Below are 72,089 nucleotides of genomic sequence, written 5' to 3'. Positions count from 1 at the left end.
AAGCTTGCCATGCTTTGAGATTTATCACTAAAAAGCTGTCTTTAAAGCATTTCTGAGATGCAAATTAATTATAATGGAAGCACCATTATGAAGTTATTATTGTCAATGCATTTTATATACTTGCAGAGTGCTTTTACCAAAATAGTCATGTTTTTAAGGATCATCATCAGACACATATTCTGATTGCCAAAGAATGAGTAAAATAAATAAAAGAGTCAATTATATTTGGAATAGAATTGGAATTAGGTACAGATGAAATTTACTTAAATAGTTTATAGCACATGTGGAAATTTTGCTAGTACTAGAATATTCTTGATAATAATGATAACGAATATTTATTGAAAGGTTATTGAACATAATAGGCACTGTGATAAGGCAAAATGGATTTGAATTTTCTTAGTGTTTTTCATGTTACTTGAAAACTATTTGTGTCTTTTTCCTATTGGAAATACCTATGAATGCTATCCATTTGGAGATCATAGAGAGAGATAGATGACAGATGATAGATAAGTAGGTAGGTAGATAGATAGATGATAGAAAGATAGTCTTATTTTGCCTTATGAAAATATTGAAATTTCTTAGGTTGAGAAATATACACTTACATTCTTCTAATGTATTGATCATCAATATATGTCAATATACTAGACATGCATTATGAAAATGAATTGTTCTTTGATAATCATTTTACACTGTTGTGTGAGTCCATATAGATGTAAGTGGAGTATCCTTTTGCTAATATATGGATTGTAGACATGTTTCATCACTTAGCTTTTTTTCTTTTTTGAAGTGAATATGCTAAAGTATTCTTAAAATGTGTTAGAATATAGTTTTCATTTTGACCATAGTAGTAAGCAAATACTTTACATTAGAACATTAATAAATCTTCTTTAGTAGTTGCATCAATCATATATTATTGTCTAGCCAACCATTCCAAACTTAATGGCAAGAACCTTTTTTTTAAATCACAATTTTGTGGTTTGGGAATTTGCAAAAGTCAGCTGAGAGGGTTTGTCTCTGCTCCAGGTAATGTTGGCAAGGCTCATTCCTGTGTTTGCAGTAGGATGACAAGTTGGCTGATGGCTGTCTGATCCGATTTCCTTTTTCATATGTGTATCATCTGACTGAAACTGTTAGTTGGTATCTGTGTATTTTCTACATGTCCCTTCCAGAAGCTAAACTTAGGATTCCTCATGTGGTCACTGAATTCCAAAAGGACAGTTCTTGATAAGCCTGAGGGCTTATTAAGACACTGCCTGTGTCCTATTTTCCAATGTCTCATTGGTCAAAACAAGCTACATGATCAAGCTTAGACTTAATATGGAAAGAGACTCCACAAAGGTTAAGAAAACTGAGAGGTATAATTTATTGGTGGATAATAATGCAAGAATCTACCATAGAATGTGGTCCTAATGTTTCACAACCCAACTTCATGGAAAATACTCTTAGTCATTCCCAAGATACTCCAAATCTCAAACAGTGATGCATCAATTCCAAATCCGATGATTTTAGGATTTGAATTATACCAGGATGCAGATGAAGCTCCTTGGGTATAGTTCCTTAAGTATTTCTCCTCTTCATACATAGAATTAAATTAAATTTTAGAACTAAAATTAAAAGATGTTTGTCCCAGACATTCGACATACAAAGCTAGGACACAGACAAGATAATGGATTTTTACACTTCTATTCAAAACTTAGAAATAATGGACAGCATATAGGAACACTGGTTCACAGAAATTCTACAATTCAGCCAGACATGTTTTCAAACCTCATACTCTAGGGTCAATATATTTTCTTTGGTTAGGCGCTAGTTCCAGTCCTTTGGTGAAACTCCCTATCCAATTACTCTCCATTGTGCTTGGATATGTCATCTAGGCTGTCAGTTCTGCCCTCAGAGAGATCCTTCCTTTCCTATAAGCAATAGCCTGAGTTTACAGCTGAACAGTTCTAAGGATGTTTCCTTATTCTAGAAAGTTGGAAAAACAACTTTTGTTGTTTCCATTTCGAATCATCTCAGTTTCTTGCAGTCCAATCTTCAGATGCTCCTTTTAAATATAATTCTCTTAAACTTTTTTGGTATTACCTATGAATCTTATTGATATCTATGGTTCAAAAACATTTCCATGGTTCTTTTTAAGGAGATCTTTTCTCTACTTTGGAATTGTCGGTCTGCTGGGGACTATGTACTTAGATTCTTATAAATACTTTTATAAAATGAGAGGGGCTTCAAACACCAACTGGAAATTTTCCAAGATCTTATTAAAGGGTCTTACCATCACACCCCTGAGGTCATTTCTTACTTCAAGAATATCTTGCCTAATGGAGAAACTGGGTAAGAGATATGTAAAATTTTATTTTCAACCTACCATGTCCCAGTTTTCTATATTTCTTCTAAATCCTGCTTGCAAAACTTACTTTTATTTTATTTTTTAAAAATATTTTATTTATTAATTTGACAGAGAGAGACAGCCAGCAAGAGAGGGAACACAAGCAGGGGGAGTGGGAAAGGAAGAAGCAGGCTCCCAGCGGAGGAGCCTGATGTGGGGCTCGATCCCAGAACGCTGGGATCATGCCCCGAGCCGAAGGCAGACACTTAACGACTGCGCCACCCAGGCGCCCTGTAAAACTTACTTTTAAAGTAACTTTTGAATGAAAACTCTTATCCTATCTACCTAAAACACATAACTAATATTTTCAAAATTTTATAGAAATTTACTTAGCCAGATTTACAAAATCTTTAGGATTGTTTTTTAAAAATCTTCCAAGTTACTGAAGTGATACTATTAGCTGATTTTTCTGCTACTACCTAGCATGAGTCTCCTTTTTAAGCCTGCAATAATAGTTTTATACTTACTTTCTTGTCTTTCCTAGATGTTACAAACCGCCTTCTCATATATTTCTACTAGCACCTGCATCTGATCTTGAAACCAATGTCACACATTTCAGGTTTTTATCTTCGTAGCTCCCCAAATCCAGTACCAATTTCTGCATTTATTACCTAGTGCCATAAAACGAATCATCTAAAACTTAGTGGCTTAAAATAGTAACTATTTATATGCTTACGGTTCTGTAGGTTCCCAACTTCAGCACTGAGAAAGCTCATCTCTGCTTTAATGTAGTGTCAGCTCTCCTCCCTTGTTTTTGTTTTTAATTGACACTTGGGAAACTAGCTGGATACCAGTCACGTGACTGTAAGTTTTTTGGAGTTGTCAGTCAGATTACCTCGATTTTCTTAAACATGGCTTTCCCATGACTAGCTTGGGTTTCCTTAGGTGGCAGCTGATGTTCTATTGGCTAAACTGAGTCACATGGACTGAGCCATTTTGGGAGGAAACTATATAAGCTCATAGCTACAAGGATTTTTAGAAGTCATTAATGTAAATACTTCCCATAATAGCTATCTTTTCTTTTTTTTTTTTTTCCAGTATGATTATGAATCATAGTTGTCAAAGATTCCTGCAAAATAAAGAAAACAGATTTTCTGGCTATAACAATTCAATTATAGATAAGCCAGGGAAATTTATTCATGTGAAGCCATCTTCTTGTACAAGTTAAATTTGTTTTATGTTATATATTAAATAATAATAATATTGAAAAGCAAGCAGGCAAACATTAATGGAGGTTATACAATAAGCAAATCTCAGTGGAACAAGTATTCTTTCTTAGGGCTGAATTGTAGAGGGAATGCTAACTCCAGAGTCCTCATGATCTGCTATCTTTCAAACTATCGTCTCTTCCATATATGGTACTTCTCTTGATCTTGTTGAGGTTAAGTATTTCAGTCCATTATCATTTTTAAAGAATTCACAAATGTCTCCCAAGCAATATTGCAGCTCTTCTTTTAAATTATCAGGGTATATAACTTTTTAAGTAGTATGACTTTATGCATATGCAAAAAGAGGAACCGGATTTAAAGAATGTCTTTAGATTTTATCCCATCCTTTTAATGCGGGGCCAGCCTTTGACAGTGTCTTTTAGTGTTAACAACTAAATATTTAACCCACATTTAAAATAACAAGTATAATAAAAATATAACTACCACATAATAATTAACATATTTAAATCTCATGATTAGTTTGGTGTGCCAGGAAGGCAGAGCATTCAACAGGTGGACAAAGGACTATAATACGGGCGAACCACTATAACCTAACTTAGAGTTTATCCCATGTGACATTGCATATCAAGAAGAGTTTGAAGCATATTTAAAGATTTTTTTAAATAAAAGATAAATCTGTGGAAGATGCATTTGGAAATTAATGAGGCTTTGTTAAGAAAATTAGGAAGAAATTTTTAAAGAGTAAGATAAGATGTGATAAATGAACTAAGGAAGAGAGAGTATAAGTGAGGATCCATTCACAGTGCTGAATGATAGATACTAAGGTGAAAGGACATGGTTTATTAAGAGTTGGAATGTGGAAGGAGAGAAGAGCAATCCAAGGACCTTTCTAGTTTTCTGGATTAGATTGATACTATTGTGGTAGAATTGTATCAAGTCAGTTTAGCTAAGGTGAAACTACTTCTTAGAGCTTTCTTCCTACTTCCAGGTTAGCATGAACCCTGAGAGATATTTTACATGAAATTCTGAAGGAATAAAAGAGATAGTGGCCATCTCCTTGTGCTCTAAAACTGCGGTAGACAGGTCATTGCTGCAGCTCATGCATGCTGACCTTCGTCTGTCAGCTCACCTACGTGGGCCCACAGCAGTTTCCGAAGCTCCTATTTTCGTTTCTCTGGGCTGGGCGTGCATTTAGTTCCATGATGAAGCGTGACAGCTTCTCTTGCAGGCCACCCATCCCCCAACAGGAGATTTGGAAGCGGTGATAAAGCAGACTAGGTTCCAGGACATCCTCATGGTTTGTAGCTCAGATTCTCAGATATCTGTTTGTCTTTGTTTCCCTCACTGTACCTCTGTTTTCTTTTCCTGACTGCTTGTCCTTTGGACCTCAGTCTCTAGCACCAGAAACAGAAAAACAAATCTCACAAGGACTGTATATTCCTACAGTTATGTAAGGTCAAATCCTAATGATAACTTATACATATACATATATACATATACACACATATATATATAGTTTTCTTTTTTTTGAGATTTTTATTTATTTATTTTGAGAGAGAGAATGCACGAGCAGGGGGAGGGGCAGAGGGAGAGGGAGAGAGAATCTCAAGCAGGCTCCCCGGTGAGCTCAGCGCCCCATGCAGGACACCATCCAACAACTGTAAGATCATGACTTGAGCTGAAATGAAGAGTCGGATGCTTAACCAACTGAGCCACCCAGGTGCCTCCCTATGTACATGTTTCTTATAATAAATTACAGATAAAAAGATAGGTTGATAGTTACAGATATAAATAATCGGTAATATAGAGAGATAGAAAGATTTAGATATATAAAGAGATAAAATATTTATTTTTATGTATATGTATCCTAACTGGGTTGCTTTACTGTTCATACCCTGAATGATACAATTATTAACTAGATAGCAAATGTAAGAGGAGGATTAGTTAGCAGAGAATTATTGAGTACAGTTTTTAATAGAGTGTTTTCAAGTGCCTGGAATTTTTCCAGGGAAAGGTCAACAGTAAATCCGAATCTTAGACTATAAAATTGGGCTGGAGCTAAATATTTGTAAGTGGACAGCATATGAGTGGTGGTGGTAGCCATGAGTATAAATGGAGCTTAACAAAAGGTAAGTGCAAAAAACTTAGTGTGGAGTCACAGTTAAGAAGGAAAAAGAGGAGGGAAAACCACAGAGAGACTGAGGAAGAAAGCATGAAGAACCCAGAAGAGTAGTATCCCTGACACCAAGAAAGGAAAGATTAGAGAAGGAGGTCATAAGCATCAGTGGGTCAAGTAAAATCAGCACTTGAAGCAATCCGTGGATTGGGCAATTTGAAGACGCTGCTAATTTTGGCAGTAGTAGCTTCCGTGAAATGGCAAGGTGAAAATCTCAGTGGACGGACTGCGAGATACATGAGAATTGAAGGAAGTGCCAGTGATATGTGAAATCCTTCGAAGTATAAGTACAAAGGGAGGAGAGGAAAAAAATATCAGCCAAAGTATATTCTGAGAGCAGATAGTTTATTTATGCTAAAGTGAGGGATTAAAGGCAAAGCCCAAGGGAATAGAGACAGTAAATGTGGGAGAGGCTATGGATAGCTAAATCTGGTTTTCAGATAGATGTCAACCTAAATCTAGGTTATGTATTAAAACTTGGGGAAAATTTACATTCGTTCTTTTAAATTAATAAGGGTAGATTTGTTGCAGCTAGGTGTATAAGGGTAGGAGAAAAACTTGAGGTATCTCATCTTGCCCTCTGTAGTGGGTTGACTAGTGTCCCCTGAAAAGATATGACCAAGTCTTAACCCTTGGTTCCTGTGAATGTAAGCTTATTTAGAAATAGAATCTTTACAGATGTAATTAAGGAAGGATCCCTAAATGCAACCATCCTGGATTAGGATGTCCAGTGAAGCATGTCCTTTTAAGAGCCAGAAAAGGAGAGGACACAGAAGGGAAAGCCGTGTGAAGATGAGGAGAGTGATGGCTGCCGTGGAGCTACAGGTCAAAGATGCCAAGGGCTGTCAGCAGCCAACAGGAACTAGGAGAAAAGTGTAACACAGAGTCTGCCTCAGAGCCTCCAGAAAGAACCAGAGCCGCCAACAATTTGGGTTTGAATGTCTGGCTTCTAGAACTACGAGAGAAAACATTTCTTTTATTTTATGTCATGCAAAGTGTGTGTGTGTGTGTGTGTGTGTGTGTGTGTGTGTGTGAGACAGCAGCCCTGGGAAAGTAATACAATTCTGTTTAATTTTTGTTGAAAGCATATGTGTTCAGTCCCAGTTACTTGCCTGACACCTTGGCATTAAATTAGAGAAGGAAGCTTTTTGCCGTGTGAAACACAGGGAAAGGAAACTAAAGACTGAGCAGTTTATAGTTAGTTCAAGTCCATTCCTACTTAGAGCACATTTTATTATAATTATTTCATTTTTGAATTTATATATCAATCTACTCTGGACTGTAATCTTTCTAGAGAAAAAAATGCATTTAACTTATTCCTATCTTTGGTGTTGCTGTGAGGATAGGCTTTTTTTCCATAAATTCTCAGATATTTTTTATATATTGGTAACAGTTTGGAACAAAAAAACATTTTTTAAGAAAAAACATTTTTAACTGAAAAAAGTACAAGCTTCTTTTTTGTTTGAAGGTAAATACAGAGAAAAGTAAATATTTTCTATAATTTCCTTTCTTGTTTCTTCATGAGAAAATATTCGTTTCTAAAAGAAAAAAGTAGATTGAAATAATGTATATGGCAAAACAAACTTCTTTTACAAATAAGTGAGCAAAAATACGATTTCAAGATTTATCGACACATTTTGACTTGTAGTTACACGAATTTTCAAATTACATCTTGGCAATACAGTCCACAGAAATTAAACTTTATTTTAAGATTATTTCTGCTAATTTCCACAGAAGTTAAACTTTATTTCAAGATTATTTCTGCTAATTTTTATTTTAGTGACATTTTAATTTAACTAACATTGACTATTTGGAAACTTCCACTGTGAACAACTAATCAGAATCCACTGTCCTACTGCTATGGACAGAATATTTGTTTACCTGCAAATTCATATATTGAAACCTAACCCTCAGAGTGATGATATAAGGAGGTGGGGTCTTCGGCAGGTGATTAAATCTTGAAGATAGAGCCTTAATAAATGTGAGTAGTGCCCTCATATCAGAAGCCCAAGAGAACTCTCTTACCCCTTCCATCATGTGAGGTTAGGGCAAAGGAGGCCATCTATGAACCAGGAAGCAGGTTGTCATCAGACACCAAATATGTTGTCTCTTTGCTTGACTTCTCAGCCTAACTCTGAGAAATAAATTTCCGTGTGTGTAAGCCACCCAGTCCATGTCACCCTCTTATAGCAGTCTGAGTAGACTAAGAATCCTAGCTTAAAAACACAGCTTGTTTTCAAGTTTCTAGCAATTCTTTATAAAGCCTATAATCAGGGGGCCCCATGAGATTCTGCCCTGCAAGAGACTGACAGCTTTCCACAATTACTCGTTCCACTTCTTCTTTGTAGTTGGGCATGGCGCTATGATGTTGAAGACTTTATTTCTAAGTCTCTTTGTAGTTCGATGTGGCCATGCTACTAATTATAACGAATAAAATGAAAATGACAGTGATGTAGATACTCCCAGAATGTACATCTGTAAAGATATTGTTTGCCTTCTAGTTCCTTCCTTTCCCTTTTCCGACAGGGGGATGAACAGGACAGTGGGATCAGCATCACCAGCGCACCTGGGGCAGGGCAACAGGATGGGCTCCCATGTGGCATCTGGTGTGGAAACATCTACCTTGACTAACTGCCGCCGCGATGTGTAAGAGACCAATAAATAGAATTCTATTGTATTCATGCCATGTCTTTGTAGGATATGTTCTTTACAACAAAACAAGAGCTCACTAAATAACGAGCTATATAAACATTTGTTGAGTTATGTACCTGGGTTTTATGTAAAACAAATGACTCTGACCTCTTGAGAATTCGGAAGTTTATGCTGACATTGGAAATTATTTCTAGTCAAATGTATTGCTTTGTGTTTTTTTTTTTTTTTTCAAGTATTAGGAACACAGAAAATTCAGACTGGAAGTCACATACCTGCTGAAAAGTTAATGTGGATCACTGCTTCAGACAATTTCTTAAGCAAAAAGACATGGTTTCAAATTAGAGGGTGGAAACCTTTTTAAAAAAATAGGAATCAGAGAAAGGCAAGGGGTGGTAATGAATTAAATAGGAGGTGTTAGTAAAGTGCCACTGTGAAAAAGGTCAATGTTATTCTCAAATGTACATACAGAATAACTTCTTGTAAAGCAGACAAGTTAATATTTGAGAAAATAGCCTTATTCCAAGGACATCTAAACCTGGCTGTGATGCATTATCCTTCTGTGTAAGGAGATAAAATAAATTTCAGAAGAGGAAAATAATTCTAGGCTTAAGAAAACATATTTGCTATATTGGCAGTGGACCTACTGTATGGGTATCATGTTCAGATTAATCAAATCTATTTCCCCTTCCTTAAAATAATCCTTATTTTATTGTCTGTATAAATATCGAGTCAGTTACATCCTGATTTTTAAGTAAAAAATAGCATTTAATTTACATGTGACATCCAAATAATATATTTGATGTTCACTATGTAACTGATTCACTGCAAATATTTGAATTAAGAATAAAAACAATTTTAATATACTATACAAAGGAAAAATGAAAGCATTACATGGAAATTACCTTAAATGCTTATTTCAAAATCAAGCATGAGTACTTTTAGAGTGATTTGAATTCAAGCCTAATTTAGGACTTAGAATTCAGAGGAATCTTTATAATGTGACATGGATGTATAAGTTGGGGAGGGAGATAATTGGCTAATAATTTAAAAATCAGCCATCTACCTGACTGTTCCTCCTCCCTCCCCCCTACTCCCACCCCCACACACATGACACAGAAAGAAGGCACTCTTCATCTGTACCAATTAGGTTTAACTATTGATAATGGTTTTCATTTGAAATAAACACTTGTTTAGCTGACCTTATGTGCAAACACAGGTAAGAAAATTCTCCCCGATCTGTCTACTCAATCTTTCTGCTGAGAATCTGAACAGGACAACTTCCCTGCATGTATGCCAGGTTAGAAGCCTTGTTAAAATATGTGTCTCTCAGGGGGACCTGGGTGGGTGGCTCAGTTGGTTAGGCAACCGATCTGATTTCAGCTAAGGTCATGATCTCAGGGTCATGGGATGGAGCCCCGCATGGGGCTCTGCACTCAGTGGGGAGCCTGCTCGGGATTCTCTCTCCTGTTCCTTCTGTCCCTTCCCCCTTAAAAAATGTGCCTTTCACCTGGGGACCCCATCCAGTAATACTTCTCATGTTTTACAAACAATTAATACTCTATCCTTGTGAAGGTACTCTATTATCCAAAAGCAAACTCAGATCTCTTTCAGAAAGTCATGAGGTGTTGGCAAAACTCCCGAGGCAGAAGCACGGGTGGTTCACGTTACACCTGCTCTGATGGAGCTGGCTTTGCCTCCACAGATTCCCTTTCCTTGCACTGCTGTCATCCATGCCTCAAAGCAAGTGCCAACCACTCCAGCTGCGCTCTTCACTCACTTCCCCCACTGAGTAGTTCTACTCTCCAGGGCACTAGAACATTCCGTTGTCTTTGTGCTCTTCCCAGGGGTGACTGGTCGCACCCAGTGTTTAGGTGGGGAAAACTGAAGCAGACAGAGTAGAGAAGACCAAGGTGTAGACAGCATGGCTCAGACAGAGGTTTGGCAGAACAGCAGAGAAAACTGGGGGATTTCTGCACTTCCTGCTATTTATTTCCATTTACCTCACCAGAAAATTTAAAACATATTTAGTGGTTGGAGGTAAACACAGAACACAGAATAAGATTTGGCGCAGTGTTACCCCCCCCCCCCGGGGGAAGGGCCCAGGACTAGAAAATGCATTCTTTCTAAACGCGTAGCTGGGGAGATCTTTACCTAATACTCCTCTCCTTTCTTTTAACTAAGTATTTGTAGATTAAATACTTCTGGGGTTTTGTTTCTTTGCTTTAAATACATACTTGGTACTGTTTAAAATACGACGTTAGATTTGGACGAAACCTTAGAGGACACGAATATGAACCCCCGCATCACCGCACCCGGGAGTTACTCTGTGCAGAGCTTTTGTGCACTAATCTGCTTTCCTTTGATGTTTCTTTCAGATAGACCTGGCATATTATTTCTAGATTCAGCAAAAAGGCCGATAACACTGGGGAAAAAAAATCATTTTCCTCCAGGCTGGGTTAGATGCTCGTCACTAACTTCCACAGCGTAGTATGCTTACCTCTATCATAATGTCCTTTCAGGGCTTGAAACGGTCTCTGTCCTCACTCTATTGTAAAACTTTACTGAATTGTAGCTTTTTTTTCATTTTTGTAATCTTAGGAAACTAGTACGAGTGTGTGACACCTCTGAGTCCTCAACAATCGTTTACTGAACAATTGAATGGACTACTTATTTACACATATTAAATTGCAGCTCCTATGGATTAAAGGACTCATGGTTATTAAATTACTTGCAAAATGAAGACATGGCTCCTGCCTCTTAGGCCACATCTCTCGTCATTTCGAATTAGGTCCACTGAGACTCAGTTGCTTTCTCCTTCAACTTCTCTGTGCCATACCAACATCTATTTCGAAGTATGAGTATTTTGACCAAGTAAAACTTCAGGTAGGGAAGTGAAGTGCATAAAGAGAAACTGCTTAAGAAAACATTTACGTTTGTTTTATCTCTCAGCGATTTTCTACAGCAACTGTTTATAAGTCTTCCCTCACTGGCTGTCACATCTGTAGGAAACTGTAGGGGGAAAAAAGGTGCCAAATACGTTTCTCAGTTTGGTGAACAGCAGTCTGATTAGACAGTGCTGAGGTGCACTTTGGCTCTGTCACAGCAAACTCGAGAAATGTCTTGAAAGAATTACTGGTGCTAAGGTTTTAAGGAATTAAACACCTGCCAATTTCTCACCCTTGCTCTTTCTGATTCATAAGAAGATTACAGAGTATAGAACTTAAAGAGGTTTACTTTTTTCTCCTAAGATTCTTTTTTTCCCAAGGTAGAATAATGGATTTTGTTTTATTCAACCAGTCAGAACAATCAGCTTTTCTAATGAAGCAGTTATCTTCAGCACAGAATGAATTTTACAACAAAAATAAATAAATAAATAAATAAATAAATAAATAAATATTGGGATCGTTTAGAATAATCCTTCTTTTAGATATGTGGCAATTGAGGCTCAGAGAAAGTAAGCCATGTGCTTGTGAGCATACTAATTGAGGCCTAGGATGACGCTAGGTTCCTGACTTTAAGCCTAAATTTCTTTTCATTATATTAGCTCCTTTCATAATTTCATAAAAAAAATCATCATACTCTTTAAGGATTTTTATTGAAAAAATCTAAAACTTAGATAACATTGTGTTTGTTTGATGTCAATATGAGAATTAGAAATATGCATCAGTGGTTCTTAAAGTTGGATAAAGCACACATTTTTAAAAGTTGGATATTATTCAAAAATGTTGAAAAGAAAATAGGTGGAGTTCATTTTATTTTTTTATCTTGTGATGATTTCTACTTTTATCAGGTGGTCAATTATGATTCATATGCAACTCTTTCTGTAGTTTTCAAGTTTGATCTTCCCCACACACTAAATAAAGTTTTATTTTGCTGGTTGTTTTACGTACAGCATTCTTCCACGTAAACTGGAAATTATAGGAGATCTTTGGGGTCTGGTTCCAGACCAAAGCAAATATCATGATAGACCAAGTCAAATGTTTTTAGGCAAACAGGCTTGAGCAGTGAAAACTGAATAAGGTGAAAGGGCCCACAGCAACCACCAGGCTGAACGCAAACAGGCTCATTAGACGACCCACCTCAAAATATCCAAAGGCCCTAGCTGACCAGTAGGGCTACTTGCAACCAGGCAGGTACCAAAAAAAGGAAAATCCACATGCTCTTATTCCTCCTCCTTTCTCCCCATAACAATGGCTCCCGACACAGTTTTCTGACAGTCTCTCCTTTGCTGCCCTGCCTGCTGCTCCTTGCAGTGGATTCAATAAACTTCTATCTCCTTCGTTCTGCCTTGGGTCAATTCTTTCACCGCCCATGCCACCAGCTTCCACGACCAGGTCTCCCCACACAATGTATTTTTTTGGTTTCCCAGTGCTTAGAAGATGCTACATTTACACTGTACTATAGTCTGTTAGGTGTGCAACAGCATTTTGGCTAAAGAAACAATACATATTCCTTAATTAAAAAATACTTTATTGCTAACCATGCCAACCATCATCTCAGCTCTCAGCCAGTCATAATCATGGATTACAAATCACCTTAACAAATATAATAGTAATTAAAAAAAGAGCCTGAAATAGTGTGAGAATTACCAAAATGTGACACAGAGATACAGAATGAGCAAATGGTGTTGGGAAAATGGTGTTGATTGACTTGCTCGATACAGGGATGCCAGAAACTTCAGTTTGTAAAAAGCACCGTATCTGGGAAGTACAGTAAAGCTAGACAAAATAAAATGAGGTATACCTGTACTTTCCTTTTTCTAAGACAGTAAACTCCATTCATGTCAGATTGAATGTGCTGATTCGAATTTAGAGCTCTGTGGAGAGGTTGAACTTAAAAAAACTTAGTGTGTAGAATTCTATCATATAATGTATACTCTATTTTGTATAATTTAGGGAATGAATTAATATGCTAGGGCTGCCCTAAAAAAGTATTACAGACGGGGTTGGTGGCTTAAACAACACATATTTATTTTCTCACAGTTCTAGAGACTAGAAGTGAAAGATCAATGTGTCATCAGGTTTGGTTTCTTCTGAGGTTGTCCTCCCCCTCCGCTGGCAGATGACTTCCTTCTTGTCTGTCCTTACAAGGTCTGTCTGTGTGCATACACCCCTGGTATCTCTTTGTGTGTAAACTCTTTTATAAGGACACCAGTGAATTTGGATTAAGGCCTACTCTGAGGCCTCATTTTAATATAATCACCGCTTTCAATGCCCTGTTTCTAATTGCAGTCACATTCCGAGGTACTGGAGGTTAGAGCTTCAGCGTGTAAATTTCTCGGGGAACACAGTTCAGCCCTAACAGGCAGCATATATTTCAAACATATTAAGGAATAGGTTCTGCAGTGTGGCTAAGCAACGGCACTGTGGAAAGCTCTCTGGTTTAAGAGTTAATAGTTCTGAGTATTAGACCTATCCCTGTCTACTCTTGTACAAGTCAAAATCTTTCTATGCTTTGGTAATCTCAATAGCGAAATGAAAAGGTGGGACCAAAAGACTCTTAAGGTCCTTCTCACTAAAGCTCAATGATCCATGAAATTTTTAAATATGTAAAAATTCATTTTGATTTCATACTACCTCTGATATTTTCCATAATACGAAATAATGAAGTTCCAATTTCTCAAGGTTCCTAGGCTATCTTTTAAAATAAGAATATAACTCTTTCCACTTTGTTGCCTTCAAAGTTTTGCTATCAGGACTGTGTTAAAAATGCAAAATGAATTTTTAACAGAGCATTGACACTTGCATTGTTAATGTGCCTTCAGGCATGTAATTAGCTGAGAAGTTTAATCTTTTATATTCCAAAGTTTGATCAGAATGCATAAGCTCAGAAAAGCTATAAAGTATTGACCAGTATCTTTGATAAAAAAAAAAAAAAAAGTTTTAAGCAAGCACTTGAAGGCTGTTTCTGTGAGTGCAAATGCTCCTGGTTGCTTCTCAATATATATTAAGTATAATAAGATGACTGTTTTTCCTTTTTGAATATCAGCCAGAAGCAAAGTGTCCACTATTTTTCTTACTTCATTTTTTGAGACACTTATTTTGCTTGGGAATATTTAAAGGGTCATGTGTTACTTTCTGATAAGCGAATAAAGATGAATGATTCATCTTTAACAAAGCCTATCATCCATTAAGGAAAGTAAAAAAGTCTGCTAGGAGAATATATGAAATAAAATTATAGTATAGGCTATTTAAATAAATTTAATGTGTTTCCCATTTATTTACGTTGTGTAAATAGTAACACACTTTATTTCTGTAGCATTCAACTTCATATATAACAGGTAAGAGTTGTTTCTTATATGAGATTAGAAGATGTTATTAAGATTGCATTGGAAACTGGTGATTCAGTTGAGTAAAGACCAGAAAAAGGAAACTTGCATAAGAATTGAAAACATATCTGAATTGGAGATAATTAAAGATATTAACCACACCAGTCTGGAGGTAATTTTCTTTCATTTGGAGAACTTATGCATAGGTATATACTCTAATTGTTCAAAAGCTGTCTCTCTAATTACTTTTATATCAACTCATTGTTCAACAGAGAGTAGGTGGTAAGTAAATCTTACTAATTAAAAGTTGCACTGGCCTAAGAGGAAGATCAGATTTATATGGTGTTTCTGCTTTAGGGAAAATGTGAGATTAGTTCTGCTGTGATTATGTAGTATTCAGGTAAGAGAGGTTAAAGTTTGGAATAAGAATAATGCAGACCATTACAGCAAGAAAACACAATATTGTCACAATATAAAATAAATTTTAGCGGTAGGAGAAGTTTAAAAAAATAACTCTTTTAGGAAAAGGCCAATCCTGTGGCTGAGATAATCCTGATCTCAGTATTTTAAAAATATATTATAATGGCAGTTGATTTGCAACACATTCTCTTCAGAAAACAGCTATTCAGGATTAATGAGATAAAACAATTACTTTACAAAGGACTCTTTTGGATCTAGTGGGAAGCAAAAATAGGAATATGAATGAACAAAGGTGATCTGTCCTACTTCTGTGCTCCCACAATATTACATACATACTCTTGGGATGGTGAAGTATTCATTACATTCTACTTGCGATTTGTCTATCGCATAGTCATTTCATTCACTACTTCGTAAGCTTTTTGAGCTATGACTTTGTCTCCATGGCGACGCACATGCATGTGTGTGCGCGCGTGGGCACACACACACACACACTATACACTACCAATATCTAATGTATTTAAGAGGAGCAAGAGTTTTGTGAAATGTGTAATGGAGATAACCCTGTGGAAGCCAGGTAAGGCTATCCAGTTGTGGAGTGCTTCATATAAGATTAGAAAGGATAGGATTTTATGTTGTGGACAATAGAGGACAAACATTTGCAAAGCATGGCATTTGTGACAATCATCTGTGTTTGGGAATTACAGAATTTCAACATTTAAAGGAGTCTCAAGTTTGAGTACCAGGATATATATTTCAGGTGGGTGATCTATGAATGACAGGATGAAAGTCAGAAAGGGAGAGGGCAATGAAGAAAAATAAGTTAGAGGAGATGCCCTTGATCAGTAGAAAAGGGAACAGTTCATAGAAGGATCTTCTATCCTGGTAGAGTGTTTGCATTTTATACTGTGGAGGAGAAAGACATATTGAAGGAATTTAGTGGAGAGTGACTTAGTAAAAAACTGTATATCAGTTAGGTTTTTGGCAGGTAAGAGATGCGTAGAATTTTGAATTGAGGAAGTATAACACTTGAAAGTCTACTCCTGACTTTGAAATTATATTAACTTGCAATGGACCCAGGTACCTGCATTTTAGCAAGCACTGCCGGGTTATTCCTGCGTAGGTGGTAGCTGAAACCTATTTTGACAATACTGCTTTAGGAGCAGCTTTGAGTGTTGTTTCCATGGATCAAATTAAATACGAAGGGAACTGGGTTTGAAATCTGGCTCCTAACTAAGAATAGAGAGGACAATCATACACAAGTGTATCTGTGTACATGCGCGTGTATGTGTGGAGGTTGGTTTCCTCCAAACCTTTAAAATCACTATCCTATTTTACCCACCTACAATTCAGTGATTAATGTGGGTTGCATATATTTTTCCCCATTTTAAAGGAGGAAAGGGTGACTATAGTAGATAAATTACTTATTCCAAGTCACACGGAAAGTAAGAGGCAGAGCAGAGGAAACACCAAAAGTAATCTACATGATTTCTTAGTTCATTGGACTGTCTTCTCCATCTCGCTGCATAACCTAGGCAGAAGACACCTGCCAAATTCTTGACATTTCTGATTCTCATAATAAAATGGTCAGTTCAGACTAGTGGTTTTCAACTGATTGTACTTTTGCCCCCAAGGGTGCATTTGGCAACATGTTGGGTTAGCACACCGTGGGGGGTGGGAAATTTACTGACCTCTAGTGAGTAGAGGCCAGAGTTGCAGCTAGACAATGTGCCAAGCAAGGACAGCCCCACAGCCACAAACATGACCCAGGCCAAAATGTCAACAGGAAGTAAGTTTCATTCCAGCTATAAATTTCAGTGAATATCAAATTAGTTGTGCACCCACTGCACCAAATAGGACATATCTGAGAAAGTGTTAATGTTATAAGTCTTAGATTTCTCTTTTTTTCTCCTGAATACTATCAATAGTTCATATCTCGTAGTTTCTGTTTATTCCTGATATCTTTTAGGCTCAACACCTGTGTTACTTCCTTTTTTGTGTGTATATAATCTGTTGAAAAGTGAGGAGTACATTCAGATTCACTGATTTCTTACTATGTGTTAGTCAATTTCGCATATGTTGATGCACTTTATCTTTAAAACTATATATTAAAATTGACATCATTATTGCTGCTACCCTTCTTGTATAAAATTAAGTAGTCCCATAATATTGGACTTAGAAATAATGGCTTGGTTTTCCTTGGCAAAGAAATGAGTTGATCATTCTTGTTTACATATCTTTTTAATAGATGTGTCCGGTTAAACAGTCCGAGCCTCAGCATCGTTCACACTGCACAGGATTTTCATCATGTTGCGGGAGTGAGATGTTCAGGGAGAAAGGCAGATCAGAGTATGTCTCACAGGACTCCAGTGGGAACATTGCAGAGAAGCCGAGAATGCTAAGGTCCTTGTCATTTTTCTGAGACTCTACCAGGAGCAAGCAAAGGGTTTATTTTGCAAATGAAAAAAAAAAAATCAGCAGATTTAGTCTATAAAACCAAGTATTTACAACTCCAGCCTTGTCACTAATTAGCAATGTGATTTGGGGAAATTCAACATCTTTGTTCTCATTTTCTTGAACTATAAGGTTGGAATAGAACATTTCTAGCATCCTTTCCGGCTTTATAAAACATTTTCTGCTTTTGTAAATCACTCATTTGGAATTCACTTGGAGAAGCTCATATTCTTTTCACAACCATCGTTGTATAAGTTGTATAACTTAAAAGAAAGTGTATGTGTATGTTTGTGTGTGTGTGTGTGTGTGTGTGAGTGTGTTTTAATTTCCTATAACTGTTTAAGGTCTGATGATTTTAAAAATGTACAGGTACTTTCTGGTTTTAAACAAAACTCAATTTTCCAGCCCTAGTCAAATATTCTTAAACTATGTAACAATTTTAAGTAAGAGTTTTTAATTAGTGCTTGAGGTAAAGTTTCATATCTAATAGGAAAATAAGAAAGGTTGACTTGGGATAGAAATGTATACTTAAATGATACTTCAAAATAACTCAACTCCATTCAGAAGAGACCAAATCCAAAAAAGCCATGAACTTTTTTTTAATTTTTTTTATTATTATGTTCAGTTAGCCAACATATAGTACATCATTAGTTTTTGACGTAGTGTTCCATGATTCATTAGTTGGTATAACACCCAGTGCTCATCACAACACGTGCCATGATTTTTTAGAGCCTTCTTAGTCTGTCTCTCTCTAGGTGCTTGCCAGTTATCAGTTCACACAGGTGTGTTAAGGCAGTAGGGCGCATATTGGATTAAAACAGAGAAAGAACACTGGAAGACTGCATTTTCATGGCAAATCCAACAGCTTCTGACTTTATTTTCTCTTACTGTCATTATGGAAAGAAAGTATAGTATGTTGGCTAGTTCTTCCTTTCCTTCCCTCCTCATCCAGCTGGAACCTCAACTATGACTTGTTTTTTTAAGTTTTATTCTTTTTTAATTGAGGAATAGTTGACATACAATATTGTATTACAGGTGTGCATCATAGTGATAAGATACTCGTACACATTATGAAATGGTCACCACAATAAGTCTTGTTACCATTTGTCACCATAAAAATTGTCCCAATAGTATTGACTAGATTCCCTGTGCTGTACATTACATCCCTGTGCCTTATTTATTTTATAACTGGAAGATTGTATTTCTTAATACCCTTCACCTATTTTGTCCATTTCCTCACACTTCCTCCCTCTGGCAACCATCAACTTTTTCTCTATATTTATGAGTCTGTTTATATTTTGTTTTGTTTGTTTTTCAGATTCCACATGTAAATGCAATCATATAGTATTTATCTTTGTCTGACTTATTTAACTTAACATAGTACCTCTAGGTCTATCCATGTTGTCACAAATGGCAAGATTCTATTCTTTTTTATGGCTGACTAATATTCCATTATATTTTTTTATCCATTTATTTACTGATGGACATTTAGATTGCTATGCCTTGGCTATTGCAAATAATGCTGTGATGAACACGGAGGTACATATGTCTTTTTAAATTAGTGTTTTCACTTTCTTTGAATAAATACCTACAAGTGGAATGGCTGGATTATATGATAGTTCTGTTTCTATTTTTTTTTAGAATATAATGGACACACAGACTTACAGTTTCAGAGGTACAATGTCATGATACAGCAACTCTGTACATTTTGCTGGGTTCACCACAAGTGTCGCTACCATCCGTCGCCATACAGTGTTCTTAGAGTACCGTTGACTATATTCCCTATGCCGTATCCTTCATTCCTGTGACTTATTCATTCCATAACTGAAATCCTGTGCTTCCTTCTCCCCTTTAAAATGTGACTTTAATTGGAAATAGATTCTTTGAAGATATATTTAGGTGAGATGATATCACACTGGATTCAGCGTGAATACTAAGTCCAATGACTGATGTCCTTTTAAGAGAGGAGAGAACACTGACATACAGAGAAGAAGGTCATTTTAAGATGGAAGTAGGTAGAGATTAGACTTATGCTACCACAATCTAAAAGCTACCTGGGGCTGCAGAAGTTGGAAGAGGCAAGAAAGGATTCCTCCCTAGATTCTTCAAAGGGAGCATTGTTTTGCTGACACCTGGATTTCAGAATTTTATCCTACAGAATTATGACAGAATAAATTTCTGTTGTTTTAGGCCACCCAAGTTGTGACACATTGTTATGGCAGGTCTAGAAAACTAATGTAGATTTTGGTACTCAGAAGTGGGGTGCTTTTGTATCAAATATTTAAAGATATGGAAGTTTCTTTGGAATTGTGTAATTAGTAGACTGCAAATATTAATGCTTATGATAGAAAAAGTCTAGGTTTTCTTAAAGAGACTACTGGTGGAAATATGGACATAAAAGGTGCTTCTGTTGAGGTCTCAGAAGTAAAGGAGAAAAAAAATGAAGTAAAAGAGTACACATTATTGGACACTGGAGAAAAAGCAGTCTGTGTTATGAAAAAAAAACAATCTTGGCTGAAAAGTATACTACTGTTGGGCAGAAAGCAGAACTTACAAGCAATCAACTTGAATATTTAGCTGAGGACATTTCCAAACCAAGTGTTGAAGTTGTAGCCTGGTTTCTCCTTGCTGCTATAGTAAAAGGTGAGAAGAAAGAGGTAACATAAGGAAGAATCTGTTAACAAAATGGAGCCAGAAATTGATGTTGTGGATTTCTCAGCTTATTTTTATTAAAAAAAAAAATGCTAAAGCATACTTTGGAGAGGATTCCAAGAGTGAGGAGGACAATCTGTTGTTGAAGATATTAGGTATGTGATTAATGGATTCAATAAATCATGTCAGCAGAACCAGAAGTAGAGATGAAGTTGCCTAGAAAGGATCCGTGGAGAACCCTTGTGTCTAATGGCATGGATCCTCTTGACAAATACTGGCAGCAGGCAAGCCAGAAAAACACGGCAAATGAATTGCACCTAGAGTCCCACCCATAACTGATTTAGATGATGTGTTTCAGGACTTTTTGAGTTGATGGTATTTAGAGTTGATGCTGGAATGAGTTAAGACTTTTGAGAATGTTGGGGTGGAGTGAACTTGTTTTGCATGTAGAATGAATGTGAATTTTGGAGGAACAGAAGGTAACATACCGAGGGTTAAATAGTGTACCCCAAGTTCCCGTCCAGCCACCCAATTTGTGGTAGTTTGTTATGGCAACTTGTTGATAGACGGGCACAGGAAATTAACTCAGAAAGAAGATTTTCTGAGTTTATGGACGTTGGTACTCTACACCATACACATTTTTGATAATACTCTTCCCCATTCCCCAGTCCATTCCCAAATAGATGGCATTCTTTTCAACTAAAACAGGACTGAGATTAGGTTTTGAGCCGTTATGTTGTGGTAGTCTGGGTCAGTGAAGTTTGTTCATAGTGCTAACTTGTTATAGATAGTCAAAATTCAACACTGGCTCCCAACATAGAATGCACAAGCAACATCTTGGGTGTGGTCAAACAAAAGAAATCATCTAGGACCAAACTTTTAAATATTTCAGTCCTAGTTGAGGCCTTACAGAATCACAGTTAACACAAGACCTGCAAAATATACCTCATGGTACATTACGCTTCATCATTGGTAATTTTTATTCCTTACAATATAGTTTATGTTAATTTCTTCACTTTAAGTAACTTTAAATCTTTCTAAAGTTCTAATTTAAAATAATCCCTTAGAAGCATGGCACACACCTTGGTTATTTTGTAGCACCTTCCTGATTCTCAGAAGGACTGGACACAGAATTGAACACTTAGTATTCTTGATAGATGATACTGAGAAAAAATCAAGAGTCTTCATTGAGTGTACAGTCTCTTAAACTATCTTTCATATGTATGTAAATCAACAAGTAAATGCAGATTATTTTTCTCTTTAACATTGATCTCTTCCTGCTTTTCCTGGTAGTCAAAAGAAGTTTAAAAATATTCCCTTCTTAGCTCACTCAGAAGAACCACAGATTGTTTAGGACAGAAAACAAATAGTGAAATAAATGTGAAAAAGGAGTTCCAAAGCACAGAAAGAACTAATAAAAAGAACACTATAAAAGCGGAGTATGTTGTATAACCAGTACTGTGAATAATAACCCTAAGTACACTGAGAATACAATATGCATCCTTCTCCCTTTCAAGAACTATTGGTGCCATTAAAAACCAGGAGATCCTGAGGCTAGCTTTGTGTACACCTTTAATTAACAGAAAAATGCAAGGTAACTTACTGACATGGTAGCTCTTTATTTTGCTTTGATTTGGCAATAAAGAGCAGGTATTTAGGTAAATTATGTGAAGAATAACTGACCACTATATTTCAATATTTTATTCTATTTCAATTCATTGCTTGAAGTAAATCGTATGCAAATATACAAACTATTATGAATAAAAGCAAAATATAAAATGAATCATGAATAATATCATATATATTTAGTTCTTTATTACAGAGATAAAAATGTGTCTCTTCAATCACATTTCTTTGCCCTTACTTCATGCCAATTCTGATTAGGACGTATTTTAATAACTCATCTTTATAGAGGGTAGAGATTGAGACGACAAAAGTTTGTTATTACAAATATGTACCCTTTTCTGAACAGCTTGAGGAATGTAACAATTATAAATATACCTCATTCACCTACTTGTTCTTTCATTTTGATAAAAAAATTTTTTGTATTCTACTGAAGCTAGAGCAATGTATAAATATAATCTCAAGAGACAGAGATAGATGATAGATGATAGATAGATAGATAGATAGATAGATGATAGAGTGCTTTTAGGCTTGAGATCGGGGATGTCAGAGTTGGTGTTGGTCAAGGTAACTATAAATAGAAATAAAAAGGGGGAAGATTTCTGATTTCAAAGTCCTCTTATTCCTCTGAAAGCTTTAATTTGTCAATTAGTTTTATGTTATTTTGAAAGAATATTCTTAATGGAAATGAAGATTCCAACTCTTTTAGTATCTATGATTATTTCTGTGATGTTGGCGTAAAAAGAAAATGTCTTTCCATGATTTATAAAGTATTATTTGACAGATTTGCAGTTCTTAAAATTATACATTAATCGGTTGAGTTAGTTGATATTCTAATTGTGGGTAGAGAGGTAGATACTGGGTGATATTCATAGTTTCTAACCAAGAGCATTTAGTGCAAACATAAAAGTTATTTTGAGGTTTTATGTTTCTACTAATATTAAATATGTGTACACATACATGCATAAATACACACCTACATCTACATATACACATGCATACATATATGTATGGATATATACATACATGTGTATGTATGAATATGAATATGGACATATGTATATATTTGTATCTTAGGATTTAGGCATAAATCTCAAGTAGATAATACAGATCTACTTGTGATTTAGGTGGTGAGGAGATTCCCAAAAACAGTGTGTATGCCTATCTAAACATTTCTTTTTTTTTTTTTTAAGATTTTTAAAATTTATTTATTTGACAGAGATAGAGACAGCCAGCGAGAGAGGGAACACAAGCAGGGGGAGTGGGAGAGGAAGAAGCAGGCTTGCAGCGGAGAAGCCTGATGTGGGGCTCGATCCCGGAACGCCGGGATCACGCCCTGAGCCGAAGGCAGATGCTTAACGACTGAGCCACCCAGGCGCCCCTATCTAAACATTTCTAAAATTTAAATGATGGGCATTGGTGGACATTTGGGAAGTCTGGTGTCAGATTTATGAAAGTGTCTATAAACTGAAACATTCCTTCTTCTTTCCTAAAGGTAGTCTAATTAATTAAATATTTACTTTGATAGTTTTACATCACTTTCTGTTGAGTTGTATGCCAAAATTGAGAAGGGAAATGATTTAAGAACCATACCTGTATTTTTGTCAACCTTATCTTGGGCAGGGGGTATACTTAAAATGGCTTGTGGCTTTAATATTGACCTAGAACGCTACATTCTTTTTTTTTTTTAATTTCTTTAGTTAATTAATTTCTTACATCTTTTGGTCTGTTTTTTTCCCTCCAAATTTTTATTTAAATTCCAGTCAGTTAAGATGCAGTATAATCTGGTTTCTAATATAAAATTGTGATTCATCACTTACGTACAACACTCAGTGCTCATCACTACAAGTGCCCTCCTTAATTCCCATCATTAGGACCCTCCTCTCAAGTAACCATCAGTTTCTCCCCTATAGTTAAGAGTCTGTTTCTTGGTGTGCTTCTTTTTTATCCCCTCATGTTCATTTGTTTTGTTTCTTAAATTCCACATATGAGTGAAATCATATGGTATTTTTTTCTTCCTCTGACTGACTTATTTCACTTAGTGTAATACTCTCTAGCTCCATCCATGTGGTTGTAAATTGCAAGATTTCATTTTTTATGGCTGAATAATATTCCATTATATATATATAATGAAACAAGAAACACACACACACACACACACACACACACACACACACACACCTCTTCTTCCTTATCCATTCATCAGTCCAGGGACAGTTGGGCTCTTCCCATAATTTGACTGTTGTTGGTAATGCTGCTATGGACATCAGGTTGCATGAATCCCTTCAAATCAGTATTTTTGTATCCTTTGGGTAAACACCTAGCAGTCCATTGTTGGGTCATAGGGTAGTTCTGTTTTTAACTTTTTGAGGAACCTCCATACTGCTTTTCAGAGTGGCTGCACCAGTTTGCATTCCCACCAGCAATGTAAGAGGGTTCCCCTTTCTTTGCATTCTTGCTAACATCTGTCGTTTCCTCTGTTGTAAATTTTAGCCATTCTGACAGGTATGAGGTGTCATCTCATTGTGGTTTTGATTTCTATTTCCCTGATGATAAGTGAGGTTGAGAATTTTTTCATGTGTCTGTTGGCCAGCTGTATATCTTCTTTGGAAAAATGTCCATTTTTGTCTTCTGCCCATTTCTAAATTGAATTATTTGTTTTTTGGGTGTCAAGTTTGATAGGTTCTTTATAAATTTTGGATATTAACCCTTTGTCAGGTATGTTTTTTTGCAAATATCTTCTCCCATTCTGTAGGCTATCTTTTAGTTTTGCTGATTGTTTCCTTCTCTGTGCAGAAGCTTTCTATGTGTATGAAGTCCCAATAGTTCTTTTTTTGCTTTTGTTTCCCTTGTCTTCAGTGACATGTCTAGTAAGAAGTTTCTAGAGCTGAGGTCAAAGAGGTTCCTGCCTGTGTTCTCCTGTAGGATTTTGATGGTTTCCTATCTCACTTTTAGGTCTTTCCTTCATTTTGAATTTATTTTTTTGTATGGTGTAAGAGAGGGGTCCAGTTTCATTCTTCTGCATGTTGCTCTCCAATTTTCCCAAAACCATTTGTTGAAGAGACTTTTTTTCCAGTGGATATTCTTTCTTGCTTTGTCAAAGATTAGTTGACCTTATAGTTGTAGGTTCATTTATGGGTTTTTATTCTGTTCCATTGATCCATGTGTCTGTTTTTGTATCAGTACCATACTGTCTTGATCACTGCAGCTTTATAGTATAAGTTGAAGTCTGGAATTATGATGCTTCCACGTTTGCTTTTCTTTTTCAAGATTCCATTGGCTATTCAGGGTCTTTTCTGGTTCCATACAAATTTTAGGACTGTTCTAGCTCTGTGAAAAATGCCATTGGTATTTTGATAGGGATTGCATTAAATGTGTAGATTACTTTTGGTAATATTGACATTTTACCAATATTTGTTCTTCCAATCCATGAGCATGGAATGTTTTTCCTTTTCTTTGTGTCATCTTCAATTTCTTTCATCAGTGGAGCACTACATCCTTAACATAAAATATTCAGGGTATTTGTACACTCAATCATTCATCCATGCAAACGGTGTTCAATTGACAAATGCTTAATAAATGTAAGTATGTGGTTGCCTTAGTCCTAACTGGTATTCTATCAATCACCTTGATTGAAATTCAATTACATAATATTCATAGAAACTTTAACATAAGCCTACTATCTAAATCAGCAAAGTATTCAGCATGGAGTTCACTGATAAAATGCAATCTACATGATTTGGAGAAACAATCATCATGCAATTTTTAACAAAAGGAAAGTGTCACCTAAAGTAACTATTAAGTTTTGGCTTTGGTGTAAATATGACAGATGACATATCTACAATGAAAAACTTACTCATAGATTATGAAATAAAATGAAAAAGGAAAGAAAGTTTTGTGTCTAGCAATAATATATTTGATCATTTGACAGAGAAATCAGTAAGTTAGGTTCATTTCAAATTGAGTGGATATAAATATGTGTGTGTCAATGTTAGTATGCAATACATATGTGTATGTATATGTATCTTGATAAAAATATATTGAGGCATTTTCCTTTATTGAAGAGTTTGGGGGTTTATTGAGAAATCCAATTATCCAAAAACTGAGGCCAAACTTTGAGTGGTATACATCTATCTCAATAAAAGTGCATTTCATTCATTAATATAACTTAGCAACATGAGCAAAAGACATATGAATGTCTCGTGTTGAGATCCATCATTGGAAAGTTCACACACATACACAATTTTTACTCAACTTATTATCTCAGCATAACAATGAATAACTTTACTTATCATAAACATTCTTGAGCAATATATTTGGATTAAGCAGATACTTGAGTGTTCAAAGGACACTAGGAATTCATTTCTATGTAAGCATTTTACATTTATGCAGTATTGTACTGATTATTCTTGTGATAGTATATGATATATTAGTTTTATGAGTTAAAAAATTATCTGTTTTACATATCAGCAGTGATATCAAGAAACACTTGAATCTTCAAATTTATCAGATATAAAGTAAGGGTTCTTGTTTGAAGTTAATAAACACTAAGGGAGAGTAGAGACAAACCTTTATCACATGTCAATTGTCTAAGCTGCAGGTTTTTCAATTCCTTTGCTCCTCCTTTTGCTTGTTCTTTTATTTGTTTCCTTTTCATTTAACTGATGCTTTTAACTTCATCATGATGTAGAACTATATAAAGTGAAATAGCATATGCCTGTAGTATTTGCCAATTTCAATAGAGTGGAGCACTTACTGATGCTTACCGAATGTCAGTTGAGGAAGAATTATCACTGCCACCTCTTTTTCATATTTCTCAAAAATCAAATCTATGATTTCACTGCAAAAATACTAACCTGCTATAATCAGGTATTAATCCTAAACTGAGAGACTCAATTTTTTTTCAAATTAAGAAATTTGAGAGTTCTCTGGCATATACTCCCCAGATATCAATTATTTGCCCTCCTATAGACAAAAGTACTTATTGTTATTCTAATAATATTGTTTATTTTCAATAAATTAAAATTTTATATAATTATTTTTTATTAGAAAATGAGAAAGACTAATGATAATCTTTAGAAAAAAATTGACTTAGATACTCTAAACTTCACCTGCTTTAAATCCATTAATGTTTAGAAGAAGAAAAAGATCAGTGGAGATTCACTTCTTGTATTTATGATAGTGAATATCTAAGAAAATAGATAAACATATCTTCAAATAAGCATGCATTTGTTATTTATTTTCTTTTGCTGCATTTCTGTTACAGAAGTAATTAAGTGATGGAAATGATACATTCAAATTACCTTTACGCTTATGAATAGAGATATTAAAATAATTTAATATATTATCTTTCATAGAACAATTATCATCAGATTGGGTTTTTTTTAAGCCTTCCCTTTTGTACTACCTGCAGTGAACTTAACAATAACCAGAACAGGGATTTACCATATCCTGTGTAGAAGCATGGCTCTTTGAGTAGAAGAAAAACATAAAAGTTTTCAGAATCATACTGAAAATAATAATGGATATATTTATCACTGAAAATTTGAGCAAGGGAGATCTGAATATGTGGTATTCTCGTCAATACATTCTTCAGTCAGAATCTGCTGTTAATCAAACGGAACGTGTTTGCTCTTGGGTTAAAAGTGTACATTATCGTGTTTTATACCTGTGACAGAGTAAGGGAGCAATATAAATGGGCTTTTACAGAAACTGATGGTGGTCCAGGTCTCGGGAGAGTAAACTTATAGTAGCTTCTGGAGAAAATGAATAAAATATATGCAGGTGAACAATTTTGGATCCCAGTGGGGGTCATCCAAAATGTGTAAACAACAGATAACTGGCAGGCATAGGTAGCTTTTTTACAAATGGAGAGGACAGTAGTTATAAAAAGAAAATAAAATGCTTCTCCTTTCTTTCTCTGTTAAGCAAATCTGTCTCTGAATTTGGTCTTTTTTTTTTTTTTTCAAGTAATCTCTATAACCAACACAGAGCTCAAACTCATGACCCCAAAATAAGGAGTCATATGCTTTACCGACTGACCCCTCTAAATTTGGTCTTGACATGGGTTACACAACAGCACTCAATGCAAGAGCTAGCAAAACATTTATTTTTCAGAGCAAAATCTCTAAGCAGGAACCAATAAACCATTGTTAGGGAATTTTTCAACTAAACACGAGGCTAGGCAGTTTAAGTTTGTTCGAAGTCTTAGCTTTTATTCCCCCCCAATGAACTGATTACTTTCATTGGAATTACAGAAATAGATATGTTCCCACTTCCTTTCCAAGATTGCCAATATATTCTGCCTGCTGGAGCAACATTCAAAATAATCCACAAAATGATCTATCAACCCATTTCAAAAACAGTTTGAAATCTATTCTGTATATTTTTCTACAAAATATAAATGCAAAATCATATGGCTGCCAGGAACTTCTAAAGGTCATGAAACATTCCAGTTTTCACATTTTCTGAATGGGAATGAACATGACTCATTCTTCATTAGTTTATTCTCTAGTGTCAATGAATAAAACTCATTCCTACTGTAACGTTTTTTTTGTCCAGTGAGTCAGACAGAATGATAGAGTTGATTAGTCATTTGATTTTTTTTTAATTTAATGCTATAAGTGCCAATTTTGAAACCCCTACAAAGTGATATGGGACTGCTTTGGAAAGGAATTTAATTCTACCTGGCAATTGGAGTAAGTTTCACAAATATTTTAGCTGGATCTTCACAGATGTTAGCATTTATTGGGAAAAGGGAGACTTTCTGAAGTAGAAATATAGATGTAATCTTGTTTTATTTCTATTAGACACTAACGCCATGGAGAGATCTATCCCAGTCTCTGAAATACAGACTTTTGCTGTTAAAATAAGAAGGTTTTATTTACTTTTTATTTTTTCTAAAGATTTTATTTATTCACTTGAGAGAGAGAGAGAGCATGAGCAGGGAGGAGAGGTAGAGGGAGAAGCAGACTCCGTGCTGAGCCAGAAGCTGGATGTGGGGCTTGATCCCAGGACCCGGAGATCTTGACCTGAGCTGAAGGCAGATGCTTAACCATCTGAGCCATCCAGGCACCCCTAAAGTAAGAGCTTTATAGGACATCCCTTGGATACTTGGTCTGTGGCTACACCCATGCAGCTCAACATATCATTTTAGACTCCCCTAACCCATTATCTCTTCCATTTCCCTAGGGATCCAGACAATTACTTCATATCTTTGTCCCCTGTCATTTCTCTTCTTCACTTTTTGACACTTCCTCCACAATCCTTACTCCCAAATCCCACTTCACTTTTTAAAATTTGATTAATTGTTACTTCTTTATTGTTATACTCACTAAGAACACTTGATTAATAGAGAAAGCAACAATGTATCTGTAATATTTGTTGCCATATTTATTTTATTATTATTTTTTATTATGTTCAGTTAGCCACTGTATAGTACATCATTAGTTTTTGATGTAGTATTCAATGATTCATTAGTTGCATATAACATACAGTCCTCATCACAACACATGCCCTCCTTAATACCCATCACCCTGATACCCCATCCCCCCACCCTTCTCCCCTCTGAAACCCTCAGTTTGTTTCCGAGGGTCCATAGTCTCTCATGGTTCATCTCTCTCTCTCTCTCTGATTTCTCCCCTTCAGATTTCCCTCCCTTCCCCTATGGTCCTCTATGCTATTGCTTATGTTCCACATATGAGTGAAGCCATACGATAATTGTCTTTCTCTGCTTAACTTACTTTACTTTGCATAATCCCCTCCAGTTCCATCTATGTCAATGCAAATGGTAGGTATTCTTCCTTTCTGATGGCTGAATAATATTCCATTGTCTATATAGCCCACTTCACTTTCTATTTCATTGAGAAAATAGAAGCAAGCAGAGGATAACAGATTAACTTGTACTACTATATTAAATCACTTCCCATTTCTGCTCCCACAAACTCCACCTTTTTCTCCCATTCCACATGGATTAGTGTCTACGTTCTTAGCTAAGACCAATCCTAACAACTATTCACAGGGTCACATTCCTGCTAATTGCTCAAGGACATTTCTTTAGGTTATCTCCCCATCTCTTTCTCTTACATCGTAATTTTTCCCTTTTACTATATCATTCCTTTTAGAATACAAGTTTCATTTGAACATCTTAAATAAATGATCTTCTTTTTCTCCCATCCCAAAAATGAATAAACCTTATGATCTCATTTGTTCACAGGCCATTTGATTTTTCTCTCTTCTGTAGAAAATATCCTATAAAGAATTATCTATAATCACTCTCTCCACTTTCTTTCCTCTCTATCTCTTTGAATTTATCCTAACTGGACGTTCATATCCACTACTTCACTAATACTATGCTTCCCACTAATAACCCTTTTGCTAAAGCCCTTTGCCATTTCTCTGTCTTCATTTAACACTGCTTTTGGGCAGGATTTAACCCAGTTAATTCCTCTTTGAAACACTTTCTTTTCTTTGAATCTAGCCACCACACTCATCTAGTTTTCCTACATTTCTGAACACTCTATCTCAGTCTCTTTTGCTCATTCATTCAGATCTCCCCAAAATTTAAATGTTGGAATGTTCAATCCAACATTGAGACTGTGATGATACAAATGGCCAACTCATCTTAGGTACAGAATTTAAGGGAGAGCCAAAAAGCTGAGTACCAAAGATAAGATTATTTCAAATTTTTTTTAAAATTCATGCAAAAAAATCCATAATAAACAAAATATCCAATCAAACAGATCAATAGTATTAATTTTTACTCAGGGCTTAAGCTCCAGGATGGCTAGGCATGGCACGAGTGCCAAAGCACAATCCTCATTGACTTCTAGTTTATTTGTATAAATACACACACACATTCACACACACACTCCTTACACAATCTTATCTAGTCTCATGGTTTAAAAAAGCATCTTTGTTGGTGAATCCCAAGATTATATCTCCAACCTGAAATCTGGAATATCAAACTGCATATTCAAACATCTCCACTTGAATGTTTAATGGATGTTAATCTTACAGCCATGAACACAGAGAATCACAATAATTATTTTTCTTATTTTTAAGTAATTTTATTCTTATTTATGGCATTATATTATTATTTAAATCATCTCATTTAGAGTTGGCTAATGAAATGCATTATGATTTGATACACAGGAAACACAGAGTAATAGGTAATTGGAATATGAGTCTAAAATGATCTCTGTCAGTGTGCCTGTGTGACTCAGTCAGTTAAGTGTCCAACTCTTGATTTCAGCTCAGGTCATGATCTTAGGGTTGTGAGATAGAACCTTGCACTGGGATCTGTGCTGAGCATGGAGCCTGCTTAAGATTCTCTCTTTTCCTCTTCCTCTGTCCTCCCCCACCCATGTACACACTTGCATGCGAGCTCTCTCTGTCTCTCAAAAAAAAAAAAAAACCACAAACAACAACAACAACAACAACAACAACAACAACCTCTGCCACTGCACTTCTCCTGAACTCACCCATTACTATTCTTCCCTTCTTTGCCTTTAATTCAGCCACATTGCCTCCTTGTTCTTTGTTGTTTTATATGCTGTATTTTTATGGCTTTCCCCACTTTTTATTTTTTTCCAATATCCTTTTCTCCAATCGCATTTCTAAGTTTTTAAAAGCTTCTAATTAATTTTATTCTTTTAAAGCTGCCATAAATTCCATAGTATATTTAGTTCTTTAAAGTACTAGATTGTACTTTGTCTACTTTTCTGTCATGTCTTTCTTGAATATTTTCATTGTCCATAGGGTTAAAATTCTGCTCTTATTACCTCTAATTCCTGGAAGGTTTGTATGGGTTTTGATTCAATCCTTTTCTGTTGTTACTTTTTCATAAGCACTGACTTTCCCTGTTCTCTTCCTTTTATACTTCCTCCTACACTGTTGATGGGGCCACATATGCCATGTAGGCTATCCAGTGGTTTTGAGTACATGAGCATAATTACCTATCTAGTTTTATTTTGGAAGTTATCTATGTATTGCTTATTTATTTATCCTAGTTTACTTGGCTTATAGGGGAAAGTCAGGGAGATTCATAAACATGATCATGAATAATTATTTTTTATGATCATCTATGTTATGAGCAAGTTGTGTTTAGAGGTTGGAGTCATAAAACAGTTACATTAGGTTAATGCAATATACCACAGTACTAGATAGAGGGAAATATACTTTGCATGATCTAATTAAATTAGGAAAAGATGTTTGATGAATACAAGATCATTATTGATTAAAATTCTTAGAAAATGAAGAATAAGAAGTAAACTATTAAGTTAGTAAGATATGTATAATACGTTATCACTCTTTATGTAATGGTGAAATGTTAGAAGTTTTTTCTTTGGGAGGGAAAAGATAAGAATGTTTACTAACACCATTGAATCAGCACTACTCTGCAGTCATAGACACCACAATCAGATTAGAGGAAAAAAAAAAGTAAACAGTCTAAATGGCAGTAGGTTTTAATTTTCCCATATTATTTTTTAAATTTTGTTTATTTTTTAAAATTTAAATTCAATTAATTAACATATAGTGTATTATTAGTTTTAGAGGTAGAGTTCAGTGATTCATCAGTCTTATATAACACCCAGTGCTCATTACATCACGTGCCCTCCTTAAGGTCCATCACCAAGTTACCCCAGCCCTCTCCCCTCCAGCACCCTCAGTTTGTTTCCTATGATTAAGTGTCTCTTATGGTTTGTCTCCCTCTCTGATTTCATCTTGTTTTATTTTCCCCTCCCTTTCCCTATGATCCTCTGTTTTGTTTCTTAAATTCCACATATCACTGAGATCATATGATACTTGTCTTTCTCTGACTGACTTATTTCGCTTAGCATAATACCCTCTAGTTCTGTCCACGTCCTTGCAAATGGCAAGGTTTCATCTTTTTTTTTTTTTAAGATTTTATTTACTTATGTGACAGAGAGACAGCCAGCGAGAGAGGGAACACAGCAGGGGGAGTGGGAGAAGAAGAAGCAGGCTCCCAGCGGAGGAGCCCGATGTGGGACTAGATCCCGGAATGCCAGGATCACGCCCTGAGCCGAAGGCAGACGCTTAATGACTGCACTACCCAGGTGCCCCAAGGTTTCATCTTCTTGATGGTTGCATAATATTCCATTGCATATATATATACCACATCTTTATCCATTCATCTGTCAATGGACATCTGGGCTCTTTTCATAGTTTGGCTATTGTGGACATTGCTGCCATAGACATTGGGGTGCAGTTGCTCCTTCGGATCACTACATTTATATCTTTGTGGTAAATCCTAGAAGTGCAATTGCTTGGTCATATGGTAGCTCTATTTCCAACTTTTTGAGGAAACTCCATACTGTTTTCCAGAGTGACTGCATCAGCTTGCATTCCCACCAACAGTGTAAGAGGGTTCCCCGTTTTCCACATCCTTGTCAACATCTGTTGTTTCCCGTGTTGTTAATTTTAGCCGTTCTGACTGGTGTGAGGCGATATCTCATCGTGGTTTTGATTTGTATTTCCCTGATGCTGAGTGATGTTGAGCATTTTTTTCATTTGTCTGTTGGCTATCTATATGTCTTCTTTGGAGAAATGTCTGTTCATGTCTTCTGCCCATTTCTTGATTGGATTATTTGTTCTTTGGGTGTTGAGTTTGATAAGTTTTTTTATAGATTTTGGATACTAGTGCTTTATCTGATAAGACATTTGCAAATATCTTCTCCCATTCTTCTGATTGTCTTTTGGTTTTGTTAACTGTTTCCTTTGGTATGCAAAATCTTTTTATCTTGATGACGTCCTAATAGTTCATTTTGGCCTTTGTTTCCCTTGCTTTTAGAGAGATGTCTAGCAAGAAGTCACTGCAGCCAAGGTCAAAGGGGTTGCTGCCTGTGATCTCCTGTAAGATTTTGATGGATTTGTGTCTCACATTTAGCTCTTTGATCCATTTTGAGTCTATTTTTGTGTACAGTGTAAGAAAATGGTCCAGTTTAATTCTTTTGCATGTGGCTGTCCAATTTTCCTAACACCATTTGTTGAAGAGACTGTCTTTTTTCCATTGGATGCCCTTTCCTGCTTTGTCAAAGATTAGTTGACCATAGAGCTGAGGGTCCATTTCTGGGTTTGCTATTCTATTCCATTGATCTATGTGTCTGATTTGTGCCAGTACCAACAGTACATTAAAAGGATTATTCACCACAACCAAGTAGGATTTATTCTTGGGCTGCAAGGGTGGTTCAATATCCACAAATCAATCAATGTGGTACACTACATTAATAAAAGAAAGGATAAGAACCATATGTCTTCTCAAGAGATGCAGAAAAAACATTTGACGAAGTACAGTATCTTTTCTTGATTAAAACTCTTCACAGTGTAGGGATAAATGGAACATACTTCATTATCATGAAAGCCATATACAAAAAGCCCACAGTGAATACCATTCTCAATGGGAAAAACTGAGAGCTTTTCCCCTAAGGTCAGGAACAAGACAGGGATGTCCACTATTAACCATTGTTGTTCAACACAGTACTAGAAGTCCTAGCCTCAGCAATCAGACTATAAATAAATAAATAAATAAATAAATAAATAAATGGCGTTCAAAACATCAAAGAAGAAGTAAAACTCCCCCTCTTCACAGATGACATAATACTCTAAGTGGAAAACCCAAAAGACTCCACCCTAGAATTGTTCGCACTCATCCAGGAATTCAGCAAAGTGGCAGGATATAAAATCAATGCACAAGAATCAGTTGCATTTCTATACACTAACAATGAGACAGAAGAAAGAGAACTTAAGGAGTCGATCCCATTTACAATTGCACCAAAAACCGTAAGATACCTAAGAATAAACCTATTCAAAGAGGCAAAGGATCTGTACTCAGAAAACTATAGAGCACTCATGAAAGATATTGAGGAAGCCACAAAGAAATGGAAAAACTTTCCATGCACATGGATTGGAAGAACAAATATTGTTAAAATGTTTATGCTACCTAAAAGGGGGGGTAATCAGAAGGGGGAATGAAACATGAGAGACTATCGAATATGAGAAACAAATTGAGGACCTCAGAGGGGAGGGGGGTGGGGGAATGGGATGGACCAGTGATGGGTAGTAAGGAGGGCACGTATTGCATGGTGCACTGGGTGTTATACAGAACTAATGAATCATCGAGCCTTACATCGGAAACCGGGGATGTACTGTATGGTGACTAACATAATATAATAAAAAATCATTTAAAAAAATGTTTATGCTACCTAGAGCAATCTACACATTCAATGCAATTCCTATCAAAATACCATCAACTTTTTTCACAGAGCTGGAACAAATAATCCTAAAATTTGTGTGAAACAGAAAAGACCCCAAATAACAATGGAATGTTGAAAAAGAAAACCAAAGCATGTGGCATCACAATTCTGGACTTCAAGCTATATTACAAAGATGTAATCATCTTTTCCCATATGATTTGATTAATAAAATTTGAAATGGACATTCAAAGAACCAAAACTAGCTAAGGCAATATTACCAAGAAATGATTTGAGGGTAGATGGATTTGCCTAAAACATAAAAAACAAAGTGGGATTAATTCTAAAGTGATAATGTTAGTTTAGTCACAGAAGAATAAGCTAATGGATCAATAAAAGGAAATAGATAGCCTAGAAAAAAAAAGGTCCTCAGTTTCTGTCAGAGTGGGCATCTCACATTAGTTGGGAAAAGAGGAATCATTAAATGAATAATGGAAAAATGATTGCTTAACTCTGGCAGAAATGCTATTTCATCATGGACTCTCGCATATCCAAAATCCATTCCAGATGTTTTAAAGATTTAATTATGAAAAGCAAAACTATGAAAAATGCTAAAGGAAATTTAGAAAAAAAATACCTTTCTGACACTGCTATGGGAAAGGATTTCTTACATAAGAAACAAAAAACACAAGTGTAAATAAAATTTGATCAACTTGACTTTGTTAAGATTAAAGACATCTGTTTATCAAAAGGCAAATAAAGGGCACCTGGGGGGCTCAGTAGGTAAAATGTCTGCCTTCAGCTTAGGTCATGCTCCCAGGGTCTTGGGATTGAGTCCCTCCCCAGCGGGGAGCCTGCTTCTCCCTCTCCCTCTACCCTTCCTCCCTGCTTGTGCGTGCTCTCTCTCTCTCAAATAAATAAATAAAATACTTTTAAAAAGGGAAATCGAGTAAAAAATCAAGTCACAAGGTTAGAGAATATATTTGCAATGGATAGTCTTGATACATAATTAATTTGAAATATATAGAGACTCCTCAAAAGCTATTAAAAAAGAGAAACTATCCAATAAAACATCAAGGGGATAGAGAAGAGAATTTTCTGGTATCAAGTCAATAGAGGACCAAAAGTCTTAAACAGCAGTTACTCAAATTTTGCTGTTATTTGATAATTAATTAACAGTATAATTAGTTTTCTCAAAGAGGTCAAAATTTCCAATCACATTAATTTCATTAAACAAATAAGAAATTTTGACATTCAATAATTTTCCTAAGTGGAAAATTATTATATTTGCATTTCACAATTCAGTGAAATAATATTATAATATGAATCATGAGAATTCTCTGTCCAATTAAATGTTCATTGTAAAGAACATAGTAAAACATCATTAGGCAAGAACACTAAACTTTGTATATAACTAATTTTTCAGGGAGAAAATTATGTAATGTTGTATTACGAAATTAGTTGATGATCTCCACAATGTAGGCAAAGCTGTATATTCAGTTTTATTAATTGTCCCTTCTCTTTTCTCCTCTCAGAGAAAAAGGAAAAGTGAGCTTTGATAGTCTATTTTTAGCTTACTGTATTTCATAAATTAAATGGAAAATTTGGAATCTGGCAAACTATCTGTGCAGAATCTACTAAAGTCATAACACAGAGATCTCAGGTATATTGAAAAAGAAAAGCCAGAAAATGAATAAATTGATCAAGGATAAGTTTTGATGAGGAAAATCTAAAGTAATTCACCTTGCTAAAATAATTGAGGACACAATAAATGATTCACTTCAATAAATATGAATATGAATATTAATCTAAAGGTGAAAAATATTAACAAATTCTTGCCATATGGTTACAATTATGCTGGTACTTTCTAATTGTTTTCAAATGCATGAGGATCCTAAAAACACACTAGATAGTATCTGGACCCATATACCAGTAGTACCAACAGATACAACAGGATATTACTTTGGAGCATAACCTTAATTTCATCTGTGTCAATATCATATACAAATGTCCCAGCATTGTGTAAGAAGCAGAACACTGGACTGGCTGTTGACTGAAAGCAAAAGAGGTCTTTAGGAAAGAAGAGGAAAACTTTAGGCATAAGATAGTAAGTAAGCACTCTGGAAGAGCTGCAAGCACATGTGAGGGGTAAAGGTGAGAGTGAATGGTCCCATACCCATTCATGGATGCTACTCATTCTTCTCCTAAAATGTTTCATTTCCAGGCTTTATACACTTGATCATCCTTTTTAGTTGTTCTAGCACCTACTCGAACTGAAAAAAAAAAATTAAAAATATGATTAATTGTGTGTTTGCTGCACCTTGAAGTTCAAGCATGTCATTTCTCTGGAATTTCCTCCAGCAAGATTTGATTTTGCTGGCTCCACCAAAAGGTATAAATTTTAGGCAATTTTTTGTTTGTTCTGAAAATTGTTTACACCTTCTCTATGCTTTCTAGGTCATTTCTTTACTTTGATTTTTTTGTGCCACCATTTGCCTGTTGAGCTTTGATTTTTATATCCTTCTGGCTTAAATCAGAGGGCCTAAGCACACAAATATCCAGGAGATGAAGCTATAAACTAAATTTACTAACTCTTACTTGTTTCTCAATCCATATTTTTAAGATTTTATATGTTCAACCTTGTAGATGTTTTAGTGAATTAATGGGTAAATGAAAAGAATGGCTTCAGTGCTTTCATTGTGCTCACTAGAAACAATAATCTCAATAATGTTAATTAATTCCTCTTTTAAGACTTAGAACTTAATGATTTAGCCTCGACTTTTCACCTTTGTTAGTTCATGAACTTGAAAAGATGATAGATTAATAATCCTGACCTATTTAGCATTCTTTAATTTATTTTGCAGTTAAACATAATCAGCTTTTATGAACTGCTTTATTTGCATGATTGCCCTAGTGCTCAAAACTACATTTTAGCATCCATCTTCAGTTTTTATCAGTAGCCAATTTTACTCTTAATTCCTTGATTTTTTCTTCTTTTTGTGAACTTCCTATAAATATCATATCCTTTGTTAATCAATCCCTCCAATATGAAGGAATACCCTTTTCTGACGTGCAATGAAAAATAGCCAAATGGTATTTGGTTGAATTAGGGCTTGATGTGCTGGAAGGAATATTGTTTTGTAGTCTGTTAGATCTGATTCTGTCTAAATCATGATCCTTCATATGTTGGGTATAAAAAAAGGTACACATCAGGTGTTTAATATACATTGATTTGCTTCCTGTTATTTCTCCCTAGCCAATCAAGTCCAGTGTCAGATCCACATCTCCTCACAGAGTGGACAGCAGAAATTATGGAGTATATTTGACTGAGAATCACTTTTTTCTTTCCCAGTACTCAGCCAACCCAGGGAGTCAAACTGTTACCAAGGCTTCTTGATTTTACTTTAAATCTTTCTAAACATCATCCAATTTTGTACATCCTAATGGATAACACCCACCACCTTTTGCTTTTTGTTTTTGTTTTTCTATCAGCCTTGTAATCAGTTTTACTGATTCCAACTTTGATCTTCCAATGTCTATTATCATCATTATAGCCTCAGTTATATTTCTGAAATTCAAGCACTGATATATCTCTCTAAAATATTCCAGTAGTATTTTTTTCACTTTAGGTCAATCCCAAACTCTCTATTGTGGCTTCTGTGGGTTTTAATTAGTTGAACTCTATCTTTACTGTTCTATAACCTCTTTCACTATTTAAAATCTTCATTTCATTCCCAACCATTTACCATATTTTGCTGCAGACATTACTGAATCATTTTCAGTTCCTCCAACATTGTATTTTTATCTGCCCACTTAGAATCTTTTTAAGTTGTGTTCCATCTCCATGGAAGATTGCTACTCTTGCAGTTCCTGTCACCTTGACATAGTTGTCATGCCTTCTACATGCATGTCTATGCTTTCTGCATTTTCCTATGCCTTCTGAAACCATTTTACTTCACCAAGTATCATTACAGATTAAGTAATAACAATGCACATTCATTTTATTAGTATTGTTTGTCCAGTTTCACCATTAAACAGAGAGATATAAAGACAATATGTGCTTTTATTTTATCATCATTGATTTCCAACACTTAGCACAGTGCTGGAAAAATCGTGGTGGTTAATAAATATTTGCTGAATACCATTAAATGGAAAGGATAGATTTTAAAAGATACTTATTTTGGATAGTCCTGAGCTATATGTCAGCAGTAAATTATTATGAGTTGGTATCTAACTCTGGGGACACAGCTTTAGTCTAGGCTAAATATTCTAGTAGGTAGACATGGTAGAATATAGCTTGGTCTCTATAAAAATACAGACCATGCATATGACTCCAAGTGGCTCTAGGTGCACAAGATCCTTAGCGGTCATTTAACTACTGCCCAAACTAGACTCTCTTCTGTATTATATTTTTCTTTTTTCTGTAGATTAAAATTCAGTTTACGTGATTAAATTCGTAGGGTGGTCTTACTGGTTTAACATTGGTGGTAGTTTATCTATCCACTTCTATGTTTATTGCCTGTTGCCACACTAAATCAGATGACACTGTTGTGTCACCAAGTCCTCCACATTAGTTTTATTACTTGGTCCCCACTGTCACTCTGGCCCCTCTGCAATCCTTTTCTTTCAGCCATATCAATTTTGCAGAAATGTAAATCTGATCTTATTAAATCCTTGTTTAAAAATATCTCCCGTTGTTCTTTCTCATATAATTTTGTCCTTTTCCTTCACACATTTCTTGCACATTCACTTCAGAATGGGCATCATATAAGTATATGCTTGTGTTACGTGTTTATGTCTCCACAACCAGCATGTATACTCTACCAAGGCAAAAATTGCGTCTATCATTTGACAACTATATTCCTAGCAACCAACCCATAGCAAGTGCTTGATAAGTATCTCTGAATGAATTTACTAGATAAATTATTCTTAATCTCTATTACCAGCAAAGTCTTAGCATAGTGAAAGTTCTCTACAACTTTGGGTAGATAAAGCCATTTACTGAAGCACCTTAGCTTGTGGTTCCAGGAAGTTTAAAGGGATGCTAAAGAATTTCCCATCCCATCCTCACTCCCCTTGAGGCTAATTCCCAAGAAATACATTCAATAATAATGCTAAGCACCTAAAAATGGTGGCTGTGGGTGTTCTGGCAGACCTCACTATAGATTGTAGCCTGAGCGTCCGGGTTCCTGGTGCAAGTTTAATCCAGTAGAAAGTTTTGGTACCAGATGTTTCAGAATGAGTCCATATCAAGAGTTCAATATCTGCTGTCAAAAGCTGAATTTTACTTCTCATTGACTTATCTATTTTTGACCCTTCACCAAAGGAATCTATAGCATCATGGGGATAAATATACATATTTGCAGTTAACGGTTGCTAACAAACACTAGTTTTCTTTGCCTTTTACAAAAAAGCAGCATCAACACTTGAGAATACTGGTTAATTTGCTGCTCACATTTTCATTCATCAAGATAAGGTCCACACTAACCATACATTTAGAAGGAAAGATTTTAAAGACTTTAATATTTTAAACGTAAATCATCCTTTTGCATAAAATTAAAAAATAAATAATATAAAGGGACATCATCTCTTAAAGCAAATCACAATTGTACTATAAACACAGTCGGGATAATTGGGCTTCTAAGTACTTGAATGAAAGAATTGAAAACAATTAAAAAATTATTGGAATATTTGCCTTTTAAAATTATCTATGCTTCCCAATGATATATTATTTTTTCCTATGGACGAAAACTCTTTCTCCATTTGGCTTCAAGAAAAGAAATTCGATAGTTGTCTATTATTACTGTGTGTTTGTGAAGTTTCTAAACATGTTTGGAACATCAGGTTATTCTTTTGTTATTATTAGAGGGTAAAGGATATTTTGTTTCTGGTATCATATTGTGGTCTTTATATTATAGGACTTAGATAGGGATGCACTTTAAAAAGTGATGTTAACTCATTAATCTTGTACCCTGAAATTTTATGACCCATCCTTATTTCTTTTCCCACTGATTCCAGCCAGACATCCTTAAAACAGAACTCATCCTGTATTCTACCTTTTGGCTCACAATCTTTTTGTAGAGAGAAATTAGGCTTTGTAGTTAGGTAGCTGTGGTTCAAAACCAAGCTCTGGCATGTTCACTGTTGCCTTCAGAAACTACTTTAAACTATATGTATTTCTGCTTTCTCTTCTCTATCTGGGATAGTGATGTGTACCCAGAGGCTGGTTGTAAGAATTAGATGATAGTACATATAAATCAACTAATGTTAAAAGCTATCATATAGTATGTGTCAATAGATAGCAATTGTTTTTATCTTATTTTTTGAAAGCAAAAACATTTTTCAGACTGTCATCTTAAAGTTTATATAAGCTCAGTATTAAATACACCCCGAGGATTGAACTAAGTTTCCACTATTAACGCTTGTTGAGTCTTTCAAAACAGACCAGTTCTGTACAAGGCTATTTTAAATCTATGTGGATTGTTTATTCTGGGCTCTGATACTACATCTAGTTAGTTACTTCCATCTTTAAACCTTTTGCATTTTTTCTCCTTTTAAATATTTAATATTCTCTTCATTCTGTACTCTACAGTTAACATGACTACATATACAAAATAATGCTTTCTCCCCACAAGATACATTATACAAGTTGATACTGTAATATTAGGCATTCACTTTTCACATAAAGACTTAGGATTATACATTTTAAATTCAAAGAAAAACAAGGACACTTACTAATTATCTCAAAGTAGGAGAAAAATGTAGTTTTATTTACAGTACAATTTTGTGTTTTCTCATGCAACAGAGAGAGAGAGTAAAACAAAAGGAGTCCATCATAAAATTAAAAGAAATTGGTTGTAATAATGCTTGGCTTTTAAATCTAGGGAAATAGCAATGAAGAATCACAGTAATCAAATTTGGCCTGAATAGAGCTCTGTGTAATTAGTACATTACACATAATGATAATGATCTTGTATTTTATTTAATTTTATTTATTTATTTATAAATGACTACCATATTGCACCTGAATACTTTGCAATAATTAAAATAATTTAAAAGTACAAAATGAGTCTTAAATTAAAGACTCACCAATTTCCCAGACTGATAAAATAACTAATTAAAAGCCAGAACTCTTATTTTCAGCTTGCACTGGGTTAGAGATTCTGGCACATAAACTCATTTCTAAGTTAGAGTGATGTTTGCACAGTAAGGGATTTTACTAATAATTATATTTAAAGAACCAAAATTCTAAGTGGTAGCAAATTTTATCTGTGAAATGTGATTCTAGGAGAAATAACAATAACTTTTTATAACTTCATTAGTAAAATATATATTCAGGACCTGCTATATAGAGAAGTGTCCTCTGGTATACATAGGTGTTTTTCATCTGGCATGTTTTTTTCTGTCTTCGGTATACTTAAATTCTTATAAGAAAGATAAGTAACATAAAAAATTTCTCTACATCCATGTCAGCATTTGTTATACCTTGTCTTTTTGATGATGGCCATTCTAACAGGTATGAGGATATTTCATTGTGGTTTTCATTTCATTTCCCTAATGACTAGTGATGTCGAGCCCATTTTCATGTACCTGTTGGCCTTTTGTATCTCTTCTTTTTTATTTTTATTTTTTAAGATTTATTTATTTATTTTAGAGAGAGTGAGAGAGAGAGCAGGGGTTGGGGGACAGGGGGAAAAGGCGAGAATTTCAAGCAGACTTTGCACTGAGCATGGAGCCTGGTGCAGGACTCAGTCTAATGACTCATGAGATCATGACTTGAGCTGAAACCAAGAGTCAGATGCTTAGCCAGCTGAGCCATTCAGGCACCTCTTGTATCTCTTCTTTAAAGAAATGTCTTTTCAGGTCTTTTCCCCATTTTTAATTGGATTATTTGGGTTTTTTTGCTATTGAGCAGTATAAATTCTTTATATATTCTCAATATTAAACCCTTATCAGATACATAGTTTGAAGATTTTTTTTTTCCCATTCTGTAAGTTGTTTTTCACTTGGTTGGTGGTTTCTTTTGCTGTGCAGAAGATTTTAGTTTGATGTAGTCATACTTTAAAATTTTTTTTTTATTTTGAGCAGAGTGGACATATAATGTTACATTAGTTTTGGGTATACAACATAGTGATTCAACTTCTTTATATGTGATGACATGCTTCCCACAAATGTAGCTATTATCTGTCATCATACGATGCTATTACAATGTCTTGACTGTATTCCTTATGCTGTGGCTTTTATTTCCATGATTTATTAATTTGGTAACTGGACCCTCCTATCACTTACTCCCCTTTACCCACTTTGCCCATTCCCCATGCCCCTACCCTCGGGCAACCATCAGTGTGATATCTGTATTGTAGGTCTGATTCTGCTTTTTATTTGTTTGTTTATTCATTTGTTTTGTTCTTTAGATTCCACATATGAGCGAATCCATATGGTATTTGTCTTTCTCAGTCTGACTTATATTTTACTTAGTGCAATAGCTTTTAGGTCCATTTATGTCGTCACAAACAGCATAAACCTCATTCCTTTTTAGGGTTGCATAATATTTCACTGTGTGTGTGTGTGTATGACAGCTTGTTTATCCAATCATCTGTCAATGAGTTGCTTCCATGTCTTGACTCTTGTAAATAATGCTGCAGTAAATATAAGGGTGCATATATCTTTTTGAATTAGTGTTTTCATTTTCTTTGGATAAATTTCCAGTAGTGGAATTATTGGAACATATGATATTTCTATTTTCAATATTTTGAGGAAATATTATGGCTTTGCTCTCATCCATCTATTTTGTGCTATTTTTGGCAAATATATTATATATCTATATGTTATAGGCCCAACAATAAATTACATACATATTGTTTTATATGATTGCTTTTTAAATCAGTTGAGAGAAAAAAAGAAATACATATTTAATTGTATTTTGTTTTATATAATTTCTTTTTAATCAGTTGAGAGAAAAAAGGAGAAGAAATATGTATGTAATTGTTTTTTATAATTATATAATTACCTTTACTGATGTTGTTTGTTTTGAATGGGGATTCAAATTACCGTCTGGAGTCACTTGCTTCCAGTCTGAAGAAATTTATGTAGTATTTTTGTAGTCGGGTATGCTGGCAACAAAGTCACTCAATTTTTGTTCATCTGGGACTTTATTTTAGCTTCAGTTTTGAAAGATAACAATGCTGGACTTAGATTCTAGGTTAACAGGTTTTTTATTTTGTCACTTTGTTTTATTTTATTTATTTTTTTGTTTTACTTTATTTTTTTAAAGGTTTATTTATTTTAGAAAGAGGGAGAGAGCATGAATGGGAGGGGCAGAAGGAGAAGGAGAGAGACTCTCAAGCAGACTCTGTGCTGGGCTTGATCCCACAAGCCTGAAATCACAACCTGAGCTGAAACCAAGAGTCAGACCCTCCACCAGCTGCACCACTCAGGTGCCCCTATTTTGTCACTTTAAGTATATTTTATCACTGCCCTCTGACTTCAATTATTTCTGCTGAGAAGTTGGTATTAATATTATTGGGATTTCCTTATAATGATAGTAGTTTCTTTTTCCTGTTATCAAGAATTCTCCTTTTCTTTGGGTTTCATCATTTTTAGTATGATGTGTTTCTTTGTGTATCTCTTTGTCTTTATCCTACTTGGGGTTCATCACATTTCCTGGATGTACTGATGAATGTTTTTCATTAAATGTGGGTGTTTTCTCTGAATCTTGTTTTCTCCTTTCATTCTCTTCCTCCTTCTGTACTCTCATGTATATGTTGCTGTGTTTAATGCTATCCCTTGTTTCTCTGAAGCTCTGTTCATTTTTCTTTTTCTTTTTTTTTATTCTTTGGTCTCATTGTCAGATCTATAATCTCTATTAATCTGTTTTCAAGTTGGATAGTTCTTTCTTTTGCCAGTTTACTTCCATTGCTGAACACTTCTAGTGGATTTTCCCTTTTAGTTTTAACTGCAGATTTTCCATTTTTTAATAATTTTTTTCTCTTTATTGATATTTTCTATTTTGAAGTTCTCATTGTTCTCATTTTCTCCTTTACCTCTTTAATCAGGGTTTCCTTTAGTTATTTGAACATATTTATGATGGCTACTTTGATGTCTTTGTGTGTTAACTTTGATATCTGGCCACTGACTGTCACAGGTAGTGTCTGTTGCCTGCTTTTTTCCCTGTGTATGGGTCATTCTTTTCTGTTAAACGCCTCAGGATTTTTCATTAGACATTTTTAAAAACATTTTTAAGATTTTACTTTTAAGTAATCTTTACATCCAGTGTGGGGCTTAAACTCCCAACTCCAAGATCAAAGGTCACATGTTCAACTTACTGAGCCAGTCAGGACCCCCATTAGACATTTTAGATAATGTATTGTTGCAACTCTTGGTACCTCTACCTCAAAGTCTCGTTATTCTTATTTGCTTGTTTATTTTTATCTGTTTTCTGAATTATCAGTGAGGCTTATTTATCCCCCCATTTCCTGGGAATATTAAGCCTTGATGCCGTTCCTCAGGTGTTGCAATCAGCCTGGGAGGAAAGTGGTTTTGGAAGACCTTATCTTGACTCTCTTTTCCTGACCACAACCAGCTGTTAAACTCCACAAATTGGTGGCAGATTGCTTTATTGCTTTTAACAATACTTTGGGGGCACAAATTGCTCTACGACCAAATCCAATCAAACTCAGATTCCTTTGAAGAAGTATTTCCTTGGGTCAGTTCTTGAGATTTTTCTCAACACTAGTAGGTCTCCTTCTAGCTTTTTCCCTAGTTCTCTTCTGAAAACGGGCTCACCTACAGTTTAGCCTATATCATCAATACATCTATCAATTTCCTCTCAGTTGCCTTTCACCACAACCTTCAGTATTTTTGAGACAAGCATTAGGTTTGAACTGCTCCACACTCTATTGTAAATAAAATCACTTCCTTTGGGAAAAGATTTTAAGTTTTCTCTTTTATGACCTGCTGCTCTCCCCAGGCAACTCTCTGAGCTGCAGCTCTAAAGCTAACGGCAGGAATACAATCACATGTTTCTCTCTGAGTGATAACTTCACTTTAAAAACTGAGGGCTCAATGGCAGGAGAACTGAGTTAGATCTTACCATCTTGCAATTCATGGCCTGGAACCATCACCCTACAGGTCAGGGCTGAAAATTAACATTGAGGACAGCGTTGATTTATAGCAACACAGTAATTGGCTTGGAGGCATGAAGCCCAAATACCAGAAAGATTATAAAACCAGTGGGAATATAATTCTTCAACCACACTCAGGTCTGTAGCATGTAAAATGATAGTCGCTAGCATATGTACAGTGTTTACTTAAAAATGCTAGTACTAATATATTTTATCTGTCCCTTTTGAATTATATAAGGCTACATTATTGTCATAATACAGATGAGGAAACTGAGATTGAGAGGCTTAAATTGTTTTGCTTATTTCCTAGAATTAGTAAATGACAGAGCCAGAATTTAAACATAAGCCATCTATTTCTAAACCCCTTACTCTTTTAAATCAAACATCTTTTTGGACAAATGTAAAATGATTCAAATAATTTTAAAAAATTAATAACAGTATCAAAATCACATGCTATTATATTTAAAAAATTTTTTTAAGATTGTATTTATTTATTTGTCAGAGACAGAGAAAAAAGAGAGCACAAGCACGGGAGCAGCAGGCAGAGGGAGAAACAGGCTCCCCACTGAGCAAGGAGCCTGATGTGGGATTTGATCCCAGGACCCTGGGATCATGACCTAAGCCAAAGGCAGATGCTTAACCAACTGAGCCATCCAGGCATCCCTCCCATATCTTTTTAAAATATAAAAACTCTGCTCATGAATTACAAGACAGAATTACCATACTATACAAGCAAATTAAAGGTATAGAAAAAAAATGACCTCTAAATGTCTACTAGTTCAAATGTTTTAAGACCAGTGTAAATGCCACACTTTGAAGTTAACAGTACTACTCCATTTTCTAGAATTAATCAATATTTGAGGAATGAAAATGATACAAGTGATATCTTTATCTCTTTCAAGTTTACGATCAGAGACAATACTTTGGTATCCATTCTGCATCTAGATAGTTTCATGCTACAAATTTTTGCCTGATTTAGAATGCTTGTGTGTCAGGGAAGGAGCTAAGATGGTGGCATAGTAGGATGACCCTAGACTTGACTCCTCCCTCATATACAACTAGATAACTATCAAATCATTCTGAATATGCAAAAAGATCAAACATGAGGACTGACAGAACAACCTGCACATCTAAAGGCAGAAAAGAGACCACATCCAGGAAGGTAGGAAGTGTGGAGATTGGGTTTGAAGGAGAAGTGGATCACAAGTGTTGCAGAGGGGAGGGAGCCTTGGTTGCAGAGAAATGAGAGCAGGAGAGAGAGAGAAAGAGAGAGAGGGAGAGAGAGGGAAAGAACCACACAGGGAAATGCATAAGGAGAACACGACCACAGAGCTACTGGCTTTGAAAATGAGAGCAGTTGATTTTCATGAGTTTTTACAACCAGTGGAGCTCAAAGACTGGAGTTTTATAGGTCCTCTGCTTTGGCTGGAATAGAGCCCTAAAGATACTGCCCTACTCCTGAAGAAAGATAGACAAACAACTTAGAGCAGACAGTGCAATTTGAGGATCACCTAAGGTGCACAGGGAGAGGCCGTTTGGTCTTCCTGGAGCACATCTGGGAGATGACCTTCTGTGAGAGGTGGACTTCACAGAGTTGCCTCTCCAGGGACAAAAGAGCAGGAGGTCTCCACTTCCCTCTCCTGCCCCAGTATAGGTGCAGAGACACCTGCTGAGGGCAGCTAACCCAGACACTGGCTGTTTAGCCTGCTTTGCTCCAAAACCCACTCCCGGCACCCTGGTGTGACTATCCTTGATCAAACTTGCATCAGTCCTGGTGCAGTGAGACCCTCCCCCAGAAGACCAGCCCAGGCCATGGAAGACAGCCCAAGCCCCAGCAATAACATATCCCTAAAGTTTAGAGTTTTAAAAGTCCACGGACAGCTGGGTTACAGCCCAAAGTACACTGCACTGCTCCTGGCAGGCAAGCAACCCAGAGAGAGACAGCATGAAAACATCAATCAGAAAAGCATGTGGAACTCATGAAGAAAAACTACTTGCTCTTCTGGGAGTGCTTCCGTGAGAGCAACCAGTACTGAGATCCCACTTCAGGGACAAAGGAACTGGCTGGTCCCATTTCCCTCTCCCACCCCTCAGTATAAGCATAGCACCACCTTTGGTAAACAGCATAGTGACCACACTGGCAGCCTCATCTGCTTACACCAAGTCCTGCCCCCCTGTGCTCTGTTGGTTCTGCTTTTCTCCAGCAAGTGTGCCTAATGACCAATGCAATGGGCCCCTTTCCTAGAAGACCAACAGAAACATCTGCACACACTACATCTACTGACCATAGAGTTCTACAAGACTTCAGTTCTAGTGAAAGTAGCATCAGGTCTCATTTAACAAGCAGACAAGAGCATGCCTAATTAAAACTTGACACACTCTGGCTAAGGTCCAATCATAGCACACTGCAGGCAGGGAAAGCCTCTGTAGAGGACTGACCTGAGGAATAAAGCAACCAAAACACAGGAGCAGAGTGCATGCAACACACACCAGAGATACTCCCTGTAGTGTCAGGACAGACAGCTAAGTGAAACAGATATAAGTGATATGCCTGACGGAGAATTTAAAGCAACAATCATAAGGATAGTGGCTGGGCTTGAGAAAAGTATGGAAGATATCGGGGTGACCCTTACCACAGAGATAAAAGAGTTGGGAAAAATAAAGCAGGTAGAAATGAAAACTATAATAGCTGGGTGTAATGTCAAAACAGACTGGGTGTAATGACTACAAGGATGGAAGAAGTAGAGGAAAGGGATAAGTGATATAGAAGATAGAATTATGAAAAATAAGGAAGTTGAACAAAAGAGAGAAGGAAAAACTGCAGATCATGAGAATAGATTTAGGGAACTCAGTGGCTCCATTATATGTAATAACATTTGTATATGGAATCCCAGAAGAAGAAGAGAGAGAAAAGGGGACAGAATATTTATTTTAAGAAATGATACCAGAAAACTTCCCTAATCTGGGGAAGGAAACAGACATCCAGATCCTGGAGGCATAGAGAACTCCCATCAAAATTTAAAAAGCAGGCCAACACCAAGACATATTGTAGTTAAATTTGTAACATATAGTGATAAAAAAAAAATCTTAAAAGCAGCAAGACAAAAGATGTCCCTAACTTACAAGGAAAAACCAATAATGTTAGCAGTAGATCTCCCCACAGAAACTGGGCAAGTCAGAAGAGCATGAAATGATATATTCCACACACTGAACTGGAAAAATATGCAGCCAAGAATACTCTATCCAGCAAGACTATCTTTCAGAATAGAAGGATAGATAAAGAGTTTTCCAGACAAACAAAAACTAAAGGTATTCATGACCACTAAACCAGCCCTCTCTGAGTGGGAAGGAAAGACCAAAAGTGACAAAGATTAGAAAGGAACAGAGAAAATCTCCAGAAACGATGACAAAACAAATAATAAAATGGTGTTAAATACATATCTAACAATAATTACTCTGAATGTAAGTGTACTAAACTCTCCAATCAAAAGAGATAGGGTGTCAGAATAGTTGAAAAAAAAAAAAAAGACCCATCTATATGCTGCCTACAAGAAACTCGTTTTAGACCTGAAGACATCTGCAGTTTGAAAGTGAAGGGATGGAGAAACAGTTATCATGCAAATGGAACTCAAAAGAAAGCCAGCGTCACAATACTTATATCAGACAAACTAGATTTTAAACCAAAGACTGTAACAAGAGATGAAGAATGGCACTATATTTTATATACATATATATATATATATAATAATTAAGGGGTCTATCCACCAAGAAGATCTAACAATTGTAAAATATTTATGCCCCCAACTTGGGAGCACCCAAATATATAAAACAATGAAAACAAACATAAATGAACTCATTAATAATAATACAATAACAGTAGGGGATTTAACTCCCCACTTGCATCAATGGACAGATTATCTAAGCAGAAAATCAACAGGAAACAATGACTTTGAATGACACATTGGACCAAATCGACTTAACAGCTATATTCAGATCTTTTCATCCTAAAGCAGCAGAATGCACAGTATTTTCAAGTACACATTGGACATTCTCCAAAATAGATCATACTAGGTCCCAAAAATCAGGCTTCAACACATACAAAAATATTGAGATCATACCATGCATATTTTCTGACCACAGCACTATGAAACTTGAAGTCAACCACAAGAAAAAACAAAACAAAACAAAACTTTAAAGACCTCAAATACATGGAGGTTACACAACATGCTACTAAAGAATGAATAAATCAGCCAAGAAATCAAAGAAGAAATTAAAAAATACTTGGAAGCAAATGAAAACACGATGGTACGAAACCTTTGGGATGCAGCAAAAGTGGTCCTAAGAGGGAAGTGTATAGCAATAAGTAACCTAAGTTTATACGTAAAGGAGCTAGAAAAAGAAAAACAAAGGAAGCCTAAAGCTAGCAGAAGAAGGAATAAATGATATAGAAACTAAAATAACAGTAGAACAGATCAATGAAACCACGAGCTGTTTTTGAAAAAAATAATAAAATTGATAACCCCCTAGCCAGACTTATCAAAAAGAAAAGAGGAAGGATCCAAATAAGTAAAATCACAAATGAGAGAAGAGAAATAACAACCAACACCACAGAAATACAAATTATTATAAGAGAATATTATGAAAAACTTTATGGCAACAAATTGGAAAACCTGGAAGAAATGGATAAATTCCTAGAAATATATAAACTATCAACTGAAACAGGAAGAAATAGAAAACTTGAACAGACCCATAACCAGCAAAGAAATTGAAACAGTAATCAAAAATCTCCCAACAAACAAAAGTCCAGGGCCAGATGGCTTCACAGGGCAATTCTGCTAAACGTTTAAAGAAGAGTTAATACCTATTCTTCTCAAAGTATTCAAAAAAATAGAAATGGAAGGAAAACTTCCAAATTCATTCTATGAGGCCAGCATTACCCTCATTCTAAAAACAAAGATTCCACTAAAAAAAGAACTATTGGCCAATCTTCCCAATGAACACGGATGCAAAAATTGTCACAAAATACTAGCAAATTGTATCCAAATGTACATTAAAAGGATTATTCACCACGATCAAATAGGTTTTTATTCCTGGGTTGTAAGCGTTGTTTGATATTTGCAAATCAAAAAATGTGGTACACCACATTAATAAAAGAAAGGATAAGAACCATAAGATCCTTTCAATAAGCGCAGAAAAAAGCGTTTGACGAAGCACAATATTCATTCATGTTAAAACCACTCAACAAAGTAGGGATAGAGGGAAGATACCTCAACATAATAAAGGCCATTTATAGAAAATCCACAGCTAATATTACCCTCAATATAGAAAAACAGAGCTTTTCCTTTAAGGTCAGGAATAAGGTAAGGATGTCTACTCTCAGCACTGTTATTTGACTTCATATTGGAAGTACTAGCCTCAGCAATCAGACAACAAACAGAAATAAAAGGCATCCAAATCAGCAAGAAAGAAGTAAAACTTTCATTATGGGCAGATGATATGATACTCTATGTAGAAATCCAAAAGACTCTGAAAAAAAATTGATAGAACTGATAGATGAATTCAGTAAAGTCAAAGGATTGATGTACAGAAATCTGTTGCATTTCTATACACAAATAATGAAGCAGCAGAAAGAGAAATCAAGGAATTGATCCCATTTACAATTGCACCAAAACTGTAAGATACCTAGAAATAGACCTGATCAAAGAGGTAAAAGATCTGTACTCTGAAAGCTATAAAACACTGATGAAAGAAATTGTAGAAACATTGTCAAGCCCCTGCATTTATATATCCCCCATTCATTTGCAATTTGAAAGAAGTTCTGTGTGAAATAAAATTTGCCAACTGGTGCACTGATGTTTGGTGGGCGAAGGGCATTAAGATGAACTGATATATCAAAACAATCTCAGGAGCCACCTGACCACAGCCATTTGAGATTCTGGAAAACTCACACATACATATGGAAAATGTAGTTCATTACTTTGACAAAGGGAACATTTGGAATATATCTATTAAAATGAGTCTCAAATGCTCTTCCCACTCCATCCCACTCCCTTTCACATATGTACTCTTTGATAAGCCATTGAAATATAAAAAAATGTGATCTTAACTTTTGTATCTACACTAAAACTTGTGTTAACCCTATGCCCAGCACCAACACACACAGAAAAGCTAATTGAATACAAAACATGTTTTAGGAGAATTAGTTTCAAGTTTGAGAAAAATAAGCCTTCATTTTGAGAAAGAAATCTGCAAGAATATTTGTGGAATACTAACCAACTAATCCATAATATCAACCCTGTTCATTGCTTTTAAATTCATACACTAGGAATTTTCTTTTTAATCAATTGACCAATAAATGTTAAAGTGGTCTATTCAGGGAATAGCAGCAATTCAAATATTGACCAAATATAAATAAAAACAATTTAAAGTTAGACCTGCATATGCATAGGAGGATTCACTTTTTCTTGCTTTATGAGTTAGTATTTCCATAATTGATGATGTAGTACTTGCGCTTGCTTAATGGAAGTGGCATTTCCAAAACTAATTTTATAAAATATATTAAAGTAGGAAAACACTACAGTCATGGGAAAAAGCTTGAAAATAGAATAAGGTAAATCATGGATATGGATGACAGATAATTGTGTGTCTCTGGGAAAGGGGTTATACCTAATTTGTACTTGTTGACTAGAAAACATTGATAAAATCAGGGCCAATTTATATGGAGACCAGAACTCATTATTCAGTTCTTTTAATGTTTTCTTCATATGCTTTTGGATTTACTAATAGAAAATAAAATTTAAAAAATTCCCAAGAAAGCTTCTATCCTCTCCTCATATTCTTTACCATACAGTCTCAACTCTTGAGAATAGTTCGGTGGTGTGTGTTTGTGGAGGGGTGGCATAATTATAATATAGGATAATGTTTTTATAAAGCACAAAAGGATAGTAATTAGTACTTCCTTGGGAAGTCAGAAAACATTTCACTGAAGAGCATGGAGAGTGATCAAGTCTACTCAATGGCTGAATTTAAATTAAGCAATCATAATACTTTTACACTCTCACACTCCATTGCCTTTGCCCACCTTCTATTTATATATACTACTTATAAGGTCCTCACAGAAGCAAATGATATCTTATCCAAGGTCATGCTCGTGGTTTGTAATGGGGCCAGAACCAGAAACTAGGTCCCCCAAATTTTACTTGGCAGCATAAATGTTCTCTTATCACAGGGACAAAGGAGCTATTGTGTGCACTATTCAACTTAATGTAAAAGTTTTCAATTAGAAGCAATTACTTAAGAATAATTAGGTAACATACATTTTTAAACACAAAATGAGTGTGTGGAAAGAAATGATGCTAACCCAAGCTTATTGTATTTTCCGTTTAACAAGGTGTTTTTCTTGTATGTAGGTGATATTTGTTTATTAGTAGGAGCTGCACTCCTATTGAGCAAGATGTCAGAAAATCATTATCCTAGCAGCTGGAAGTTCACTTGAATTGGAATTTGTCCAGAGAAAATAGTATACTAAATAATGACCCAATCTTTTCCGCATAAATGTAGTATGATAGGATAGCAAAATGATTATTTCTTAAATTATGATTAAGAAAAATATGAATCCTATAAACGCAATGAATGAATTAATCCAGTATGGTGGTTTATTTTGTTATTGTTGTTGTTGTTGTTTTTCAGATAAATGGTGATGTGTATCACTTGGGTTTTTTTTTATGAGTAGAAAATACTATTCCTGCTTTATAAGTAAATTTTATATTTAAACTAAAACAACTTTAAGAGGTATTACAGAATATAGTAGTTAAGTTACTTATAACATATAAAATAAACCCAACACAATTTATTTAGGCCAATGTCAATGTATAGCATGAGTTTATTAATTCACAATAGCTATTGATTTAATAGCACATTAAGGGATAACCACTCACTATTACCATAGCACTATCTAATAGCCTAAAGTCATTGCAGGTTTTTGATAACTTGAAAAATACTTCAACACCTTCTTTATGATGATTACAGATCACTAGGAATATAGATTTAAAATGAACAAAAATACATTCTGTTGAATTTAGAGTATCTTAAATAGTATTTTTTTAGAAGAATAGTGATACTTAAAGAAGCCCAACAATTTTAGTTTTATTATTATATTAGTATAGTTTTCAATAGAATCAGGTTTATGCGTATATTGTGATACATGGTATGACTTCAGTTTTGTAGGGAATATTTTCTGATCCCACAAAAAATCCATTCCCTTTTACTTCTTTTCCTTTCCTCATCTTCCTTATACAATCCTTTCTAATATTCATTACTTTGGTTTAAGCTGGATTTTTGAAGTTGTCGCTATTGTATCCATTCTCTTCTTTCCCACTTGGTGCAGCAATGGTCTTAGTTAATCTCTGATGAGAGTTGCTGGGGCCTTTAGTCCCAGACTCACATTGATGCCATGGGAATTGATTTGTAGTGTCTTTTGCAGTAATGGAGCAAAAACACTCATCAATGAATGGTAGCTGGCTTTGGTAAACCACAGATTCAGTTGAGGTGCTGGTTCACATGAACAGTTGCCATGGTCAGTGACATGATGCCTGCTTTAAGCAATTTTCCCCCATGTTTCCATGGAGAGTCATGTCCTTGGCCAAAAGTAGTTAAGAAAACCGAGTCTTGTTGAATTCATAACTTGGAGCCATAGCCACATACTCTTCTTCACTTAATTGTTCTTCCAAGCTTAAGAGCTTCTCTTGGAGACATCCAAAGTTAATAAGTGCTTCCAAGAGTGTCTACTTTCAATGCATCAAAATCTATTGTCACTACTCCCTTTAAGAATGAAGCAACTTTTAGTGTGTTATATTTGATTTCTTTCCTATTGAAGAGAACCAGATAACTTTATATTTATCACAAAACAGTGCAACTTAAAAAAATAAAAATTCAAAATTCATTGTGCATCCTGATAAAGGTAAAACAATACAATATTTTGTGTCATTTATATTAAGTGTGATTGAGGTTTTCAAGTGGTTACCTGAGACTCTAACATGAAGAATCTAATCAAAAATGGGAGGAAAATCAAACAAAATCTCATTTTCCCCCTTACTTATAGAAAGCAGGCTAAATTTAAGTTCTTTATTAAGAACATTGTAGTTTCATTCTTTTGTGCATTTATTCAATAAAAATATATTAAAATGTTTTATGTATCAGTAATGCATTCTGTACGACTGATTGAAGGATAGGAAATCTTTATCTTTATCAGGAAAGGAAACATGATAAACATAATAGCTAATATTCACTGAATAGCTATTTACTCTTCAGAAACTTGCATGTATGAACTAATTTGCTCTTCACAAGATCTCTATACTGATGAGGAAATTTGCCCTTGTCACATAGAAGGCTCATGTAACTGCAGAACCCTTCATTTAATCAATTCATGACACCGGTAGTAGGTGATTACTGAGTGTACAATGTGTTACAGTTCATGTAGAAGGAGGACCTAATCACAATAAGTGTCAAAAACTGTTTCCAATATCAAGAGATGGTGAGTAAACTAAAACTTGAAGTTTTAGTTAACCATCCATAAAGAGCTCTGGATATGATATATTTACATGAATCTTAAGATGGTTTACTACACTGGGGACATGAGATAGAGAAGAACTAATATGTAAAAGCTCTTGCATAAAAGAGGTTCATGTCTGTTTGTTTTTTCTGGAAGACTTGGACAACCCTCAATTTTTGTTGTTTTTATTGTTTTGCTTACTTTGTGGCAAATATTACCTCTGTTCACATTCATTAATTCCCATTTCCAATCTATTACTGGGAATATGAGATGAAAAATAACCCCCACTGACTTGAAGTTAAGTATGGCAAAGTAAATTACATGAATGAAGGCAGACATTTAGCCAAGTGAGCCATCCAGGCATCCCAATGCCTATTGTTTTCTTTTCTGGGAATGGCTTTGTCTGCTTTGAGCATCATGATAATGTTGGTTTCTTAGAAGGAATTAGAAAGTATTCTATTCTCTTTGACTTTCTGGATCATTTTGTGTAGAACTGGTAATATTTCTTTTTTAAATGCATGTTAAAATTTACCAATGAAGCCATCTGTTCCTGGAGTTTATTTTTTGTTGAAAGCTTTTTAGCTATAAATTCAAGTTCTTTCATTTTTATTGTGCTATTTGGGTAGTTTTTTTTTTTTTCTTGAGTGAAATTTGGTAATTTGTGTTTTTCAAGGAATTTGTATATTTCATCTAAATTTTTGAGTTTATTGACTTAAAGGTGCTCATAATATATACTTATCTTTTATTATCTACATAATCTGTAGTGATGTCACCTTTTTCATTCCTAGTTTAGTCATTTGAGTCTTCTATTTTTTTCTCATAAGTCTTGCTGGGAGTTTAACAATACTCTTTTTCTCAAAGAATTAGCTTTTGATTTCATTGATTTTCACTATTTTTTTTTTCCATTGATTTCTGCTTTGGTCTTTATAGTTCCTTTCTTCTGACTGCTTTGTGTTTGACTTGCTCTTCTTTTTCTGATTTCTTGATTTGTTTCCTTTCCTCTTTTTTAATATACACCTATACGTCTATGTAATTACTCCAAATATTGTTTTAGTGGCATCCCACAAATTTATATATGTTGAGCATTCAGTTCAAGTTTCTGTTTGAATTTTTCTTTGTTCTACAGCTTACTTATAAGTGTATGAATTTTCCAAATAATTGATATTTCTATTAATGATTTGTAATTTAATTTCATTGTGGTCAGAGAACATATTTGGTATGACTTAAATTTTTTTAAAAATTTTTTGAGACATTTTTATGTTCCAGGGTATGAGCTATCTTGATAAATATCAGGGTTGGTTTTTGTTGATTTATTTTTCTCTTTATTACAGGTTGTATATCCCTGGTTTTTTTGCAATCTTGATAACCACTAATGTGGTTCTAGACATTGTGAATTTTACCTTGTGGGCTGCTGGATATTTTTGTATCCCTATAGATATTCTTAATAGTCTTCTCATACACAATTAAGGTGCTCAGTAACCATTTGGTCTGTGTCTTGCTTTTAAGATTTTTTTACACAGAACATTCTAGTACTAATTATTTCTGACTTCTGAAGAAAGGCCTGTATGAGTATCCTACAACTTCAGTTATAAGGAGACATCTTAGTCTGCTGCCATAACAAGATACCACAGATTAGATGCTTAAACAATAAAAATTTATTTTCTCACAGTTTTGAAGGCTAGTAGTCTGAAATCAGGATGTTAACATGATCAGGTGCTGGCGAGGACTCTCTTTCTTGCTTGTAGTGGCCACCGTATTGTTTTGTCTTTACATGGCAAATAGAGAAAGAAAGCAAACTCTCCAGTGTCTCTTCTTATGAGGGCACTAATCCCATCAGACAAGGGCCTTGCCCTCATGACTTTATCTAATCCTTATTATTTCCCAAAGGACACATATCCAAATATCAACACATTGGGAGTTAGAGCTTCAACATACAAATTTGGGGGAGATATAAGCATTCAGTTCATAAGAGTACATTTTCCATTCTTGCTTATGAGAATAAGTATTATCTAGTACTCTTGATTATGTGTGACCCCTGGTTGCCATTATTTCTATTCTTTTGCTTGGTTATTTCCCCAGCCTTGATAGTTTCTTCACAGGTATGACTTGATCAGTACTGTGCTGAATATTCCAGGAGGATCATCTTTAAATCTCATGTACTCTCTTAGCAGCTATGTCCTCTCCAGTACCCTGTCCAGGGAATCCTTGCTATCTTGGGCTTCCTAGACTCTAAGCTTCATCTCCTCAAGTCAGAGATTTCATTGTGCTCTGCCTGAGCCCTCCTTTCTGTACCGCACCTGCACCTGTGAAACTCTGGCAAATCAGGAAGCTGGATCAATTGTATCTCACTTTGCATTTTTCTTATCTCTCAGGGTTACTGTTTTCCATTGCCTCAAGTCCAGTTCATAAGTTTTGCTAGTTTTTGTTTGCTTTTTAATTTATTTTTTATTGAGAGGTCCTGAAGTTTATTCATGCAGAAAGATAAATCTAGTCCTTGTTACTTTATTTCCACCTTAAGCAAGTATCTCAATGCCATAAACAATAAAATAACTTTATTGTTTTATGATTGTATAAGTAATAATGCTTATTCTAGATAACTCAGATACAACCTGAAAATAGAAATTTCAGTTTGAATTTCCTACTCTGAGAATTATACACTACCATCACCGTTAACATATTTTAGCCATTCATTCAAGCATAAATTTAAGTGTGTGTTTGTGTATGTATACATATATACACTACATAAATGGAGTTTTGTTAATACTTTATTTATAGTAATGGGACTGATCTTTTTTTTAAGATTGTATTTATTTATTTAAACAAGAGAGGAAGAAAGAGAGAGAGAGAGCTCAAGCAGGGGGGAGGGGCAGAGGGAGAAAGAGAAGCAGACTCCCTACTGAGCAAGGAGCCCAATGTGGAGCTCTATCCCAGAACCCTGAAATCATGACCTGAGCCAAAGGCAGACACTTAACTGACTGAGCCACCCAAGCACCCTGGGATTGATCTTCTATACTCTTCTAGATTATGTTTTCAACACACAAAAAATATGTTATAAATATCTTCAGTTATAGCTCTAATTCATTTTTAAAATTTCAATTTATCCAATTCTATATTTTGAAATATTACATGGAGCATGATTGTATAATATGATTATTCAGTTATTTTTTCTTATTAATTAGCATTCACTTTTTAAATTCTTGATCCAAGCTAAAAATGCAGAATAATCATCAGTTTACATATACTCTTTCAAAAGAGGATTTTTAAAAGATGAAGTATGAGAAGCAGCTATGGGCTACACTATTTATCAAGCTATTTAAAGAAATTTAAAAGATGTCACTTTTATTCTGAATCAAATGAAACACTATTAGAAGAAAATCTATGTGCTACTAGTGATGAGTTTTCTCCTATGGGTCAGTTCTTTAAAAGGAAATGTTAACTGAGAAAAGTTTCTAGATCATACGTTTAAGTGAGAATTCTATAAAAATTGTCATGTTTGAAATCAAATTATTGAATACAATTATTAAAGTGCTATTAATTAATGGCATTAAGATAGGATCCAGAATTGTTACAGCTCCATGATTATGACAATGCAAAAGCAATCCTGAAAAAAAATAATGTAGCTTTAGATCGTAAAGCATCTCTCTCAGCTAAAGAAGACAGTAACCAAGATTATAAACTATTTGAAAATTCTGTGTATTTAGGCACTCAAACTCTGTTGAAGGGAGGTATTGAAAAATACAACAGATGATTCCTTAGGTTTCTAGAGCACCTTATGAAACCAGAGTGAAATATTCATTTGACAAGTGCCAGCTTTGCAACACTTCTGTAAGTTCAATGGGAAAGGGATGTCACAGCAGAGAGTGAGTCCAATCTGGATTCCTACTTCCTTCACTTGCTCTATCCTACAAAATTTAGGGAACTAAGTATATTTTTGGTCTAAGAGTATACTCTCAGCAGTTTGTCAATAACTACTCCAGTATTGTCAGAACTCTCTGCAATATTTTTTAAGATTTTATTTATTTATTTATTTATTTGAGAGAGAGAGAGAGAGAGAGACAGAGAGAGTGAGTGGGGGAGGAGCAGAGGGAGATGGACAAGCAAACTCCACTCTGAGCATGGAGCCCAACTTGTTGCTTGATCTCACAACCCTGAAATCATGACCTGAGCTAAAATTAAGAGTTGGGCACTTAACCAACTAAGCCGCCTAGGCGCTTCCAGAACTCTCTGCAATATTACTCATGGCTGGTTCTAAAACTTTGTACCAGCAAGCTCATGGCCACAGCCTATAGTGTCATCAGTGGCTCAAGGACCATGACTCATTTGTTTGTTTAGAAACAGTGGTGTCAAACCTATATGTAAATTTTAAGAACATTGGTGATCTGACAACTCAATGTTAATCCTTTAAATTTCCCCTGAATTAACATTATTTAACAAAATAGAGCAGATCTGGCAGACTGTTACCATTATACTAGTGGTATGTTTAAGAAACTTCCATGGAAAATAAGTAATTCATTACTTGAAGGCTGATAGCATGCCTATTCTGATTACTGTTGCAGTATAAAAAAAAAAAAATTCCCTAAAAGTAAGTGCTTTAAACAGTCATTTATATTGCTAATGATTTTGTGGATCAGGATTTAGAAAGATCTCAGCAGGGGTCTAATCATTAGCAGACTGGAGAGGAACTGGATATCCAGTTTGGCTCACTTGCATGGCGGGAATTTGATAATGGCTACTGACTGCTGTATGTGGCACATCCAATATTTTAGTCTTAGGAGAGTAAGACTTTATACATGGCAGCTACCTTCCCCCAGAGCAAACACCCTTAGAGAACCAAATGGAAGCAGCAGTGGCCTTCTCTAACCTAGACTTGGAGTCTCTTGCCATCACTTCTGCCATACTCTATTAGTCCAAGTCACAAGGCCTGCCAAGGGGAGGGAATTGGATTTCAACTTTTGATGTAGGAAGGGGAAGATCACATTGTAGAAAAGAAGAAAAGAAAGGAAAAAAGAAAAAGGAAAGAAAAGCACATGAGATTGGTTATAAAATTATGGTTATCTTTATGTCTACCATGAGCTAATTTCATCATTTTTGCCCTAAAAATGACAACAAATCATTATTCATTAATTGGTTCAGGTACAGTACCCCATAAACAGCTTATATAACAGGTAGTAATATCTTAGAAATACCAACCCATAGCTCCATATAAATTGTATAATAAATCGAGATGCAGGAAAGGAAGTAGATATTAGGACTAATTAGGAGGTAGTTCTGGCTAAATGTATTAATGCACAGAAGGAAAAAAAATACTTATATCTAAAGCATATAGAAGCAAATATTGCTCATAAAAGTGGACAATTTAAACCATTTACATCCTTAACAACTAATACCTAGCTAACTTGCATTTCTCTATTTATTCATAATCTCTAAGTTTAGAATAACAGAATCTTTGAAACCTAATAATGGATCAAACTATTTAACTCACTGAACCCAGGCACCATCTCAACTGAAATCTGAAAGCTTCCATTGTGAAAAAGGCGATATGAAAAATGTTGTAGTCTATTTATGGATTATCTACTGGGATCTAGTCCTATTAAGGGGACATTTTTGAGGTTTGCCTAATGAGGTAAATATATTAAGAATTTAAAATATGTGAACTACTCCCTATCATCCTCCAAGGGATCTTGACTAATTTAAAAAAAAAATTCAAACATAATGGAAACTCTTTGTCAGAAGTAGAAAAGACAGAAGAACAAGTGCTATTTCCTATTAGATGAACAAATGTGTCCTTGGAGAACACAGCTTTATCTCTCTGGATATCCCTCACCAACTCTTTTGGAGAAATCATCAGTGGGAAGATGATAATTTTCTACAGAAATGAAATTAAAAAAAAAAAATATAGCAATGCCTGAAAATCCAATCTAGGCTAGGACTCACCTAAGAATTTAAAAATATATATAAAAATATATTTTTATATATGTCTAATATATATTTCACATTATAACCTTATGAGATATGTACTACTATGACTATTTAACAGATTAGAAAAGTAAACCCCAGAGAGGTTAAATAGGTTTCCCTCATGTACAGTTTTCAGGTACTGTGGGAATTCAGTACATGTAAAACAACAGTGTGTCTACAGAACATCTCAATAGCTTGTCACTAGTAGCCACTGCATCCCACACCCATCTCCCTCTCTTAAAACTTTTACATAAACCTCAGCTTCTCCTTTTAGTTATGCTTTATTAAGTTAGATACCAAATTTCTTAGTTTCCAATTAACTGAACTATAGTCATATCAGAAAAGAAATATTTAAGTTGAAGACAAACAGGAAAGAAAAATTCCTTGCACTATGTTTTTGCATATAGGAATTCTTTTGGGAAAGAGGTGTTTTTTAGTACTTAATGGAAAATGCATTGTATCACAGAGTTAAAATTTATACAAAACCTCTGCCCTTACCATATGTAAGGGGGATATTGTTCCATGTTATTTTATTTCACATTTATGGTGGGTCATAGTCTGCATATGTACCTTTTTTTTTTAAGATTTTATTTATTTATTTGACAGAGAGAGACAGTGAGAGAGGGAACACAAGCATGAGGGCTGGAGAGGGAGAAGCAGGCTCAGCAGGAAGCCAGATGGGGGGTTTGATCTCAGGACTCTGGGATCATGACCTGAGCTAAAGGTCATCTGCTAAAGGCAGATGCTTAACAACCGAGCCATCCAGGTGCGCTGCATACATGCTCTTTAGATGCAATTGATATAAGAGCCTCTAGACTATATTGGAGCAGTTGTAAGAAGATAAATTTATAGTTTTCTAGATACTAGCTTTACACCACGGAATGGAAGGGCAAAAAACATTACCCTTTAAATCTTGGGAAGTATCATATGTTAGACTCACCTGGAAGCAAATCTTGACATGTTAGGATTTAGAATGCTTATTAGAGAATGCTCTTTGGATCATCTGTGGTTAAAAAATGGATTAGTTAAAGAAAGAAGTTGATGTGTGAGGCCATGTCAGTGAAGGCTGTGACTGACCTAACACAGGACTTGGAATCGGAATGATCTTTCAAAGTTATCCAGAATTGAGGCAGAAGGTGAAGCCTTCATAAGCACACTCACCACTTAATGCCCTGGAATCTATGGTTATTGAATTTGGACTGCCCCAGGAAGGGAACATGAGTTTGGCTAGATAATTCTCTTCAGTCAAGGCAAACCCCAAAGCAGGCTAATGACTGAATTCTGTCTGTCAATAGCACTTGGATAAATAAAAGTCTTTCATTCCTGAAGGGAGATCTGGGCAGCTCGTCACGGAGTCACCAAGGAAAGCAATGTTTAGGAGAGCAATGAAGACAGGAAGGTAGACTTCAATAAGGGACACCATGAGACACAGGCTAGTGGGAAACAAGAACTTCTCATTTCAGTCCTTGGGGACTGGAACAAGACTTCCTATAGAGGGAATGGTAATCTGAAATGTAAAGGATCCCACTACAGAGTTTCTAGGTGAAACAATTAAGAAGTATTAGCTCAACTAAAGTTTGGTAGCTCTGCCAATGGTCACCACAAGATGGAGAGACACCTGACAGTGAAATGTACACTGTTTGAGCGATGCCAAATTGAATATAGGTCTATAGTGTTTTCTAACAATTTTTGGTTATTCTTAACAGCTACACAAGGCAGGAAAGGACCTGTTAGATGAGGTTTATCATTCCTCAAAAAAATGACAGCAGCCAAGTAGTACAATGAACAAGGGACTCTGCTTTAGGTTTTCCTACATTTACTATAAATAAATGTGAAATTCTAATGGCTATCTTTGAACTATGATCTATTTTTGTCATAAAAAAAGACTATGGGAACAAACAAGTGATGTCATTTGAAGATTATTAAAATGAGCATAGATTTAGGTATTAATGATTAACCAAGAAAAAACATCATAATCTGTCATGTAGAATGACCGTACTGAATTTGACTTAAGAGTAATAGTTAGATATATCTCTTTCAATTCAAGGTTATATGAATTCCTTTCAATACAACACTGCCACAGAAAAAAGACAGATTATTCATTTATCTTTTGTTTTCACACAATATGCAATATTATTCAATTACAGAACTTTTGATTAAATGACTAAAATAGAATACTGCCTGAATCGAACATAAAATATTTGAAAGAAAAATGAAGACTTCTTACTTATAATAAAATTCTTTGCTGCTTGTATTCTAATTTAATGTAAAGAAAGGTTTCATTATGTTTTCAGGTTAGAAGTTATTGGATTTTAAATTTTATATGAATGGGAATAAACTACATTACCAGATTGAAGGTCATCTGTCTCTTTCCCGGTCTTTGGAAATTCTGCAGTACCAAATTTGGAAATTTTTAATTCAGTCAAACATTCTCTTAATTTGTAGCTTTTAAATAATGATCATTTTTCAATTAGTAATTTTAATAGTTCCCAGATAATTTCAGGACTTAGTTTTCTGTTCTTTGAATGTTTCCTTCTGTCCCAAATATTAAAGGATTTTTGAAATGTAAAAATTCTGTTTAGAATATGTTATAGTGTATTATTTCTCATACTACATGAGGGAAATATGGGAGATTTCTCTATGACATAAACAATTATATCACTAAATACTTACACCCATATGATGACACTTTTAGTACATCTTTTAGTACATTGTATACTTCTTTCAAATGCTGTATCTAAACCATGAAAACAAATGTTAAAAAGAAGGTTGGACTGGAGTGTGTTGTGAATTTTATTTATAATTAGTGGATAATTAGGTAATAGAAAATATCAAATCACAAGTATATTTATTTTATTTTATTTTTTTACAAGTACATTTATTTTAAAAATTAAATTTAATGCAATATCCTGTGACATATTAAGAAGCTTAAATATTTAAAGTACGATTCTGAAGGATATGTGGATCTGAAAATAATACAATCTAATTGCAAGAATGAAAAGTGAGTGGACACTCTGTATTTTCCCCTGGATAAAAAAAAAAAAAATCCTTCACTCATTAATCTAATCTTCCTTTGCCTTTGTTTACACAGTTAGATCTTAGAAAAAGTATGTAAAATTGGGCTTCACTCTGGGTTTTCTAGTTATGTGCCCTTTTCTCTGTGAGTGCTTTGGAGACACAAATTAACAGTGGGACAAGGCCTCCACTTTCCCCCTTCAACCAGAAAAAATTTCTCATATATATATTCTTTTTAAAGATTTTATTTATTTATTTATTTATTTGAGAGAGAGCGAGAGTGAGAGAGCACAAGTGAGGGAGTGGCAGAAAGAATGACAGAGAGAGAGAGGGAGAAGCAGACTCCCTGCTGAGCAGGGAACCCAATGAGGGGCTCGAACCCAGGACCCCAAGATCATGACCTGACCTGAAGGCAGACTCTTCACTGACTGAGCCACTCAGGTGCCCCATCCTCTCATATATTTTTAATAACATGAGATACTGAGTGCAATTTCATTTGAAAAAAGGTTTCTAATGTTGGCAGGAAGAAGCCAACTATGTAATTCGTTTGGCTTGCAGAACAACATGTACTGATTCAGAGATGTTTAGAAATGGGAGAAATCTTCAGTGATCTCAGCCATTTCCACTCATGAATAGCCCTCAGATTCAATGGAAAATCTTCATGAATAGATAGATATCCTAGGCTACTTCCAGGCATCATAGCTCAGTAAGTTTCAATTTAGAACTAGGGAATCGTAATTTTTTGAGAACTTTCTTAATGAATTTTGATCAATTACATTGGAAATAATTGAGCCAGGCTTGTCCTAGGTTTTAAAGCTGAGAGAACGATCAGAAAAGGAGTACTATCTAGGTGAATGTCTCCTGCCCTCAAGCCAATGTTACCTACTGTAGAATTTTCTCTTCATATTTGACTGTAGAACACATGAAAGTATATATTAATTTTTCCAAGTTAGATAGATGCTTCAGTATTGCAAGATAGAGATTTTATAAATTAGTTTTATATTAAGTATCCTTGATAGGCGTCTAGGGCAAGAGCACCATGCAATTATTTAACTCATAGACAAGCACCTTCAGGGTTCTGATGACACTCCAGAGTCTGGTCATCTTTTTTTCTCCTGTTGCTATTCATTGGCATTGACTTTTATAAGAAAGTGTAAAATCTGGAGAGAGAAGATAGATGTAGTTTCTAAAAGATCAAGTCATATAAACTTAAAACACCTGTCATTTATTCCATCCTTTCATAGATTTTCAAATGTGTTTACATTCAGTATTGCATTTTTCCAGAACAACTCTGTGAGGTACATTGATGCTAAGTTAAAGCATACAATACCCAAAGGAGTGTGTGTATGTGTGTGTGTGTGTGTGTGTGTGTGTGTGTGTGTGTGTTTGTATATGGAAAGGTAATATGCTCTTATAGATATGATCTTATAGGAAAATCAGAAGTTACTCTTTTGTGATATGACAAACAGCATTTTAAAAAATGATCCTGCATTATCAAGGAATCAGAGTTTTCTTCCTTCGACTTAGAGAGACCATACCTAAATTATCACAGGATGGAAGATTTCACACCCTTGGCTAGAGAAATCACACATATCTAGATGATAGGAACCTGTTTTTCAGACAGCTTTTGTATACAGTTGGGACTTAAACTTCAGATGCCTGGTACCCAAGAAGCTTATTCTTTTCTCTTATTGGAATCGCTCTCATACACATAGATGAAGGAAATAAAAAGAAAAACAGTATTCATCCATAGGAGTGGAAAACCCACTGTATGGACATACAGTAGATGGCACGTGCATTGCCATGCCACTCAGTGGAATAATGAAAGAACTGGCAACCATATGCCTCTTCTTCTTGTTGACTCTTTCATGCCAAGTGCATTCCTTAATCCATTGCTAATGACATGGCTAAATTCACCCAAAAATTGTTATAAGACAGTTGCCTCCACCAAAGAATCATCCATCCTAGAGAGTCCTATTTAACTTCCTCACTTTTTAGTACTAGACCAGAGGAAAAAAGACTTGAGCTTTCAGAAGAACAAAATGCCACATGGAAATTCTCTCTTCTCCTGAATTCAGTTCACAGTCTCCCACCTGTTCCTATGCAGAAACCTATTTTAAGCACTGTAATCAGATTTTCCTTTTTCAGCCCTTTGGAAAATCTGACACTTTTTCACAAGAAAAAAAAAATCTACCTTTTTATACTAGCAACTGGCAGCAAAACAGATTTGAGTCAGAGTCAGAAGATGGCTTTCTGTTGAAGCTCAGTTGTTTCAGAATGGGAGTGGAAGTTTGAATGATATTGTAGATAAGAGTTGGGGGGTTTGGTGCACTCTGTTTCCCGAACAACTAGGTTGTGATAACAGCAACTTCTTTACTTAAACATTTCCTTCTAATAATACTGAAGAACCACAGCACCTTTCTCAGTTGATCATTAAATTTTTCCCAAAGTTAATATAAACATCCTTTTTAAATGAATTAATGTATTGGCCTTAAATTCGGCACTGTCACTATTTAATTTTCATTGCCATTGCAAATACTGAAGATAAATACCATTGCCTGTTATTTAAACAAATCAGACTGTTGAACTTTGGGGGCAGTGGTTAAAAAGCAAATGGTAGAGGACACATCATTTTTACTCTTGTGAGTCTGCAGGGATTAACTTTGCACACTCTGTCTTTAGCCACTGCTATGTCCATAAGCCTCCCTGGACACAAGCCAAGCAGTTTTCTTTCAAATATATGATCTAAGAATAATTTGGTACACACATTTAGTCTCTCTCCAGTGTTCTGGGTTCATCAGAATCAGGAAGCTCTCCAAGAGCTACACACTTACTACAGGGCAGACCCTCTTAGAGGATCCTTTGTGGGTTCACCTAACAGGCCCCGTTAGAGAACTAAGAAAAGCGGTCTCAAATTCAGGATGCAAATTGACCGAAGTCTTTTCAATGGATCTCACTGAATGATACAGAATATAAGTGATTTCCCTTATCTCCCCTGAGATCCTGAGAGAATTCAGCTTCTGGTTCAGCTTCCAAACTCCAGAAGCTATCTCATATTTCTATTGTGTTGAACTTTCAGATAAATTAGGCAATTTGACATTAATGTCAACATTAGAACATTTGGTTGCAATCCTGCTATCTTAACTATTAATTTGATATAACTTTGGTGAAATCACTGAATGTCCCTGACAGTCTGCTTATGCATAAAATGAGAGAACTGGACGTTATTATTGACTAAAGGTCCACTTTAGATCTAATTTATTACTGAAGTCCACTTTAAATTTAATATTACTCATATCTTAACAATCCATCAACTATGTTACAGGTTTAGCCTATCTGCATTTCCCTTCCATAATTCTAGCAATATCTTAATGGTCACCTGCTCTAACTTTCTCCCATTCCAAGCTGTTATTCACAGTGAAGTCAGAAATATTTCTATAAGGCAATTCTGATCATGTCATTTTTCCTTTAAAATATTTTCTAAGCTATTGGTATAAGTTTCAATCTTCAGATGTAATCAGTCTCAAAATTCTTTATTAGTCAATTCCTGATCATACATATAAATGCTGACCTGCTTCACATCGCTCAGTCATTACATCACATCTTTGTCCCTTGCTTATGGTCTTTGAAGAGGCTTCTGATTATATTCAGAATGTTTCTGCCCTTCACCTATCATTTGCCTGTTACACGTCCTTCAAGATTCAGCTCAATGATTATTTCCTGTTGGGAGTAACAGACTTCTCTAAAACCTTCCACCCTAGTGGGAGCTTAGTTACTTTGTTATGTATTTATATAGTACTTAATTTTTTACTTTGGTTACTACCATTAGTTTTATTTTAGTTTTTATTTTATTCCAGTTTTATTGAGATATAATAGACATACAACACTATATGCATTTAAGGTACAATAATGACTTGACATACATATATCATGAAATGATTCCCAAAGCAAGTGTAATTAACAACCATCACCTCAGAGTTACAATGTTTTTTTCCTTTTGATGAGAATTTTAGGATCTATTCTCTTAGCAACTTTCAAATGTACCACACACCAGTGTTAACCATAGTCCCCGTGCTATACATTATATCCCAGTACTTATTAATCTTATAATTGGAAGTTTGTACCTTTTGCCCACCTTCCTCTAACTCCCTGACTCCCACCTTCACCTCCCATCTCTGGCAATCACAAGTCTCATCTCCTTTACTGTGTGTTTGTTTGTTTTTTTAATATTTCACATACAAATGAGGTCATTCTGTATTTGTTTTTCTCTGTCTGACATATTTCATTTGCCCAATGCCCTCGAGGTTCATCTACATCCCTACAAATGGCAAGACTTCCTTCTTTTTTATGACTGTATAATATATACCACTTTATTACCTATATATCACATGATATATATCCATGTAATTATATAGGTATATAGATATCACATTTTCTTTGCCCATTCATCTGTTTCAATACACAATTAGGTTGTATACATATCTTGGTTATTGTAAATGTCTCTAGTACCTGAAACCATAAAACTCTTAGAAGAAAACATAAGGGAATAGCTTCTTGACATGGGTCTTGGCAATAATTTTTTAGATACAACACCTAAAGCACAAGGAATGAAATTTACAAAATCAACAAACTACATCAAACTAAAAAGCTTCTACACAGCAAAGAAAAAATTTACCAAATGAAAAGGTAATCTATGGAGTGGGAGAAGATATGTGCAAATCACATATCTGAAAGATACTAATAATCTTAATATATAAAGAACTCCTATAACTCAATAACATAAAACCTCAAATACTCCAATTTAAAAAATGAGCGAAGAACCTGAATAACATTTTTTCTATTTCTAAGAAAATACTCATATGGGATCACAGAGTACTATAAACTTAACTCAAAAAAACCTTATCTCAGTCAAAATATTATCAACCTTTTTGTAATTTTCCCATTACTAACTATAAAATGTAGTTTTTAAAAAGGTAGATATTGAATCTCATTTGACTTTAATGTCATTGGTTTAGTGCTATTGTCTGACTCATAAAAAATATACATATAAATGATTATTGAGTAAACTCTCAAAAGAACTGTCAATGATATTATTTTTCAATTTATATAACTTGTATAATTGCACTTATCATTATGAATATAATTTTTTGTCCAGCCACATGAGTGAACAATTTACACATAGAATCCAATCTAATCACTTCAACAATTCTTGGAGATCTGTTCTATCATTATATTAATTTTATAAAATAAATATATATACACACAGGCATAAGGAGAACATTCAAGTTGCCTGGGTTACATAGTAGATCCCAAATACTGAACTCAAAAAAGGTCTTGAGAGGGTATGCTCTTACACATGATGACCTATTTAGTTGGCTTATAATAATAATAATAATAATACATTAATAAATTTTGAGATGGCCCAAAGTAAACCTGTAAAATGTCTTTTCAAGAATTTCTACAGTAAAACTTACACAATTACCTCTGAGATAAAAGAATCAAGGGTAGAAAAATGAGCTTCCCCAAGGGCTCATTCACATTGTAACATATCTCCCTGATCCAAAATAACTTCAGGATAAGTAGCACAATATTACCGGTACAACTTAAAGGTCCAAATGTAGTTTACTTTGATTCTCAGCAGTAAGTCCTATAATAGTTCATCCAACATTGACAACAAAGCGGACTCCCGTGAAGCCGATGCATTTGAAAGGACTCAGTCATTTGGTAAAGAGGCCAAATCTAGTTATAGCTAAACTCATATTCCTGCCTTAAAATAATTCAAGTTATTCTAAAAGCAACTTAACCATAAATTTGAAATTACTTTTATATGTTATTTTTCATCAGTGATCAGCTGTTGCAATACAGTATTTATTTTCCCTCAAACCAATTGACAGCATATTGAAGGATATATTTGAATACTAGTTCATCTACAGCATTAAGTTTCAGACCATGACGGACACATAGGCTTGTTCTTAAGGTTGTTTTTAGAAAAAAATTAAGGAAATTCTGAGTTTTGAGGAAACACAGTAATTTCTACTTGTGTGATTAGTAGGTATAGGTAGGTGTTTCTTTTCTTCTTTTCCTCCTCCTCCTCGCCTTCCTCCCCCTCCTCCCCCTCCTCTACCTCTTCTTCTTCTTCTTCTTCTTCCTTTTTTTTTTTTTTTTTTAGTGGGTTATATGCCCAATGTGGGCCTTAAACACTTGACCCTGTGATCAAGAGTTTCATGCTCTATGGACTCAGCCAGACTGGTGCCCCTAAGTAGGTTTTGTTTTTGTTTTGTTTTTGTTTTGTTTTTAAGTTTTTTTAGAAAAATGTTTCCACCTTCAAGAAGTATTTATCTGCAGGCAATGGTTTTTAATGGTTTAAGCACAAGTAAGCCCAAGTGATTTTTCATTGTTTGTGCACAAGATTGAAAGTGGCCATTATGTATTAAAATTTTCCATTTAACTTCTTTTGAATAAAAGGAAGTTTTGTTAGCTATCTGATGGGATGTTATGCCACTATGATTTTTTTTAGACACTATTTATTATTGTTTAGTTGAGAGAATAAGGCCTCTGAGGTCAAATACATGTGGCTTTGACTCTGCTACTCACAGTTTGTGTGAATTAAGGCAAATTATTTCTGTTCTCATAACCTCCACCTCATCCTTTGGGAAATAATTGTAATTGATATTTTTAAAAGATATAACGTCTGAATAGGTTTAATACATAGAAATAGCTTTCCAGTGTTAGCCTATTTACCAGTAAGGTAGGCTCTTTAAATTTATCCAATTTAATCTTCCAAATTCGCATATACATTAACTTTAGATCAATGAGTTATATTCAGACTGATATATCACAATAAAACACAAAATGTGATAAAAAGCTTAGTAATCACTGTCCTTGGGAAGAATGATTAGGTAAGAGTCAAAGGATATTGATTTAAGGATTCATTGTCATATTGTCGTGAAATCATTAGAACACAATTTAGATTTTTTGGTTTTCAGTTTCCTCATCTATATAATATTGCTAATAATAACTTTCATGGTTACTATATGTTAATGTAAATTGTATATGTAAATAAATGAGTAAATAATACACAAAATTTCTGTTTCACTTGAATGTAATTAAAGATTCATTTGAACTTAATTGAGGTAATGATAAAAATGATAAAAACACTTGGTGCAAAAAGTATTGTCATTCCTGTAAGTTACACCCCTACTTAAAAGCATTTAATTGGCACCTAAACCCTATGCTTTGATTTTGCTTGCGAAAACTGGATGAATTTCTTTCTGGGTTAGAACCTCATTTTTTCTTTACCCTTCATTATTGGTATACTTTTCACATTATTATAAAGGTCAGCAGAACCCACAGAGTAAAAAGGAAATTAATGGATTTTGAATCAGAAAAAAAAAAAAAAAACACACACAACAACTGAACTTTACTCAGAATTCTA

The sequence above is a fragment of the Ursus arctos genome, unplaced genomic scaffold (genome assembly GCF_023065955.2).
Source record: "Ursus arctos isolate Adak ecotype North America unplaced genomic scaffold, UrsArc2.0 scaffold_11, whole genome shotgun sequence".
NCBI lineage: Eukaryota > Metazoa > Chordata > Mammalia > Carnivora > Ursidae > Ursus > Ursus arctos.
This window is presented reverse-complemented; position numbering follows the sequence as displayed.